Source organism: Apium graveolens, chromosome 1 (assembly GCF_009905375.1).
Source record: "Apium graveolens cultivar Ventura chromosome 1, ASM990537v1, whole genome shotgun sequence".
NCBI classification, from domain to species: domain Eukaryota; kingdom Viridiplantae; phylum Streptophyta; class Magnoliopsida; order Apiales; family Apiaceae; genus Apium; species Apium graveolens.
The window spans coordinates 137604802-137676890 of NC_133647.1; the positions used below are offsets into that span (position 1 = coordinate 137604802).

The 72089-nt window shown below is 33.1% G+C and overlaps 3 protein-coding genes across 7 annotated transcripts; all 3 read right to left on the minus strand.

Annotated features, from left to right (window-relative positions):
* Window positions 1-2001: 2001 nt before the first annotated feature.
* Window positions 2002-15467, minus strand: LOC141720905 (uncharacterized). 2 transcript variants are annotated; one of them, XM_074523599.1, is made up of 14 exons: window positions 15274-15467; window positions 10986-11063; window positions 10417-10604; window positions 9637-9848; window positions 9052-9157; window positions 8819-8878; window positions 8558-8608; window positions 8280-8351; window positions 8028-8187; window positions 7625-7690; window positions 6543-6671; window positions 4611-4733; window positions 3427-3684; window positions 2002-2492 (listed from the first exon to the last, which is right to left on the minus strand). In XM_074523599.1, exons 1-13 carry the CDS (start codon window positions 15386-15388, stop codon window positions 3533-3535), a joined length of 1512 nt encoding a protein of 503 aa, XP_074379700.1. In that variant the 5' UTR covers window positions 15389-15467; the 3' UTR covers window positions 2002-2492; window positions 3427-3532. The 2 variants fall into 2 exon arrangements, with proteins under 2 accessions (XP_074379700.1, XP_074379692.1); XM_074523591.1 differs by having other exon boundaries at window positions 9586-9848.
* Window positions 15468-26331: 10864 nt separating this feature from the next.
* On the minus strand, window positions 26332-28494 carry LOC141667263 (mitogen-activated protein kinase kinase kinase 17-like). The gene is made up of 2 exons (XM_074473683.1): window positions 28356-28494; window positions 26332-27698 (listed from the first exon to the last, which is right to left on the minus strand). Exon 2 carries the CDS (start codon window positions 27584-27586, stop codon window positions 26495-26497), a length of 1092 nt encoding a protein of 363 aa, XP_074329784.1. The 5' UTR covers window positions 27587-27698; window positions 28356-28494; the 3' UTR covers window positions 26332-26494.
* A 231-nt stretch (window positions 28495-28725) lies between these two features.
* On the minus strand, window positions 28726-45445 carry LOC141667237 (uncharacterized). Of its 4 annotated transcripts, none has more exons than XM_074473649.1 (20): window positions 45293-45445; window positions 44424-44485; window positions 42184-42294; window positions 41903-41959; window positions 41742-41812; window positions 35950-36049; window positions 34382-34452; window positions 34086-34186; window positions 33875-33978; window positions 33750-33803; window positions 33574-33629; window positions 33411-33449; window positions 33158-33302; window positions 32564-32745; window positions 32418-32485; window positions 31915-31987; window positions 31784-31845; window positions 30778-31705; window positions 29965-30255; window positions 28726-29123 (listed from the first exon to the last, which is right to left on the minus strand). In XM_074473649.1, exons 2-20 carry the CDS (start codon window positions 44481-44483, stop codon window positions 28847-28849), a joined length of 2850 nt encoding a protein of 949 aa, XP_074329750.1. In that variant the 5' UTR covers window positions 44484-44485; window positions 45293-45445; the 3' UTR covers window positions 28726-28846. The 4 variants fall into 4 exon arrangements, with proteins under 4 accessions (XP_074329750.1, XP_074329758.1, XP_074329766.1 ...); XM_074473657.1 differs by having other exon boundaries at window positions 44424-44500; window positions 45293-45434; XM_074473665.1 differs by lacking the exons at window positions 42184-42294; window positions 44424-44485; window positions 45293-45445 and having other exon boundaries at window positions 35950-36044; window positions 41903-41964.
* Window positions 45446-72089: the final 26644 nt, after the last annotated feature.

The following is a 72089-nucleotide window of genomic DNA, read 5'->3' on the forward strand; positions in this document are numbered from 1 at the left end:
AAAATAGTATATATAAAATTAAAGTAATATCTTATGTATTTCTATTCAAAAAACTTAATTTTATATTATATATGATATTTATAATCATGAATAATACATAATATAATTTTAAATCTAATTTTATGGTAATATTTTCATTTTAATATTTTTAAAAACACCAGGCAATGGTGTTACATGTTCGGCAACACCAGCATTTTTGTGTAACACTAGTTTTATAGCTGTTATAACACTAATTCAGAGGTGTTACAATAGAACAAAAATTTCTTAACTAATGTAACGCTTCTTGTAATACTTGCATTACAGTAGCCCACTTATGGTGTAGTGTCATTTTGACCGGAATCGTATTGTTTGATGCTTGAAAGCAGGATTTTAATGATTTTAATGATGAGACCTAATCAGATGTTAACTTAGGAAGAAAGCTAAGGAGAGAAATATAATAGAAGAGTATATCCTATTATCAATGGTCTCCCTACAAATATAGATAGAATTAATCGCAAGTATAAAAATAGGGCTATCAAACGGATAATTCGGATAAAAATCTGGCTATATCCGTATCTGAATCTAAAAATCTGTATCAGAATCCGGAAGTATTTAAAGAATAATATCTGAATCCGGATTCTACGGATAATATCCGGATACGGATAATATCCGGATTTGAATCCGATTTTCAATCAGATTTTTATTTTTATGTTAAAAATTGAAAAAAAATTGAAAAAATTTAGTAAAAATTAAAAATTTATTTTTAAAAATTAAAATAAGAGTTAAAATGATTTAATCATTTTTTATTTTTTCAAAAAATTAATTTAATTTCTCGTTTCAATATAATTGTTATCTTTAAATTGTTGAACTCATATGATTTTTTTACATATATTTGTAAAATTTGTATAAACATAATATTTAATATATATATATATGTATATATATACACGTTCACACAATATAAATTTAATATAATAAATTTTTAATTATATAAAAAAATTATATATATATATAATATTTATTCGGATTCGGATATTATCGGATACGAATATGCCTATATCCGTATCCGTATCCGCAATCGTAGGATTTGAATACGGATAATATCCGCTTTGTTTCGGATACGGATAATATTCGTTTTTTTCGGATACGATGCGGATTTTTCGGACGAATATCGGATTTTTCGAATTTTTTTGACAACCCTAATATAAAATATAAATAAGTGTAAAATTGGAATAAATAATAAACAATCAAATCAAAAGAGAGTTTAAAGTTCTGAAATAATATAAGTACCATTTGGTTCAACAGTATTTCTGTCATTTTCTCTCTCTATCGTGATAATAAAATGACTTTGTGAGTTTTAAGAGTAGGGATCATTTTGAGAGAAAATTGGGGTGTGATGAGTTTGTGAGGGTTAGAGATGAATTTGGTTGAACCGTTTAAATATTTAATGGATGGAGGAGTGTCATGACAATTGACAAGGTCACTCCATTTTCATGTATGTTTTTTATGGGTTGTTACCTGCGTATTTGCGCAGCACGTCAGATGCTCTCACGTATCTACACAACACTCATCTAAACTTTGTATCTAGGCAGCATTTTGGGCCAATTTTCTAACACACTCTCAACAACACAGATAATCAACTTTGACCCAAATTTCTAGTGAGATCAATATAGGACCGCAATAATTTATATTGAGTTAAATTAGGGCCTCTAACCTAATATTAAAATAAAAAATTAACAAGAAGTATTTCGAAAAATAAACAGAAATCATTTAATTGAAGCTCAGATAAAGAATCTCTCTCGTATAAAGTCTACTAATTTTTGGTGTTAACAATTGCAATGAAAAGAACATATAACAGAAATTTTAATATTGAATAAAATAACTGAATAAAAATATTTAAAAGTTCAAAATATAAAGTAACATAAACGTTTACAATTCACCAATAGAAATATGAATGTCAAATGAAGTTTTTATTTCTAAAACAAATATCTAAAATATCATAATAATTTTTCTATAGTTCCATCAAACCAACTTCTTCTATTGCTTACCTCATAACTTCAAAAATGACTAATTGAATACATAGACTCTCCATCTGTATCTCCTTTCACCAACTTTGTTTTACAGTCCAATTGGTCCATAATACAATAGTGCATATACCCCTCACTTCTGAGAAAGTAATTTCAATGCATCAGGTAATGTTATCACAGTTTCTTTGCTTTCACCTTCATTCCATACCTTTATGTACTGTGAAGAGGTAGAAGAAATGTCATGCACGCCCTTTAGGCTTCTGAGCGAGTAAGGACCTTTTTCTACCCCTCCTGAAAGTAAAATATTCCACTTGGGATCCTCTTCACATATTGTGGCAGGTTGGGGTGTTGCAGCTAAAATACATGTCTCGCGTAGATCTTTCATAAGTGCCTCCAATTGTTTGTCAGATATTTGACCATTATTTTCCTTGATCATAAGTGCCTCCAATTGTTTGTCAAATATTTGACCATTATTTTCCTCATTACCTGAGGATAATCAATAGAAATGTATCAAATTATGCGTGATGCAGTAATAGATCTCATCTGCCGTAGGTAGGAAATAAAGATGAACCATACACATCATATTAAAATGAACCAAAATCACAAACATAGGTATCAGGTAGAGGCTTGAACAAATTTAACCAAATGATACACATTATGTTTTGTCATCTGTTGCATAATTTGTCTTACTTTTATTTTCTGGAAAAACTAAAAATTATTGGACATGGATTTAAGGGGTTGCATTGCGCAGCAAATCACAAAATGTAGAAATTTAGTGCTTCGTGCGAAAATTGATGACATCATAAAAATAAATCAGCACATTTATCGGGAGCTATTTGCTACAAATGTACCAGACATGAACAACGGATAACAGTATCTAAAAAGGATTTGTAATAAACTGTAAGAGAAAATCACGGTCAACTAAATGCCGTATATATAGACATATATTTTAACAAAAGGAAACATGTTTACATACCTATAGATGAAATATATTTCATACAAGGAAATTCAGTAAAGTATATTACAATATTAAGAACATCTTTTATTTGTTACGTAAAATGATATAATAACTTTGGTTTGGTGCGGTTTTGCCACAATTCTGGTTTTTTCTCATCCCTATCATCAATATAGTAAGTCACAATTTTGATATTGTAGTTATGAGAATGTTTTCCTAGATAATGATCAAGACTACAGCGTACAATGAACAATTTCCAGGATGTGTTATAAAAAGGTAGCTTTTACTTCGTAATATGGCATAGGGTTACGCTCATTGTATATTTTCTTTTGAGTTCTAGTTTTTTTGTTGACATCCATTATGAATTTTAGTCTTCTAATACATGCAAAACTTCTGGGAGACAACATAATGGTATGGATATATAATTTCTTGAAACCACAATGTAAAATACTATCCTATACTAACCTTCAGTAACGTCTGTGGTAGCAATCTTTGTGTTTTCTTTATCAATGGCGTCATGAATCGTGATTGCAGAATTTCTGCTAGCTCCCTTCCGGACCATTAAGTACTGCTAATAAAATGGAAGAACTTTTGTCACGCACTTGAGGTCGTCAATCTGGTAAGGACCGCTCACTGCCCCTGCTGGAGTTATGATGTTCCATTTGAGGTCCTGATGATCCACTGGAACGCTTGGTCGACCGTTATCTTTGACGTCATTGCTAACTGAGAGTAAACAAGTCAAGAATGCGAAATTATGAGTAAAATTCAAAATGCTGATCACCTGTCTTAATATGGTCCAGACAACCTATCAGACCTGCATTCTTTTGTCCTCTGCCGCAGAATATATAATAAACAATTTTCTAGAATGAACAAATCTACTGGATATGGAGTTAGGGCCCACACTGAGTGAAAATAACATAACATAAATAAATTTACACACAACACTAAATTACATAGTATAAATAAATTAGCGCATTGCGCCAGAGCTAGAGTTATAGCTAAAAATGTATTAGACATTGCGAATAAGAACTCGAAAAGGACTTGTAGAGTAAATAAGAAAATCACGACATATACTTCTTTAGGAAAATATTTTTTATAGTAGAATGTCCAATAAAATATACTATAACACAATAACGTACAAGTTTCTTTGAAAGAAATGTTGTGAGTAAGAGTTTTAAGGTTGTACTTGACATATAGTTTTCCTAGATAATTGATATTTTCTAATTTGCTGAATTGGCTCATCGAGTAATGAGCTCTGTTATACAAGTATTATATATGATCACCTACATGTGTAATACATGTAAAAGAGATTATTTGGAGACAAACAATAAATATTGAGACAAACACTCTCATAGTTTTGAAAGGGAAAAAATTAAGTTACCAGAAAGTAATGGTGAGATCTGAAAAAGAGATTCGAAAATTGACAGGGAGATATGATCATTGTAATATTTTTATGTAAATTGCCAATTTTTTTAAATATACGTTACAATATATTAGTCTTTTATCAAATGTGCGCAAAACTATGGGAGACTAGCCAATGGTGTAGCTTCTTCAATTGTTGATACTAAGACTGCAAGAAATTTAAGAACTAAAAGAAACAAACGAATTTTAATGTCATAAATAATGAAATAGTGTCTTATACTGGCCACCTGTAATTTGTGCAGTAGAGCCCTCAATTTTTTCTTGTTCGACTACATGATCATCCACTAGACCGGTTGTAACAGTTTCAAGCATCTCAGAAGATTTGCTCAGATCCAGTACTACTTGATCTTCTGCACACATGACAGGTTTTTGTCAAATGATGCTTGTCATAATGGGCAGCACACATGCATAGACGGAACATAAGACTTTGAATTATGAGCGAAAATGACCACTCCACAGAAAAAGTCTCATATGCAGTCTGTAATAATTAGAGATTTAGAGAATACATGTAATATCATAGGGAACCAATGACACATATAGGTAAAATTCATTTAAATAACTGATAATACTGAGAACTTGTATTAGTATATATTGTCAAAATATAAGACTTATATTCTTTTTTTTCTCTGCACATATAAAATCATGGTTTCATTTTCTGGATTGGACATATATATATTGGGGACTTGGAGTGAATGTCACACACATTGCGTATGATAGCACGACATATTACGCATAGCGCAAAATCACTGAATATATCTTAATTAGCACATTCTACCATTACATGGAATATCATAGGGAGTCAACGACAAATGTAGGCAGCCTGCATTTACATAATTATTAATACTTGTCACTTGTATTGATGTGGTCAGGAAAAAATGTCTGACTTAAAAAAAATTCCTTTTCCACATGATATAACATAACATGGTTTCATTTAAACATATTTATATAGAGGTAAATGTGTGCATTGACTCAGAATAACAGAACATAAATAAATTTTCACACAGCGCGAAAATGAAGTAGTGCATTGTACCAGAGCTATTTGCTATCAAATTATTACACATTATAAAGTGAACACTAAAAATGGATACTAAATAACACTTTTAAGGAAATTAAATCGGGAGGGAGAAATAATCACACCATTCCTAATAAGCCTTATGATACATGATGTTATCAACAATTTTACTTTATTTTAATAGAAAACGTGCTTATATATCGTATAATATTACAATATCAAGTACAGGTTCCTATCTTGGTATATATACAGGACGATGCATATTACACCTGGACTATAATTATACTGACATGTTTAGAGAAGCAACATTGTGAGTGAGAGTTTTGAGGTTCTGTCTATCAATAAGTTTTCTCAGGTAAAATATGGGTTGTGATATTGACTCATTGAGCTGTGAACTGTATAAACTGTGCAAGTACTATATAATGTAGTGTCTCTTATGTGTGTAAAAGAGATATTATGGAGAAAACGTGATGTTAGAGCAATAGAATAATACTATGTCAGCTGCGCTTAACGTTCGTTTGGTCATGTTTGTAGGAGGCAGTACTAGAGGGCGTAGTGATCTGTAGAGGTCTAGATTTAAGAAGGTATGACCTCAAATAGGATTTTTTTAGAGACTTTGAACTAAACTAGGTGATCTTTGGTAAGTTTAACAAAACCCGTATCATGGGGTGCAAGACGTGGGTTGTACAGGGTTTGAAGTTCTCAATAGAGTGTGATGATCATCTTATTTGCTTACTATGTCCCTTTCCTTCTATATTGCATGCTTGAAACTTTAAAATTTTACACATGTGCTATTACCGCTTTATGTTTAATATATTCTTGTTCCTTGATTAGAATCATGAGACCAATTATTCTTTTCTTTATACATTTTTTCTCATAGTGGATTGTTTTATCTGGGAGTCCTTTTAGAAACTCTTCATTTTTTGGGATTGGAGTAAGGTCTGTGTACATCCCACCATCTTCAGACTCAGGATTTACTGGGTAAGTTTGGTTGGTTCTAGTCTTCTAATTTATGCATGACTGGCGGGAGACTACACAATAGTATACCTTCGTCATCCGTTGATACTAAGACTGAAAGAATTGTAAAAATTAGAAGAAACAACGAAATACTGATGACATAAATAATTAACTAATTTCATATACTAGCCTTCTGTAACTTCTTTTGCTGTGGAACCCTCAGTTTTTTCATGTCCGATTGCTTCATCATTCCCTGGACCGATTATAATACTTTGAGTCCTCTCTAGAGATGCGCTTGGATTGTGTATTACTTGATCTCCTACACATACGACATACATGACAAGTATTTGTCAAATGATGCTTGTCATAATAAGCAGAACACATGCATAGTTGGCACATAAACGTCGAACTATGAGTGGAAAAGGCCAATTGAAATAATACATCTCAACTACACTATGTAATAATCAATGATTTAAAGAACATACATATAATATAATAATATCAAGTACAGTTTTCCTTTTTGGTAATTGGTTTGTAACTGTTGTATTGGCACATTAAGTATCGAACTCTGTAATACTCTTTAAGTATATGTATGTTATGCTCTATCTATAATGTGTGTAAACAGACAAAATTGAAGAAGATATGATTTTAAGTCGATAGATATACAGTAATACTATGTCAACTAGGTTCAAATAGAGCTAGTTATATGGATTTGTTTAGACATGCACAATTTATAGCATTAAAGCAAGTCCAACAAGGGGTGCCAACTTCCACGTGGCATGACATGGCACAACACCCTTGTTGGCTCTCTATTAAAGTTGATGGGCTGCCAAAAGTCTACATCCCTTGAGCAAGGTGCCATCTTATTTATCATAATATGGATAAAAATTTAAAAATACAATATATTAGTATAACTAAATAATATAAATATTTTAAACGGGTGCCAACAATTGGGGCATTTTTTAGGAGAAGGGTCGAAAATTATGTGCATAGAAAAGGTAAAAATTATAATTTACGATGATTTGTCAAAGTCCAACCTTTAGAGATGATTTTAAGTAACTAAATATTAGTGGTTAGATCTTAAAAAGAATCGGGTAGGTTGACATGGAGATATGATGATTGTGTTATTAATATTTGTTGAGCAATTCAGCAAATATTAATAGAAGTTCAGTATAACTTTTCATGCATCTCAATTTAAAATGAGATGTTTGATATTAGGTTAAATGCACAACTCAGGGTCCTATGGACTATCAAAGGGTCTGAACCTCTGACCTCCTGTTTGAAGTATTGCCTCGGCTTCTTCCTCCATTGGTGGCCTATTATCTTCCGCTAATTTACCTGAGAATAACAAGATCGAATCAAATCCTTGGAAATTCGTAAAAATGACCCGTATATAAATAATTTACAAAAGTATCATCTACTAACCAACCACAAAGTCGGGCTAGCTTGACAGGGGTCAGTTTAAAATGTTTTAAAATTCACATTATTTCGGTATAAATAGAACTTGTCAAAGTGTAGGTTTTAAAATGGCTAAATGCAGCAGTAGCCTATTAAATTAAGGATGCTTAAATATATTCCAATAGGTGTGTCAAAATTAATAAACTTTCCATATTGGAACATGCAAAGTTAAGATTAGTATTTATACTGTTACTATTACTCAGTGTATATGTTGTACCTGATCTACTTCCGCTAGTTGCTGGAGCCTTCAAACAGTTCCTAAAAAGAAGTTCAAGTTCCCCTTCAGCAGCAGCGACCACATGGGGAACAGTATTCAGTAACTTTGCCTGCTCATCAGATTTCAGGAGAAGGTCTCTCTTTTTTCCAAATTCAATCATTGTACAGAGGTCAATGTGTGAAGGTGAACAATTGAGGTAATAATTGTAGTATAAATAGCATATGTAAGGAATTATTCTAATAATAAAGGATATTGTCCTCTCCACCCTTTTTCGCAAGCTAGATCAAAACGATTTTTAAGCCTCTGCAGCTCTGTAGCAATCCACTTGAAGTAAAAACAGAACATGTACCAAATGATTGAGTTAAGCTAATACAGGGAAACTGTTGAGCGCAACAATTTATTAAATAGAAGATTCAGAAAGAAGTAATAAGAATTCAGAAAGGTTAAACATACCGATCAACTTTATGTAAGATAATATGCATAAATAAAAATGGTTCACTAAGCATAATCAATATTAAACACATGCTTACATGTTTGGTTGTATCCTCGTGCAAAATTATCGCCTTCTGTTCAAGCTCATCCTGTCAAATATAAATACATGCTCAATGTTGGACAACTAAAAGATGCTTATAAAGGACAACCACAGTCATGGTTATAAGGGATGCTACAAAGTCGATAGGTAATGATGTTTTTTTTGCTAGATAAAATAGTCGATGATGTCAAACTCAATAAGATGATACAGAATAAATAACAAATCATAACATAACACTACTACTAAGGACAGTACTTACTACAGTAGGCTGTTTTAAAATGCCACGTTGTATGCGTATCTTCAAATCTTTGCACTCTTCCTGCAAATAAATAGAAGCAACAAAGTTCCAAATTCATCACAGTCAAATATAAGCTTGAAAATTTTAAAAAATAATATAATTTTAAACTTTGAAAAAAAAGGTAAGAATGAATCAAGCATTTTTTAGCAAGACATAATATCTTCGACAAAACTTACTAAAACCAATATAATTACCTGGGTTATGTTGCAGTTTTCGAGCAAATTGATACTAATTTTATTCTCCATGCCTGAAACATGCAGTAATACCTCGGGATCATTTTCACCATTGTAAGTCCATATTCTGCCAGAAAATCCATGATAGAATAAACTGAACTGCTTTTGTTTATAGTAACTAATATCATGTTAAGGTCCAGCAATCATAAGAGACAAACTATATGTATACAAGTCAATTATTTTAAAATCTGCAATTTCATTAAATAATTCAACAATATTAGAGTTAAATTTATACTATGAGGACGGTATGCATGTGACCCGGCCTATAGTCTTTAAGAAGCTAACTTTGTACCATTATAAAATAATATGGAACCCAGTTCGAACTTCTAACGACATATGCATCTACCAACACAGCAACACTAACCTGTGACTTGCAAGAGCTTAAAAATGTTCTGGTCAAAACGGTCATTCCTAGCTGCTCTGATTTTAACGAAACTTCCGATTAACTTGTCATCAAACAAGGTCCTGGGTCGTTTTAAAAGTTTCCTAACTAACCCCCTCTTTAGGTAGACCAGAGTCATGTTCTCAGGTTCTATTGACGCGTACTGGAGTGGAGGAATCTTGCGAGCTTCCAAGTTTTCCTTAGGAAATTTGTCATATATATCTGACTTCACACCATCATTCTCATCTGAGTCGCAGCAAGACATATAGAATTCGCCTTTCTTCATTCTATCTTCCGCAGAGTGGAGATATTTCAGAGTCAAGGATTCTCTCTCCCTGATAATTTTCCAAGCTAAACGAAAGTGCTCCATAAATTTCTGCATGCAAACAGTAAGACAAGTAATAAAGAAAATTCATAGGCATTATAGTACAAAACATAGAATAACCACCTGCATCAATCATCTCACCTCCAACTTGATCTTAATCCGCCCCAACCCCACCTCACCCCAACGATAAAGAACACGATGCTAAAAACAATTAGGTGATCATATTTATTATCTAAAATTATTCCATGGTAAAAAAAATTACTGTCCTTCCATAAACCAAGCAAGAACCATGGACAAGTAGAAATACCTAACAGACAGTCGTGATATTCAATTTTAAGTTGAAGAAAATTCTATAAATATGAGATAAAAGGTAACTTTGAAGCACATGCGAGAAATGAAACTTCCAAGATGGTCAATTTCTTCTTCATTTTTACATATATTTTATATATGTTTCCTGCTTCTGAAGATGACACAGCAAATTCTTTCTTCAAATAACTTTCTGATTAAAATACTTCAAATTTAATAGTATTCACAAACGATAAAATTTTAGAGGTAAAAGGAATTGGAAAATATTACTATAATTTCGTATATCTACTTATTATCTGTAAAGTAAGCGTACCCTGTCATAATCACCATCCTTTTTTTCTTCAACTAGTAGCCCATACTTCAAACAGACATGACATAGACCCTTGTTTCCTCCAATCTGAACAAATTCAACTTGCCCAATGCAGTGCCTGCAAAGAGCCTTTGGACAGCCCACGCAAATAAAATCCTGGCCTTTGTGGCATATGATGCAAGAATGAGCATCTGAAGCAGTAGCATAAGTTTTATATGTTAGTAAATTCTTTGCTGACAGGACAATGAACATTCGAGCTCCACACAAAAATGCATCGTTATGATATTCCACTGAATTAAATTACAAATTTTATATGTTAGTAAATTCTTTGCTGACAGGACAATGAACATTCGAGCTCCAGACAAAAATACATCGTTATGATATTCCACTGAATTAAATTACAAATTTGTTCTTTAAAATAAAAACATTAAAAAGGCTAAAACAACAATTTAATAAAATATATGTGAACACAAAGATCAACTCTCCTCGGTGACCCATATGGCATGAATTGAGCACATTCAAATGAGGCAAAGGAAGACTGCAAACAAAAAACTAAATATTTAACTACATACCACAAGTCCAGGAATTTCCGGTGTTGACGACTGAATCATCCTTGCCTATACATTTAGGGTGGCACACTTTTATGCAATCTGTGAAACATTTTGGAACAACATTACTTAGAGAATGCCTCTACTCAGGAATGAAAGAGATACAACGTGCACTAAAACTAAAATTATTACATAGTAAATATCTAGGGAAATTAATGACACAAAATATAGGAACTAATAACATAAAATGAACTTTCATATAGTCATCATGGTTCATGGAAATAGTCTATATATGTACTGATGATAACAAGTTGGTTTCTGATGATTTAACTCTGACTGGCATTTTAAACAAGTTGCATATCCTATTTCTGAAGAAAAATGTTTCTTTTATGTTAAGCTTTACCCAGAAAAAAATTATTAATTGTCAACATGTAAACCTATATAATTACCTATAGATTTTTAAAATAATTGTATGAATGTTGAGAATGTACTTGAAACAATTAGTTTTAAAAAAAATTGATAAAATCTGTGTAGAATAATAACAAAAAGAAAAAGAAAGGGAAAAAGATTATGTAAATTAAAAACAAAAAACCATAACCAATTTCTGAAAAATAGTAGATGACAGATTTGTTTATCATTTTAGGTATTCCACACACAGACATATATATATATAAACATCAATAAGCGACTTGGTTCGACTACCGAATAACGAATACTCAAATTTATTGGTGTAAACTCGAATTGAGTAGTCTGCCCAATGAAATTATACAATAATATAAGTTCTCCGCCTTACGAAATTATATTTAATGATTAAATAATTGTATATTGTACACGAATTTCATCATAGAAAATAACTCAATTCCCTTATTTTTAACCAAAAAATTCCTAAATTCACTGAGTCCTACTTCGTCATCAAATTTCGGTCTTCATCAGATTCCGGTCGAACTTAATTATCCTCTATTCAACCATACATTTTTAGATCGATCATCATAATCCACATATCCTTTTGTCAGTTGCATCGCCATTCTCTCTACTCAACTTCCTTTTTCTCACTCTTCATTCACTATAAAATTGTTATTGTCAAAATGCACCACTCCGTCTTCTTTACTATTGTCGCCATTCAAATTTCCGACCTATGTTTCAAGTTTTCTCATATATGAATGTTTGGTGATTTCGTTCGAAGTTCGATGATTTATCCTGATTGTATGAATACAGTTGGTGATTCAGTTCAGTGATTTTTTGGTCGATTGTAGTAATTTATATTTACATATAATAATTTAAGTATAATGTTGGATGATTTTAGGTGGTGATCGAAGATAATGGACAGATGTGTTTGTTGTGTGGTGGTTATGAAGGTTTTCTTCTAGTGATTATTTTTTGACGGTGGTAACTTTTTTGATTTTAGTGGTCGGAGGGTGGTTGGACGTACGTACTTGCAGTGCGGTGGTAGGAGTATTTCAACCTATTGGGCTTCAACCCAAATGTGATTGGTTGGGCTTAGTGATATAAGATATAATTGGATAGGCAATAATTGTATGGGTATACAATTATTATCATAGTTGGATTGTGAACAATTGTATGGGTAGGCAATTATTATCACAATTGGATGTTATAATAATTGTATGAGTAGACTATTATTATAATCATATTAGGTATATCTTGTTGGCAAAGTTTTATAATGGTTATATATATATAGTCATATTGTGTTTGATTGATGAGAGGAGTGTCTAAGATATAGACTTAAGTACTAGTGAGCGGATGTTAAGTATTAGGCTTATACATCCTAGATTGATTGTTATTGTTTGATTGTATGCCTGAGCATTGTTTGGCTTCGGACACCATTGAGGTATCATGTAACTATTGTCCTATTGATAATTGTTTGGATTAATAATACAAGTTGGGATGCATGTTTTACGCGTCATAACTCATAAATGTCTTATACTCTGCATTGATAGATCGAATCTCGAAAAATTGTGTGTTTTCCTCCTAATAAGTGGTATCAGAACCGAGTTTCCTGGTGAATTGAGTTGGAGGAAAGTTTGAGGTTCAATTGGCATGGCGGATTACAATGATGGATTTGATGACAAGAAGCATACTAACAAGGGAAGAGACAAAGTTATGTGTTGTATGACGGTTGACTTGCAACCTGGATCAAATCGTTTGGACTCGACACGAGATGAAAGAGATGATCGAAATTGTTTTAGTGGCTTGATCAACCAGGCGAATATTTTGGATAATGTTGTTCTTTTTAAGAGGCCAAAGGATTGTGAAAGCAAGGATTGGGTGACTCAATGATGAAAGGAGCATTCATGATTGATGCATGTGATTTTGTGGATGGATATGTCGTTATTATGAAGAACGATAGTTTGGTGGTCACTATACGGGTTGTAGTGATTCTCAAAAGTTGGAAGAATGAGATGAATGAATTCTTGTTCAAGGGGAGGCATCGGCGAAGAGGCGTTGATATTTTGATAGTTTCCGTTTAATCTAATATAGAGTATTAGGTTAAAGGGGAGGATTGTTGGGTTTCAACCCAATGTAATTGGTTGGGCTTGGTGATACAAGATATAATTGTATTGGGTAATAATACAATTATTATAATAATTGGATTGTGTAATAAATATATGGGTAGAAATTATTATCACAATTGGATTAGGCAATAATTATATGAGTAGACAATTAGTATTATAATCGTATTAGGTATGTCTTTTTGGCTAAGTTTTGTGATGGCTATATATAAATAGTCATTGTGTTTGATTGATGAGAGGATTGTCTAAGATGTAGACTTAAGTATCGCTCGTGAGCGGATGCTTAAGTATTGTGCTTAGACATCCTTGATTGATTGTTATTGTTTGGTTGAGCATTGTTTGGCTTGGGACACCATTGAGGTGTTATGTATCTATTGCATTAATGATAATTGTTTGGATTAATAATACAAGTTGGGACGCGGTTTCGTGTCACACATGTTTTGTGTGTACTCCGCATTGGTAGATTGAATCTCGTTTATGTGTATGTTTCCTCCTAACACAACCATGTTGATTTTTTTAACTTTGGTAATTTTTTATTAATATTGATGATTTTAGGTGATCTTAGGTGGGAAGACAGTAGGGATAGGTGGTTAACAAAGGTGTGGGGTGGTGTAGCCGGAAGTAGAGGCTGGAGGAGTGAGGAGGAAGGATGTGGTGATGGTTGGGATGAAGAAGATAGATTTCAAATAAATAGCCTACATTAAAAGTAGCTTTAAATTTGTGTAGTGGAGATTAGTTCTCATATCTCACATAAAAGTGGGTTCTCATATATTAGTAAGATTTGGAGTTAGAAAGAGAAATTAAAAACCTGATATTCAAAACGAGATTCTAAATATTTTTCTCCTCTTTTTACGAAATAAATGTATATTAACATTTTGGTTTTCATTATATTTATTTTTTAATATCAATATTTGAATCAGTAACTGAATTTTATAAAAAAGAATTATATAAAATTTCCAAATTTTTGACCGAGATTCAAAAAAACTTGTAAAATTTATGTGATTCGAAAATAGAATTTTAAAATCTACAAGATTCCCAGATTATAAGTTTTTCTCATGATCTTTTTTTATATTTAAAAAAAATTGTTTGTGATTGGTTTCTTTTGGAAGAATTGTAAATATTTGAAACTACTCAATTTTTCGATTTTATAAATAATTTTTAAAGATTATTATCTCGGTTCTCCGTTTACAAAAGTTCTCCATTAAACCTTATCTTATATAAATATTACATTTTATTACTACCTAAGAGCAGTGCGGGGAACAAGGGTCGGGCTTGGGATATTAATCAATCTCCTCGCCCAAATCTCAAATTTTTCAATTAAACCTTCTATGTTGCAACCCCATACAAAAAATAATTCCTCCCTTTTTGAAGTGGTCTATCTCAAAATCATACATCACAAACACAAAGAATGATATAAATATATACTATTATATTAAAGTGCGAACATTAAACACAAAGAATGATATAAATATATACTATTATATTAAAGTGCGAACATTAAAAGTTTCATCGACATAACATTAAAAGTTTCATCGATTATCTAGTTAATTCATAGTTTGGTCACTCAATACACAATCATTAGATAATTCAAATGAAATAACAATATAATATAATCCTAAAAATTATTGTTATGATTAGGCGCTATGATGTTCAAATCCCAGAAACAACATATTAAAATTATCATTTATAGTATATAAGGATTAAAACAATCATGCACCGCACGGGTTATAGATCAGTGTGTGTCTATATAAATATATATCATAAAAATAGTTCAAGGAACTTACTCCTGGTCATAAAATAGAAGAAGTCCCCCAACATAGCATAAAAACACCATTCTTCCTTTGCTACACATTTGTGTGTCCTTATTCTTCCTTTGTGACCATCCATATTATTCATCATGGTGGCAAAGGTGGTGATGGCTTTGTGGCACCTATAGCGTGAAAAATGATTTTGGATTTTGATGAATGTAAGGAATGGTGCAAAGATAGGCGGGCAAGGTTGTATATACATTTATAAAGCCAAGATTAGGGTTTTGAGATTTTATTTTGTGGGCCGCTTGATTGGGAGAGACATTTCTAGACCATATGAGCCCATGAGCCCAACAAGAGGCCCACTCAGAGGCAAAAGAATAATAATAAATAAACTAGAATAATAATAATAATAATAATAATAATAATAATAATAATAATAATAATAATAATAATAATAATAATAATAATAATAAATAGTATATAGTATATAGTATAGTAATTATTAATAATAACAAACTATATCATACCCTTTTGTAGACAAAGGATATTATAGTTAAAGGATCACAAAATAAAATTTAAACATTAGTATAATTTTTAAATTTGATAACTTGCAGAAAAACTGATGCCAAATTTAGAAGGGGAATTGATAAATAAGTTTTAAAAAATACTATTTAAGCTCCAGGTGTCTTGCAAATGACATAACTATTCATAGCAACAACAAATTCCAAGAATTTCACTATTAAAAATTATGGGCAAATGTGTAATAAACATGTCTAAAATTTAAAAGTGGAACTTATATAGTAAAAAGTGGAGCTTATTTAACAATTCTCTTTAGAAATTATTACATATATGGAAAATATTAGAGGGTATATTCAATTTAAATTATATAGAAAATTTTCAAATTTCAAAAGTTTTGGGATATTTAATTTGAATTTAAAATAATCAATTAATATATAAGGGTATCCAACACATGAAAGATCCTTCAAAATCTTATGCTATTTGATTCAGATTTTTAATAGTTTGGAAATAGTCAACCTATGTTCCAAATAATCTTTTAAAATCTAGACGTATTCAATATGGATTATAAACAATCTATTAAAATTTATTTCTATTCAAAAACTTGTCGACTTTAAGATTTCAAAAAAAATTGGATTTTGTTAATTTCGCAGTATATTTTAAACTCTTTCAAATCTCACATAAGTACAAGATATTCTATTAAATTTAGGCTCAATTCTATGTAGACATTACGACACATGCGTGGACTTGACCAATATTATATATCCTTTGTAGAATATTAAATCAGTTACAACATATTAAATCCATGGAATAATAATAATATGTTAAAATCTTAATTGAATATATTATTCTTTGAATGTGGATATAATCTATTTGATCATAATGTTGAATATTAAACTATATACACTATGCTTTTCATGATATTTATTTTCTTTTTTAGTTCTCTAATCCAAGCACTTTTGATTTCTACGAATCCAAAGAATTTCTTTTTTATTTTACTCTACCAGACTTTTAGTTTTTAGATTTTGCTTACAATTAAAAGAACACTTGGAAGTAAAAAAAATATACAAGACGAATGTATAGGGTTCTTTGTGCCTCGCAAATCCATATAAACCCCATGATTTATTTGCATTATTTATTAAATTTTCAATGGTCACATAATATATGCACCATATTATCCAACCATTTCCTAAATTTCTTAACGTTTCCCAAACTATCATATTTTTTTTTTACTAATATCATGGTACCAGGATTTTAGTACCACATTTTTTAAACTAATGTAGAAAAAGAGTTTGTTAAAAAATATTTTAATTATTAGATTTACAAATATTAATCAAGTTTCAAATTTAAAGAAGTTAAGAAAACTTTGTGAATGTATATTATAATAAATTTTTTAAAAGAAGACCATTGTTATGCACAAACAAACACATATATATGTGGGTATATAGATACATATATTTATATATACGTATATAAATAAAGAACAAAGTTCTATCGAGTCCTTTTTTTGAAGTCATGGAGTCCAACATCATGACCAACTATTACAATCCAATCTAATGGTCCAAGTTTTATGTATGTTAATAATTTAAAATAAATATAATAAGCTAAAGGGTATGATGTGTGTAGTGGTGTTTTATCATTAATGTTGAATAAGTAGAACACGCATGTTTTGCAACGTGACCATAAATATTTTACAAGCTAAGCATGTTTTACAAAATTATATATTTTGCCATGTTATACTTGAAAATGTATGGAATTTGCAAGATTTTCATTAAAATATTGAAGTTTATAGGGCATGAGTCACAAAATAATACGTTTTGAAATATTTACGCAATATTTTACTTGCAAAACATATATAGACTCCAGGGTTCCAAAAATAAGGGACTCCATAGAACTTACCTGTATACATAAATATATATACATGCATATATATATATATATGTATTCAAATAAAAATATATTAGAACCAAGGGTCCATGTACCTCGCAAGGTGTTTATAATTAGTGAATAGAAAAAGACAAAAAGTAGTGTACTTTGGACCAAAAAAGTAGTGTAACTTAATCTAACTACAAGGACTCCATTTCTAAATAACACCGTACATAAACTTTTTGACCTACTCGTCTTCATTCCTATATCAACGTTTAACACAAAAATATGTTTTAAGTTTTCACCTTCTATTTTTATAAAATAATCTCTTAGATACAAAATTTGAACAAAAACTACCTTATACTGAATTAGTAGTTATTTAGCACAAAAAAAATTGTTTGTTAATAGAAATTACCTTTGAATAGAAGGTTTCGGTGTATAATTTCTATGTAGGCTAAAAGTCAATGACCCATCTTCTAATCGGTGTCATTACCCCAAAAGGACTAGGTTTTGCTTAATATGTGCACTCTCTCAAATCCCGATAGGTTGTCAAAAACATCATTTTAGGCTATTTTATATAATCTATATAAATGGATTTTCTTTTCTACGATCAAGAAATTAGGTTTTCTTTTAGTATTGATAGGCCCTGCAACCACTTTATGCTAGCCAAATCATATGTTTAAACAAAAAGTTTTAATATAAGGCTTGTTTTCATTTGATTTATGTTGGATTTATCAAATCTCATGAACCAATTTATTGACTCAGTACACTAAGCATTGGTTGTTGAACAAGGTTGAAGTTGTATATTTTTACTTGGCAGGACTAATAACATAACTCAACAGTAGAACATGACTCGTAAATAATTCTACGTTCAAAGGAATCTATCCCAAACAAATATTTGTACACGTGAATTTAGATTAACTACATTGAAGAAGCCTTCTATACGCCACAGGATGAAATTCATTAATATGTTCAGGTTTCAATGAAACGAGGGTCAGATATTTGAAGCGACTGTTAGGATTTAGTGTGAAGACTAGTGTGAAGACTACTGGAAGATTTCAATGAAACTGACTATATATAACTAATACTTAACAATGGACTTAAAGACAAGATACAAAGATCTTGCACGAATGTGTTAGTCTTCTTACCAGACCGTTGCACTAGGCGTCAACAGTTTGCGAACGAAACTGAGTACTGAAGAAAGAAATTTTGTAAGTGGGTCCAGATGTACGAGAAGAAAGTTTTATCTGTCATATATGAGGACATGAGAGCAGGGAAAGAAGTTGAAAAAAATTCAAGTCAAATGTTTTCCACTAAAGTGCACACACTCTATATGTATGCTTTAAAGCTCGAAAATTGGGAAGGTATTGGAATTATGTGTTTCAAAAGAGTGCACACACTCTACGGGAACACATAGGTGTTAGGAAGCTCAAGAATGGCCAAGCATTAAGAGAATAGGTGACAGGACCGCTCTACGGACGCCCATATGGAGAAAATGAATAAACATGGTGAAGTAAAAGAGGTATGAGCACCCATACTATGGAAGACCACCTTGGCGGAGCATATACATGTGAAAGGAACAATATTTGGCTAAGTAATACACATATATCCGCTCATACATGTGCTTACTTTTGGTGAACACACTGGTTGCAAAGAAGAATGTATTAAAGTGTTGAACCTCTTACACCACTTAAGAGTGCAAATGCTTCATGAGAGCACTCTACAAGCGCCTGTACTAATACATATACATGCATTGGCCCACATATGTGATTCTGGAAGCATTTTGATGAATTAAAGGGGGGCCATGGGTGCTAATCTTCCTTTCTCTACTCTGTTTCTATGTGCTCCAATACTCTATACTCTTTATACTCTTGCAGGCGCAGAATAAAAAATTATACTTCTATTATTTTTAAGTTATTATCAAGGCATAAAAGAAGGGAGGCGCACATATGTTACTCCACACACAGCTTGCAAATTTAAAATGAGTAATAGGTATTGTGCCACATATCATTACACTCTCTCTCGGGAAATCAACCTATATCAACCACAAAAGTAGATCTCAAAAATGGAACGCTCATATCATTATTGAGAGCTATCAATTACACATCTACAAACAAGACTTACAAATATTTTGGGAGCAATATTGAGAAAGCTACTAGAAGAATATTTTATTGACTATTTAAAACCTAAGTTGCTTTCTTGATAGAGATAGAATTAAATACTAGAGAGCATTATTATCTTGTACCAAGTGTGCAGCATTTATTTCGTTTGAAGCAAAGATCATTTTAATTGTTGGTGTCCTTGGTGGTTTTTGTATCTTGTACTTGTTTCTTTGATCATTATTGTTACTCCGCTTTAATTTGATATTCTGCATTTCAGTTTCAAAAATTGTGTAGAGTTACATCCCCCAACTCGGTTTAGGACCCAACTTAGGCTATCAACAAGGGCTATGAAAAAGTTAAACCCTTTGACGAAATGACTAGTTAAAAAAGTGCTTCGGGGTTAAATTTATTAACTATTGAAGATGTATTTATACTATTTTATTGCTTCAACTTTTGTGGATTTGACCTTTTTTGTTGTTGTGTTGTCTTTTTATGTAGTAGCACTGCAGAACTTATTTTAGCAGTAATGTTTAACAATTACATTTCGCAAGTCACAAATATTACAAGATGAAAAAATGCTGAGAACACGATATATGCATTCACAAATAGAGTTATAAATGAAATATGCTTTTTTCAGAATCTATGTATGAGAGCATAATTGACCGGAATGCAAAAAAAACTATGCACGACAAAAAATATGAAGTGTAAATTTTAAAACTTACTTCGAGTTTGGCAACCAATTTCTAATGTTCATGACCGATGAATCCAATTAAAAACATAAGTTTTGTGGATCTCCATTTCTTTAGCATGCACTGGCATTGTGTTCTTTGCGACATCTCATATGATAGAAAAACATTATTACCTTCTCCATTTTATATTTGCAGATAACTCCAGATTTTATAACACCAGATTTTATAACAATGCTTGTGCATCTCCTGTATTGCATTAAATGTAATAATTCCGGTAACTATTTTTTCCTCCATAATACTATTCATTTGATACTCCTGCTCCTTTGTTTCTTAACCACTAGCTCTTTCTTCCCAGACTAGCAAAAATGTATTTGTTTGTGTTACTCATGTTTGAACTTTCACCAAATTTGATTCTCTTTGTATTCTGCAGGCTCATGCTTCCGTTTGTAGCACCATTTCCATCTGTTGCCATGTTATATATTATATGTGATGTGTCCTCTTGCAAAATTGACAATTCTATCAACTGGTTTGCACCCACATCCTCCAACTCTTCTTTATTATTTTCTTCATCAAAACTGTTTGTTGCTTTAGGTCTCACCATCACATCTACAATAACATTTTTTTCCTCTTGTTCTTTTGCGGTGGACGTCATTACTCTTGTTTCTTTCCCTGAATCACTTTGGAATTGTCTTTTAAACTGATTACATTTTGAGAGTATCATATATTTCCTTTTTCCCGTTGTAGGCTGCAGTAATCACCAAGCTCTTCTCGTGGCTCGTTCATATGCTAGCAACTTCATATGATTGAAAACCATTTTTTGTACAGCTTCTGATTTTCTTGTAGTGCCTTGGATAAAAAAAAAATTACTTTGGAGAGACACATCGAGCATGGTACTGTTGTTGCTTTCTCACCCATTATAAATACTTTTTGATACTTCGGTAACTGCTTTTGCTAATTACACGGCAAGGTTGTGAAAATTAAAGTGCAGGTTTACTTCTAAAAATTTTAGAGGACATATTGGATTGCCTTCCTCAGACTGCATTTCACTTATGACACAAGTACTTAACTAGGGTACAACAAGCTTTGACAAGACCTGGAGATAATGGGACGCTGAAACTGGTGAAGAGCTGATTCTTCAAGAGGGTCGACTTAGGAGCATGTATAGGCTATCTTTCCAAAATCATGGAAATCTGGCTACATCTACTGGACTAGATTCATTAGCTTGCATGTGGGATCACAAGTTAGTGAATTCATTCTAAGTTTTTACCTTGAGAACCTTCACCGGATTTTCTGGTGCTGACCCCAATATGACTTGGTGCGAGTTATCTAGCTTCAACCCTCTTGCCGTCTAGTTTATTTAATTTTGTAGTTTGATATCATTCAAGTATGACTTTTTCCCGTAAAAAAATTAATATTGTAGTGCTCCTTTCTTCTGACATGCCCCAGTGCAAACAAGCAACACTAATGTAAAAAATAAGATAGTAATAATGTTAAAACAAATCCATAAACATTGTCAACGAAAAAGATAGGATATTGCAGATGCATGTGCAAGGGAAAACTAAGCAAGTTAATAAAACTTATCTGGAATTGATGTTCAATAATCTTTAGCAGATTGTAGATAGCCATAGTCTCCCACAGGTTAATTATGAACTCGAACTAGACCGCATGGTTCTGATGATTAAAGTTTTTTAGCATAAACCTCTGCTGTAGTTGTAATTCTGAACCTTTTGTTTTGTCTTCTGATAATTATCCTGCTGTGTTCTTTTTTTTTGCGAGATGCCAATTGCAAGCCATGAACTTTCCTTTTATCTATATTTTGGTAGTGTCAAAGTCTTCACACCATTGTTGTATATCGCTTCTTTGTTTTTCCATTTCCAGACTCCTTAGTGAGTTTCATATCAATCCTCAGATGCATGTGTACATATCACAAATACGTTCCTTTAATCTTTCATGTGCCACACACAGATAATATCAGCTTTAATGATCTTTTTATCATCCATAATACATTTTCCTGAGCTAGGGATTTCCAAATTCGGTTCATCAACGTCACACTAATTTGAGCTAGCACTAAATTCTACCAACTTGCCCCTGCTTCCAGCCTTACAGTTTTTGGTTAAGGTGCCACATTTAGAGCCTAAACTGTGTTGACGCACTTTGTTTAGTACCAGATAATTGAAAGTCGTGCTAGACAGGGTTTCTGGTCATTCCATCAACAGATTGACTAAGTATGCACAAACATATATTAATAGAGTTCAATCAAATTATCGGTTAGTATTAGGGGAGTTTAGTTCTCCTTCTATAAAGAGGAGCATGTAATTCATTTAGAGGTTATGTAAAATTTAATAACAAAACTCTGTTTTTCTCATCCCAACTATCTCTTAAATCTCTCTCTAAATTTCTCTCCTCATCTCTCTCTAAATCTCTCTTTCTGCTTCTTAATCTCTGAAATTAAACACAGGATATATATATCCTGTAACAGTAGTTAGAGAAGTTACATCGGCCGACCAGTTACTGCAAATTATTGGATGGAGAAATACTACTCCGACGGAGTTCACTTAAACCAAATCATAAGCAAACTAATCATGTACTGTAATTTTCAGCAGCAGAGAATTAATAATTGTATAAAATGTACAACATGGAGTGTGCATGTTATTTGTACATACTAGGTCTAAAAGCAGAGAATATGACCCCTGAATATCAGTGAAAACTCAATTTCGAAAATTTTGATCAAGTAAAAAATCAAAAGACAACCAGTTTGGTTATGTTCAAGTATTGGGTTCCTGACTACTATCTTTAATATGTTCTTACTCGCAAGATCAGACTAATACAGTAATATGCAACATATAAGGGCAATTTATATACAAATAACAAGTACAAGTAAGAAAAATGAATAGAGGGTATTGCTTATCTGCTCAATATTTAGCCTGAGAACTAAGAAGCTAGGGTTTTGATCATCGACCTTTCCCATCTAACTTGTTGCTGATGAATCGTCAGCTGTCAAGGCCTATTTTTCCGGCTGATCAATAGTTTTTCAAAACATATTTTTATGATGAAAATGTTAATATTTATATTTTAATTTTTTTTATTGTTAGTGTTAATTTCAATTTATTAGTGACTAAGATATGGATAATAGTCCAGATAATTCGACTTATCACTTGTCGTCCCAAGTTCTAAGTTCGATTCTCGCTCACCCCGAGACGATTCTCGCTCATCCCCAATATATAAGTCAAATTATTATATGGATAAAATTAATACTAGGCATGCACAGCAACTTTTAATATTTTAATTTTCTTTATCAATAATAGGATTATAATAAATCATTTAATGAATTATACATGTCAAAGTTGGTATTGGATGTTTTTAAATAAATTATTTATATATGATTGAGTTTAATAATTTTGTAAAATAGGTAGGTTAATGACAATAGATTTCTGTTAAAAATTGATGTGATGTTATAAAAAGGACTAGTGAAAAAAGTGATGTTAAAAAATAAAATGACTTTTTGGTAATATTTTTAATTTTTATATGTTTTAATGTAAAAAAAATATAAAAAATAATGTTTTTATGAGATTTGATGGAGAAATCAACATTGCTTCTCGCAAAACTCAAACACAACTTTTTCGAAAAGTATGAAATCTTACTATTTTTAACGGCAGTTTTTATGTCAATAATACTTTTTATTAAAGTAGATTTTGAATTTTATCAAATAATTTTTTAGTTTCAATGTAAAGCTGCTCTCTAACAACAATGCCAAACACAAACTAAGTTACATGAGTTTAGTTAAAATAGGTTTTCTAGGTTCATAGTAACTAGCATAATAACCCGTGCAAGGCACGGGTCATTTTCTAGAAGTTTTTTATGCATCATGCAATTATAATGTTTTTAGTTGTTTTCATATTTTTAAATGTTGTACCAAATTACATAACGTTTCTAATATAACTCATTAAGTAAAATATATATATTGTTGTTTGTGTTATGTAATTTGTATTTAATACATGAATATAAACAGGATAATCAGTGTACGTTTAAAATGAAACGATTAAATTTAGTCTATAGAATGTCGTTACTATGTTTACAAAAAAAAACTAAAAATTAATATTTATGTTCAATATAGAGTTGACCAAAATTTTTTAATTTTATTTAAATAAATTATATATACTTCTCTATATTATTACTGAGTTCACGACTAACTTACAATTAACATACTCAATTTAAAAAGATAAAAAATGCATAACTGAAGTCAGAATGACTTGCAATCATAATATACAATAATGAAAATTTTACACTACTGATAATATAAAAGTTGATTTTAATGGAAAATGTTACTTTTTGAAATTAAACATATGCATGTATGGAAAAATGTTACTTTTTTATTTACATTACTGTTAATAAAGTAAGATTAAGTTATATGTGTGTCAACATGTAAATTATCGTATGTTACATTCTTGGTAAATTACGATGGTTTCAATTATTGATATGCTAAATATCCAATTTATGTAGATGTATATTCATTATTAACATCTACTATCATAATTGATTACTTAAATAACATGCATTTATAATCATTCAAAAACTAAAATTATGTAGTAAATAAATTGCAATAATTTATATATGGTATTCACATTATCACTGACAAAAAATTCATAACTATTTTTAACGCAATCCAGTACCAATCATGGTTGTAACATAAAATTAAGTTATAAATTGTAAAGACTTGTTATTGATATTTATGATTTTTTTTCAAGAATTCCAAGGAAAAATTGTGATTATATCGTTATTTAAACTGTTTTTAAGTTTCTTTTATTACGACTCTAGTATTTCTTCATATAATAATACGCTACCAGTTAAGTTAGTAATTTTAATACAAATAATCAATTGACTTGATCCTATAAAGACCCCAAATACATTAATATATATTAACATAAGATATTAAAATATTTCACCTTATTGGTAAGATATTCTCGTTGAGCTTGTAATTTAAATTTACTAAACGTAGAACGTGATGATGTTTTTCGACCGGGTCGTGTAATCAAATTTTGAGTATTTTTTTAACTATAGGCCAAGTTTTGATTTCAAATTCGAAATAAACTAAAATGCATTGACTCATTATAATTCGAATATATTTAAATATATAATACCAATATAGATTATTTATATATAAGCGATTCTATTTTCAATAATTTTAAAAAAGAATTATATATACATTTTAATTACTTTTTATAGTAAAAATATGTTAAAAATATATAAGATATATTTTTAAACTAAAAAATGATTAATAAATAAGATAATAATTCATTTATGTACTATACCTAACTTTATATCTGGAATTAAGTTGTTTAAATTAATTGTTCAATTATTCAAGTAACTATCTTTTTTTTGCGGAATTCAAGTAACTACCTTAAAGTTAAATAAAATATTAATTTAACACACTTACATATTATGTGTATGATAAAAAATGCATGTGACAATATGATTTAATGGTATGAGGTTGTATAGGTGAATGAAGTATCTTGAGTTTGATTCCCACAAACCATATTTTTTATACAAATATTACAAACATGGTATTTTAGTCTTTTCAATGAGAATTTTTAATCTCATCAATATTATCTCCTTGTTCTCCTATTATAGAAGAGAGAAGAGATATGTTTTGATCATAAAAAGACTCTATTAAATAATATTTCTAAAAAATTAGGTGATTAACACATGTTTACATTTTATTTTGCACCCCACCCAAGTAACAAAATCTAAGTATAAAGTCGTATATAAAAAAAATAAGTATTTATTATTGTTTATGCGTGAGTTTATTGTATTTCTTTTAACTTGGAAATTAATAATACAGGTCCTGACAAAAAAAGAAGGAAATTAATAATCCAGACAGGCGACAGCAGCACAAGTTTTTCTTTATTTTGGAATTGATAAAGTGCAACCATTGCAGTTTCTATGCTCTATATTTTTCCCAATTGATTGTGTATACACTGAGAGGTAAAATGAGTACAAGTTAGAGGAGAATTAATCCATTGCATTCTATTCTACCAAAAGAATAGTTACAATAACTAACAAAGCATATTACAAGCATCTCTTTTAGCTTATTCTAACAGTGATCCAATTTCCAGATGAAGCAATGAGACTGTTTGTACTATGTCTGTGTGACATATAATCTCTTTCTCCAAAACTCCTCATTGTAAATGGTATTCTCCTCTTGATCTCTCTTTCGCAAATTAGTTCTTTGGACACCAAAACATCCTCATCCTCCTCGTATACACCAGCGTCCAGAACGCTTGAAGGCGAATACAACTCCACATTTTCTGCATTTCTCTCGTCTAATTTACCACAAACAAAAGGATGTCCAAGTAAGTTCTCACTTGTCCACCTCTTTTTCGTGTTCCTCTCAAAGCATTTGTGCAAGAAATCTAAACCCTCTTTAGAGAATCCTGCTGGAAACTTTGGCATCTCATTGCTATGTGCAATCTTATATACAGCAGCCATCGGATTTAAAATCTCATCACCCCATTTCGGAGGTTTCCCTGTAGCCATTTCAATGACTGTACAGCCCAATGACCATATATCAGCAGCATAATTTATTACCCCTTCTTTTCTCAGAACTTCAGGAGCCATCCACAATGGAGTCCCACATATACTCTCCGAAGATTCCATTGAACTGCTTCTAGTCATAAACCCATTTAGCCTTTTTGCACATCCAAAATCTGCCAGTTTAATGTTTCCAGATGAACTTAAAAGCACATTCTTGCACTTTAGATCACAATGCACAACCCCATTTCTGTGGAGATATACAAGACCCTTGAGGATTTCTCTCGTGTATAAACGAATCATTCTTTCATCCAAAACCCCTTCAAATTTATCCGCAATATCTGCCAAACTACCACCAGCCATGTACTCGATAAAAAGATTGAGTTTTCTTACACCATTTACACCCTCCAACTTTTCTCTTCCTATGCACTTTACAATGTGCGGGGAACTCAAGTTTCCAAGAATATTAGCTTCATTCTCAAGAAAATCGAGTGCGGCTCGTGATTCAGCAGATTTCACAACAAAAAGTCCACCTGTGGATTTGTTCATAGCCAAATGAACCGATCCAAATGCTCCTGATCCAACCATCTTTCCTTTTGCCCATTCACCAGGTTTAGGACACAAACACATATCAGCTTCTTTCATATTTTCTTCTTAGAACGATTACTTATAAACTGGGTATAAAAAGTAGTTGGCCAACTTTAAATTGGGAATCAATTCCCAATTTAAAATTTAAAACTGTGATGATGCTTTCCTTCTGCATGCAGATATTATGCGGCATACGCAATATGAAATTAAAAATCAGGGGATTTGGAAATGTCACAGTATGACACAAAGCAATACTATTCAACAGAATTTGAGAAAGAAAGAACAAACAAAACAGAAAAGCTCAACCAATATACAAGATGGTGAACTTATAATACAGAAACTTTAATTCTTAATCCTCTGGGTAGAGGACATGAATTTCTTTTTGTCAGAAGAGCGGTTTCCCGGAGACTGGAAAACCGCTCTAAAGAAAAAAAAATCCTTCTTTCACCACCAGCAAATGGTTATGCTATACATGACGATGCTACTACATGAAATAGGAGAAAATTCCAAAAAAAACTATACATAGAAGATAGAGAAATGGTTGGATATCCCACGATCATGGAAGCTTTGGAGTGTTTCTGGATATCAGGGACACACTGATTTGTGCCATGTGGCCTGAAGGGCTATTTTGGTGAACTATATAAATTTTAATGTGGTGCACTAGAAGCTGCAGTAGCAAGGGAGCTTAGGACAACCCTCATCCTGGGAAATATTTTTGCTATTCATCTAATGATCTACTACTAATGAACAATTCTTTTTCAAAATATACAACATTCTATATACATGTGTATATAAAAAAATTATCAAGACCGAAATTTTGACTCACCTAGATCTAATGTCTTGCCTCCGCCAGGGCATTATATGCATGAATACATCAATGCATATACACAGCTTTGTTGAGCAAGTCGCACCAAATTCATTAAAGTTAAAGGAGATCTTTGACAAGGATTCGTTTCACCCCATCAAATCATGATTGCCTAAACATAAAACACTTCTTAGATGGCAAAAACACTAATCTAATACAAGAGTACCTGTGTTAGGTGGAGGATAATGAAGATTTGTGATAAACAATTATCAAGGTAGAAAAATCACTTGTTGAATCACCCAACCCAAAAAAATTGCTTCAGTTTATAGATGCAAGAATTTATTGTGAGAAGAAAAAAAAAACTAAATTACAACCAACACTAAAGAATTATTAAAGTTCTTATGGCACTTCGCCTCCGTTATATAAAGATAGCAGCAATATAAAATGAAAGAATAGAGATCTTGGAAATTTTGAAGCAAGATTGATCACAGTAGTACTTGTAAACCACGACTTTAGGACAACACTCTTTTGCAAGTGAAGTCAAAAACAACCTGGAAATAACTTCTGGAATCTTTCTCTGCGGGTAGTTTTAGAAGTCGTGAAACTCTTGTGTATCCAACATGTTCCTTCAACAAAGATGCTTCACCAACTTCCACTTTCATCTCATACTCTGGGAGTTTTTGTTGAGTCAATGCCCATTGCATTGCCCATATTCCAAGAGGACGCATGTAACATATGGATCGGTAATGGCCATTTAAGTTCCAACCCTCTGGAACTTGAAAAGCGTAGCTGCAGATAAATGAGTAAGAGAATTTACTTGCATGTAATAAACATTGTAGGTAAAACAAAATAGGTTGCGTTGTAATGTTCAGCACTAAGTTAGAACTTATGAAGTGTACAGTACGCAGTCATTGGTTGCAGCATATCATTAATAAAAAGTGCCACTACTATGAAGTATTGATATGAAAAACAATTAAAACAACTCAGTGTTACATTATTATCCCTGATCTCTCTGTATCTAAATATAGATCTCTTTCACCATGCTATAAGCTGCAGCATGTACATACTTTTTCTGAGCAACTCCATGTTTCACGTTCACTAGTTTCTCCAGTAAGTGTATCTCTTTCCTACCTTTTCTTCATCTATTGGTAAAGTTTATCAGTTTCTAATTACTATACAAAACTGGAATCTGAAATTTACCGAATCTAACAAACATCAAATATTCATTTTACGCTTTATTTCTATTCCAAATATTGCAAATTTGAAGGGGCTCGAGATCTTCAAACAAAAATCAAATTTTATAGTACTACGGGTCCATATCAACAACTTAGCATAGAATGAATTCAACGTATTATGAGTAACATTAATGAAAAAGATCATTTCAATCGTACATAGTAACACATTAGTGGTGAAATCCGTTATCTTGCCCATGCATATATACTGTAACTAATGTGGACAGCAGTTAGGCGTTGAACTTGTCAAGCAAGCAAAATATACAAACATGTTTTTTAATACATGGCATTTAATTGAAACAAGTTCCTCTTTCTGCAGTCTATCCATATTTCATTAAAATATATAACTAATGCTATCATTCAGTGGAGGAAATTATTCATCAAAGTTATTGACTCACCCATGTCCTTCTTTTGACCAAGCAGTTTCATAGATTCCACGTGCAGTTTGAAACCCCATTTCCACCATCCCTTCTTGAATCATAGTTGCACCAACAGAATATGTAACTCCTGTCCAAATTTCTCTTGACTGCATAGATGACATGTCAGGCTCTCCATTCGGTAACATTCCATTTAAAGCCCCGAGTTTTCCCCCATTCACCTTGAGGACATTAAAATTATACACCTTCTCAAGAGCAGATTTTGCCTTTTCTTCACTGACAATTGGTTGAAGACCGCAGGCTCGGGCATACCTGCAATAATGCTCATTCATGAGTGCACTTCAATAGGAAAAAGTTTCAAGTGGACCCATGTCATACACATACAAACATTACAAGGGTACATTTATGTGATTCGTTGAGCTTCATAAATAATCCATGCAGCATCACTTTCTTTGATTATAAAGGGGTACAAATATGTAGAGAAAAGCTTGTGATTATGTTGGTGGTATTTTCGAGTAATTTTCTTGATCTGGAAGAAAACCAACAACAAACAAATTTCCCAGTGGTTTTCTACTTTTCGAAAAATTCGGTCATACAATATAAAGGGGGTAAAAATATGTATAGAAAAGCTTGTGATAATTTTGGGGGCATTTTTGAGTCAGTTTCTTGATCTAGAAGAAAAACAACACAAAAACAAGTTTACCTGTGGTTTTTTGAAAAACCTGGTCATACAATATAGTGTAAAGTTGTTCTCAGTTTATTATGTAGTTCTGCTAAGGAATTAGGAGCCAATAATTTAGATTTTTGCAGAAATAACATTAGATGGGAGCATACCATTGTCCTGCCAATTGATCCGCTTGAATAGATGAACTCGTAGAGCTACCACTATTGTCATAACTGAAGTAAGAACCATTCCATAACTTATCGTAAACTTTCTTTGCTTTTTGAAATTTCAACCAAAAATAATCCTCGCAACCCTTATCACCGACTTCACGTGCCAGAGCCGAAGTAGCTTGCAATGCTGCAACCCATAGCCCCCCACAATATGCACTCACACCAGATACAGACCATGTATCGTATGTCTGATCGGGAAATCCGTCATTTTCTATCATCCCATCCCCGTCCTTATCAAACTGTTCCATATAAGCCATGGCAATATAAACAGCTGGCCAAACAGCTCGAGCAAACTTTTTGTCACCTGTTGCAACCACATCCCTGTAGACTTGCAAAACAAATTTTGGATTCAAATCTTTCCACCTGTCAGTATTATGAAGGTTATAGAAATTTACTTCAAACCATGGATCTATCATGCCAATATCATGAGGAACAGCACCAAGAACTTTTCTCGAGACAAAAGTTCCATCATTCAAAAGACTCATTTTCCTGGGGTCATGCATCATAACTGCTGCCGCAAAGTCTCTTTGGATGCTGAGCTCAAGTTTGGGGAATAGCATTGTCAAGGCAAAAGATGAGTAAAAATGAACATCATATGTGTTACACATGTGATACTCAGTCCCTTCATAGTAAAGAAATTGACCAATATTTTCTTCTCCCTTCTCCAGCAGAAATGTTCCTACTGCTGAAGTCTTTGATACTGGGTTGTGGACATTCTCGATTACTGAAGTCATTCTTTCAAGAATATCACCAGCTGTATCATTTTGGAAGGACTTATCATTGCATTCGCTATGGTTTGTGGCGGACCTATCAAGACTAAATTTTCTATCAAGTATGACTGACAAGCTATGGACCGGGGGTAATCCATCTGCAAACAAGGATATGAAATTGCTTCACTATAAGTTCATCTCACATAAAATTATAAATCAAGCATGTCTTTATCTACCAGTCCAGATTGTTCCTCCGGCATTAAGATAATATAATTCATTGAAAAGAGTAACAGGATACCTGCAAGAAACCATGAGAACATCAATATTTAACTGATATACATAAGTGAAAAGTAAATCAAAAGCTCACCATTCAGGGAATCTCTTGTCTTCAAGTATGGGTTTTTGCCATGCTTCAATCTGGGCCTCCCACCAGCTATGCTCTAAGTTAGACGTGGTACAACAGATATTAAAATGACAATGTTGTACAAGTCAACAGAGAATACCTTCTGGTGTACTGCCAATATTATTATACTTCCTCCAAACAATATACGTATAGGTTTATTTTGCGAGAAAGTAAAATATTACGGAATAGTAGTCAAACCAATACAGTTGACCAAAATTAGTTTAAACGTGTAGGGTGTTTATATGCATTAGGACTTCTCTGCTTTAAATTTTTAATATTGACAGGTTACTTATACATAAACTCATTATGATCATCAATGTTTCCAAAGATCTATATGATCAAGAATATACATATTCTAAAGGAAGGAGCATCACATTTCCACAAAATATCATGCAGATAGAGGCAGAACACTTTTTATATCCAACAACTATACCATATACGAAACAAAGCAAAAATTGAAACATTACCAAGAATAGCATCACATGCCATACTTGTTGCAGCATCCCCGTGGGTACCGTAGAACTTGGTGTATCGCCTGTTTGGGATTTATTCCGTTTTCAGAAAAAATACATAGTATATTATCTTAAACATCGATATCAGTTATATTATTCACCTGTTATAACTCTTTCCACTTTGGAAGGTCACTTCAGGACAGTCCCATGCCAATGAAAATGTAACAGTGCGTACTGCGTTAGAAGGAAGTGTCACAGTAGCTGCAATTGCTGCACCCGTAGATGACCCCAACTCTGTAGGCAGTGCCACGTCAGCAGAACTGAAGCGGTCAAAGGACCCATGCTATTAGGAAGTAAACAGATCAAATTTTGTTGAGGATAGGATGCCATTAGCAGTAGAAATTATCTCTAAATCATAGGAGAAGAACGGAAATGAGAACACTTAGAAAATATATATGCACATGAATTTGCACCATATGAAAATATAAAGCTTCAAGTAGACTTCATATATCTCATAATCATACGAAAAACATACATTTCCCTTTCATCACCGGAACAGTGTGACTTAGATATTATACAATTGGCAGTGGCACAACTTCAAAGTTAAGCATAGTAAAAAATGATTACTTGTCAGGCAATTAGAAGGAAACATAAAACCTAGATGAAATATTAAGACTGGACTTGTGGCAACTGAATTCTAATCTTTTTTAATGAGAAGGCTAAGGTAATTAACAGCGCTGATTAAGTTAACTAACCTCTTTGATCTCGTTCCACATGTCCTTTGCTGTGATGCCGGAAGATCTTCCAGATATTACGAAAGAAGGGCACTCAGAGACATGTACATCATCTGTCTCTTCTGCTGCAACAGCAAAAGTTACTGGTGGTAGTCCATTTGCACTCCTAAATCAGTTAGCATGAGATGTTATGTGACAGAATATAAATTCTTTAACGGTTTAAGTATCTTCATAAACTTCAAAATATATTGACATATGAAAACTTGGAACTTACATGTGATGCAGAAGTACACCATGAATTTTGTCCTTTGGCCTGGAATATTCATTGAAATTTTATGTGAAAAATTGATCATCAAACCATGCAAGTACTGATCCACAGACTACAGTGATATCTTGAACCCAACAGATCCTTAAGATGAAGGGCTCTAAGTTCTTACACAATTCTCATATTAGAATGCTGACCAGATAATCCAGATAATCCACCAACAGAGTTCTGAATCCATTGAAAGAAAAAAGATCAATTCTCTGAGTTTGAGAAGGGTTTTGTACAGCAAAAGCATGAACCTTTAGAGGATATTTATTGGAGAAGAGATTAACAGAGGCAAAAAATTACCTCCCAGGTAAATAGCAAGGTTACATCTGCTGAAGTTCTTCCTAAATTAGACAGCTGCAAATTTTTTGAGGGACTATTAGATCAATATTCCAAATATTTTCTCCAAATATTAAGCTGCTTATTACCGTAAAAGTAAATACTGCTACAGGAAGACTGCTCTCCTTGTAATTATGGGGGATGATTGGAGAAAGCTGGCGAGACACTATTCTTAACTCAGGATCAGGTTCACCTGCAGTTGTAGATTCACATGTTCAGTTGTAGATTCACATGTTTAGAAGGTATTTAACCATATATGACAATCATCAGATTTAGTAGACTAGTTGTCTGTAAGTATACCCTCATATACAGTCCAAGCCCTTGGGAACAATGCATGATAAGTGGAATTCTTGCCACTTAGATTCCAATCCCAAGATCGTAGGCCCGAAGCTGAGGCATCTCTGTTTATAACACCAATATTACTCGAAATATTCATATATATTTTTTTGAAAATAAATGAGCATCGCAAAGCCCAAAAATAAAAGAAATCAAAATTACTGATTCTTATGTTGAACCCCCCCCCCCCCCCCAAAAGAAAATAATAACCACCTAAAGCGCAAGATCTAGAATACATAAGAAATACAACAGCTTCTTACTTTAGCATTTCAGGGCTTGGTGTGCTCAAGACACTGGAGTACCTTTCACCATTCGAACGTGACACAAACACCTGCAGAGAAACTTATATGCTGAATACACTATTTCATATAACTCATAAATCCATAATGATTCAGTGTACACATGACAACATAAGCAGCTAATATGTACTTGGTAGATCATTTTAAGTAACATGAAAATCTCTGGACAGTTGCAAATGACTGTACTTAGCATCCAGAGTCCCAAGATTTGTAAAATCTTACATTTCTTTGAAATATGATATCCCTACTCTTTATTTTGTCTCGAGTACCCATGTTGGATGACAGACACTTGGTTGTAGGTATGGACCCTCGGAAACTTATTTTAAGCCACAAACATGCAAGATTAATTAAAAATTTCTGAACCCGAAATTTAGACACATCATGTTGGATTCTTCCAGCCAAGTACAAGTGATAAAAACTTGAAATATTCCTATTCATATACATAAAGCGGCAACAAAAGGGCCTAACCCACACTTTCACGCAAAGATATCCGGAATAGATACATTATTTTTCAGTAATTGTAGATTCCTGTTCAAGAAAATTTTCCCATGTTAAGCGCAGTAACATGTATGCTCTCTCGTGGCAGGTACATTTCCACAGTAGTGTTAAATAATAAGAATCAGTTACATTAGATATAGTGAATCAGTTCAACCCCTTTCCCTCACCATACAATAACATAAACTGCATACAATAACATAAATGATGTAGAATAGCCAACTACTCTTACTAAAACATAAATTACAAATATCATGCTCAATAGTACTTATAAGACCGCATCCTAAAAAAGTGCTAATACGTGTGATAAAAATTACGAGTACATCATATGGTCAAGATGAGGTCTGACTCTTGTAATTTCAGAAGTAACAAACACTAGATGTATTTCAAACATATACTTTTGCGGCAAGCTAATAGTAAAACTCCTGACTCCTGAGAAACTTGTTACTTTGGTAGGGTAGCAGCTTACAAAGAGTAATGATAAAACAAGTCATTAGCTGTGACAGCCTAATATATAGCAATGTTCATGACAAATTTATGATATCCTTCCGATGGAGTACCATATGCCAGGTATATTAGTACTTGACGTAGCCAGAACTTATAGCTCTTTCACTTCACTAGATCAGCACGAGATAATATTAAACTCTGTCTAGGACATGACACCCTATACTTCTAAGCCAAAACTTTAAAAAAAGAACATCAGTAACCCAATTTGTTTCTCTCTAAGACATGACACCCTATACTTCCTCTAAGCCAAAAGTTTAATAAAAGAACTTCAGTAACCCAAATTGTTTCCACTATTTTCAGTATAGAATTAACTTTTTCTCGGTAAATTAAATTGATATGTGAGATGATAGCACCACTACTTAGTCTCCATGTCAAACCCAAGCAACCCATAATAACAAATATTCTTAGGAATAAATTAAATGACCTATAAAAAGGAAATAACTCGCTACAAAAAGAGTTCCTACGTAGGGAACTACTAGTAAATTTCTAGGGTATTTGCAGATACGTGGTAAATACAGAAAACATACCGAAAATTGATTTGCTAAAACTGGTTTATCTTCACACTTCCTAGGAAATATTTGCCAGCGTACGAATTCACCTTTGCAAGTTCTTCCAATGCTTCCTGCACTGAGATTTTATCTTATTAAAACAAGAAACTGCCGCAATTATGCTAGATCGATCTTTAAAAGTCATACCAAATTTTAATATTTCTTCAAATGGTAACATGAAACAGTTTTTGTAATTAAATAACCCAGACACAGCTGATAACTCACTCAACAGCACTATGACAGTTATATCTACTCATATACTACTAATGCAGGACAAAAAATTTAGAAGTAAAGAATACAAAGATAAGTTATTAAGCGAAGATATTCCACCCGTCCCTGAGGGTAATACTGTCAACATTATTGTCACTATTTCTCTAACAGATTGAGTGTATATTAACAGCTGTATATTTGCATAGATAGTAGCTGTAAATCTGATAGATAACAGCTGTATTAAGCTGACTTTATAGGCTGATTCAGAGCCTGATTGTGAGGGATTTGTTAGGCTGATATAGAGGCTGATATCAAGGGATTTGGTCACTGATTTGTAGCTGTAATTAGCTCTGCTGTACCTATAAATACAGGAGCTTGTTTGTATGTAAAATCATCGAAATTCATATCATTTTCTTGCATCTTTGTCATGGTATCAGAGCTGGTTATTTAAAGAAAAATCTGCTCTTGTTTTCTTGTCCAGCTTCAAAATTTTAGTCTGTTTTTTTACTTGGTCTTTCTTGGAATTCATCTTTTGGTTCTTATTTCTTCTTAAATCATGTCACTAGAGCGATCAGATAACTTTCTTGTTCGATTTAATGGAAAGAACTATTCTGCTTGGTCTTTTCAATTCGAAATTCTTGTTAAGGGAAAGGAATTATGGGGTTATGTTGATGGTACAATTTCTGCACCCGACACCAAAGAAAAGGAACAACTTGCGAAATGGAAGGTGAAAGATGCTCAATTATATCTTGGATTCTCGGGAGTATGGAACCTTCCATGATTGTCAATCTCAGGCCTTACAAGACTTCTAAAGTTATGTGGGGCTACTTGAAGAAAATTTACAACCAAAGCAACGCATCTCGACGTTTTCAATTAGAGTTTGAGTTGGGGCAACTCAGTCAAGGGAGTTTGACGATTTAAGAGTTTTATTCTTCTTTTGAGAATTTATGGGGAGAATACACCGATATTGTGTATGAGAGTGTGCCTTCTGAAGGACTAAGTGTTGTCCAAAGTGTACATGAAACTAGCAAACGCGATCAATTTTTAATGAAATTAAGAGGAGATTTTGAGCCTAAGTCCAATCTCATGAATAGGCACCCGGTTCCTTCAATGGACATTTGCCTAGGTGAGCTTCTTCGTGAAGAATAAAGGCTTGTGACACAAACTTTCATCGAGCAAAAAGCTCAAAATATTGCTTCAATTCCAGTTGCCTACGCTACCCAAGGAAAGTATAAAGGTGGAAGAGATATGACTAATATCCAATGTTATAGTTGTAGAGAATTTGGACATGTTGCTACAAATTGCACTAAAAAAATTTGCAATTACTGTAAGAAGACAGGGCATATCATCAAAGATTGTCTCATCCGGCCTCCAAGGAAATCTGGAATTGCCTACAACGCCTCAGTTGGATCATCAAATGCTCCTAATTTTGGTCAGTCTACTGTTACTCTTGAAATGATCCAGCACAGCAAATGATAGTTAATGCTTTTTCAACCTTAGGCATCTCAGGTAACAAAAATTCTGCTCATAAGCCTTGGTATTTTGATTCTGCTGCTTCAAATCACATGACTAGCTTAACATTACCTCTGAATAATGTTCCAAAAAAATAAAGGTGATCTTCAAACCCACACTGCCGATGGTAACACTTTACCCATAACTGGTATAGGAGATATTTCAAGCACTCTCGATAATGTTTTTGTGTCTCCAAAGTTGCCCACTAATCTTATATCTGTTGACCAATTAGTTGACAACAATTGTACTGTTCAATTTTCAAATTATGGTTGTCTTGTGCAGGATCAAGTGTCCGAGAAGATGATCGCGAAGGGGCCTAAAGTTGGACGTTTATTTCCTCTGCTTCCATCACCCTCTCTAGTGTCAAAGAAAGTTTCTTGTAATGCTGTTGAATGTAATAATCAAGTGTGGCATAAACGCTTGGGTCACCCGAATCCTCATGTTCTTGGTATTTTACTTAAATCCGGTATACTTGGGAATAAAATTTCAACTTCTTCAAATAAAGATATTGTTGAGTGTGCATCTTGTAAACTTGGAAAAAGCAAAACACTTCCATTTCCATTGAGTAAGTCCCGCACCACCACAGCTTTTGAACTTGTACATAATGATGTCTGGGGCATTGCACCAGTGATTTCTCATCAACATTACAAATATTTTGTTACTTTCATAGACAACTTCACTCGTTTTACATGGGTATATTTTCTTCGATCCAAAAGTGAGGTTTTTCATGTATTTAAAATCTTCCATGCATTAATTGAAACACAATTTTCTGCGAAGGTCAAAATCTTACAGTCTGATTCGGGCGGTGAATATATGTCAAATGAATTTCAATCTTTCCTCCAAAATCATGGGATTATATCCCGACGTTCTTGTCCATTAACTCCACAACAAAATGGTGTCGCTGAAAGAAAGAATTGTCATCTTCTTGATGTTGTTCGCACTATTCTTATCGAGTCTTGTGTACTGGCTCAATTCTGGTGTGAAGCCTTGTCTACCGTTGTCTATTTGATTAATAGATTACCATCTCCCAACTTAAACAACGAATCACCTTACTTCCGCCTATTTAAACATGCACCGGATTATTCCCATCTTCACATTTTCGGATGTGTTTGCTTCGTTCATCTTCAACCACATGAAAGGAATAAACTTAGTTCTCAATCAGCCAAGTGTGCTTTCTTAGGATATGGTGGCCCTCAAAAAGGTTTTCTTTGCTAGGACCCTAATGTTCGTCGAATTCGTGTATCTAGAAGTGTGATTTTCTTTGAAAATCAACCGTTCTTTAGCACACAAATAATTTCAGAACCCTTATCTATAGCTACACTGCCACATTTTCCCGAGTCATCACAACCAAAAGAAAGATTCAAACCCGGTCATGTTTATAATAGACGCACTTTGGCTCCTCGAAATCTTCCTGAAGCATTTGATCCTGTTATATCTAGTTCTAATGATCATCCTCCTCTTCGGAGAAGCTCTAGAAACTCGAAACCTCCTGACAGGTATGGTTTTCCAAACCAAGTAGCCATGTCCACTACTTTGTCTTCTATTGCTATCCCTACTTGTTATAAACAGGCCATGGAACATGAGTGTTGGCAACAAGCAATGGAAACGGAACTTCAAGCTCTTGCTGAAAATCATACTTGGGACATTGTTCCTTTACCTCCAAATGTCAAGCCAATTGGTAGTAAGTGGGTCTACAGTGTGAAATTCAAGTCTGATGGCTCCTTAGATAGATACAAAGTTCGCCTGGTGGCACTTGGCAATAAGCAAGAATATGGCCTTAACTACCAAGAGACATTTGCGCCAGTTGCTAAGATGACCACGGTAAGAACCATTCTTGCTGTTGCTGCTTCTAAATCTTGGCCTTTACATCAGATGGATGTAAAAAATGCTTTCTTAAATGGAGATCTCAAAGAGGAAATTTACATGAAGCTTCCACATGGTATGGCATGGATAGATACTAACAAAGTTTGCAGGTTAAGACGCACACTGTATGGGTTGAGGCAGTCTCCTAGAGAGTGGTTTGATAAGTTTCGCAGTACTCTTATTAACTTCTCTTTTACGCAAAGTCAATATGATTCATCTCTATTCTTTCTTAAGACAGCAGCTGGTATGGTGTTTGTCTTAGTTTACGTCGATGATATTATAATCACCGGTGATGACTCTATGCTAATATCAAAACTCAAAAATATGTTGCATAGTACATTTCAAATGAAAGATATTGGGAATCTTAATTATTTTTTGGGTCTAGAATTTCATTCTCGAGATCAAGGTGTATTTCTCAATCAGCATAAATATATCAAAGATGTTATTGACTTGGCTGGTTTAAAGGAGGCTACTACTGTTGATACTCCAATGGAGGTAAATGTCAAATATCGAAAAGATGAAGGGGAGCTTCTGCCTAATCCTTATTTATATAGACAGCTGGTTGGAAGCCTTATTTACCTCACTATTACAAGACCTGACATCTCATATGTTGTTCATATTGTTAGCAGATTCATGCAATCACCTCGAAATCTTCATCTTGTTGCAGTTAAGCGTATTATTCGATATTTAATTGGGTCACCTACTCGTGGACTGTTTTTCCCCACACAACCCGATCTTCGTTTGACAGCATATAGTGATGCTGATTGGGCTGGTTTCCCGGATACTAAAAAATCCATAACTGGATGGTGTGTATTTCTTGGAGATGCCTTGATTTCGTGGAAGTGCAAGAAGCAAGACCATGTCTCTAAATCTTCCACAGAGTCAGAATATAGAGCGATGTCTGCAGCTTGTTCAGAAATTGTATGGTTACGTGGTCTTCTTTCTGAGCTAGGAGTGTCTCAAATTAATCCTACTCCGCTCCATGCTGATAACAAAAGCGTCATTCAAATTGTTGCAAATCCGGTCTATCATGAGCGTACAAAACACATCGAAGTGGATTGTCATTATATTAGAGATGCATTTACTCGTGGTGTTATCAAACTTCCTCATGTTAATACTAATTTTCAAACAGCTGATGTCTTCACAAAAGCCTTGACGCGCCAAAGACACCAGTTTCTTAGTGGCAAATTGATGTTGCTAGATTTACGTCAACATTATTGTCACTATTTCTCTAACAGATTGAGTGTATATTAACAGCTGTATATTTGCATAGATAGTAGATGTAAATCTGATAGATAACAGCTGTATTAAGCTGACTTTATAGGCTGATTCAGAGCCTGATTGTGAGGGATTTGTTAGGCTGATATCAAGGGATTTCGTCACTGATTTGTAGTTGTAATTAGCTCGCTGTACCTATAAATACAGGAGCTTGTTTGTATGTAAAATCATCGGAATTCATATCATTTTCTTGCATCTTTGTCAAATACAACCGCGGAAGAGAAGGATTTCTTTGAATCGTGGCCAATAACACGATAGCAATCTCAATTTTAATGATCGAGATCTTCCAGTGATGAATATTTTATCTCCTTGTCCTACCTCAGTTAATAATTACTAAAAACAAAAAGGGATGACTTGATGAAACGAAGTGATATTCCCTGACAATAAAGCCAGGTACCAATGGGACTCAAGCACCTATAAAAGATGGTCATATTAGAATGTTTTCAAGCATAATTTCCTGGTTATCAACACAATCAATATTCTAATTCAATCTTCTCTTGAAACTTTAATTAAGAAAATATTTAGGGTCTTAAAACATTATAAGCTTCAAGAACTCTGTATTACAATATGAGATCGTAGTTCTCCTTCTCTCAGTAAAGAATTAGCTCCTAGTGGTCTAAACTTTTTTAAACTTCTAGTGGTGAGTGCAGAAAAATAAATAATAGTCCTGTATGGTTGCACTAAATATAACAAGCATCGAATCCTAAATGCCTAAAGAGTTTTCAGAGTAATCAAAAGTGTCTACACATATCTCGGCAATGATAACATAAAAGTATACATTCTATGGTAGTAAATTAAATCAGCATATTCAATTTCAGAATTATAAAAAGAGTTGACGTACAATCAGAAATCGAGAAGGGTGCAAATGGATGTATCAATAAGAATCTATCAGGTGTTTTGAGACTCACCCAAGACCACCTAATGGAACACCCTGACATGATGTAAAAGCTCTCTTTGTAAAGGGGTCAACAAATGTTCCCTAAAAGCATGATAATGTGGTTCAGAACTTTCTCATGGCAAAAGAAAAGCATATAGATGAGAAAACCTGATACTTGTAAAGAATTAATACATTTCCATTGGTAGATTTATCTCGGAGAGCACGCCATAACCTATACCCAATTGGAGCCTACAAAGATAAGCCTTATTAGATAGGAAAGGAAAAATGAAAGGACTACCAGGAAAAGTAATGTTAGTTTCAAAATTCAGCATATTGAGGATTCCACACTAATATGGAATCAGTAGTCTTTAGCACAGATGCCAACAATAAATAAACTGGGAACTTGAGCACCTAATCTATTAATGTATAGTCGTGCTGCACAAAGCTCATCAAATAATATTTTAATCAAATACCAAAGAAATCATCTCTTTCACACTTAGATTGAACTCTGAAAGTGCAATTCTCTCATCATTCAGTTTCCTCTGCCAAGTCAGGGGTGCAGGTTTCCCAGGGTCAACCTTTTCCTGGAGAAAAACAAAATTCATTAAAAAAGGAAAAAATGCTTATCAGGATCATACACTATAAAGCAGTTATATATAAATTATGGAAATAAATTACAAATTATTTGTCATCTAAAATGTCACTATACTAATATACAAATTTCAGATTACAAGAAAAGTCTTATGGGCAAGTTTTAATAATTGTGCTGAGACTATCCTCTGAACCATTGCACAATCAAACAGAAATCCGCATAAAGGGGGGAACCAAGAAGGGGCGGCTTTTGGACCCTCCCCGGGATTTCACTTAAGAGTAAACATGTCTGTATATTATATGTAATGCTTGATAAATTAGTTGGTCTTGCATATTTAATTAACTCACTTATTAAGGGTATAATGTACTTTTCCCATTTGATAAATGATAAATTACTTTCAAATTAACGATTTACTTAATTAGAACTAACGGTTTATCATAAATATAAACTTTCATTATACAATTGAAATATATTACCTGACATAGTTAGTTTTCCGCTATAAATCTGCAGAACTACACTCTACATACTTATCAATCATATCCTGTAATTGGTTAGAAAGAAACATACTACAATTACATGAAAACATTACATTTCCAACTCTGTACTTTTTTATGCTTAAATTTCTTTTTTCTCTATTTTGCCTTATAAATTTTCCTCATTTAACTTGATTTTTTTATAAAATTCATATTTTCTTATTACCAATTATTTTCTTAAAACAAGTTAATTGATCAAAAATTATATAATTACTTTTAGACAAAATTTTATATTAGTGATAACTGATAACTGATAAGCTATTATGGCCCTCCTTGGCCGCAAGTGCACAATCACATTTCTATTTATAATACACAAAACTAGTCAGATCCATAGCATCTTAGCCTGATGCATAACCCTCTTCTCTTCTCTTGGTAACCAGAGTTCTAGCCTTAGTCAAGGCATGTGTGCATGAGTATTTAATATTTATGTGCTTACACAAAAATAAGAGATATAATTCATTTGCAATTGATATTTGATTAACAACGTCGATACATATATCCCTGTAATATTTCATAAAATCCTCCATTAACATTTCAAAATCCCCGTTAGCACTAACACATTACTTCCATCAATTTTTGTGAGAACATTCAAGTTATGGTATAAACACAAAATGAGATGACATAGTTCAGGAGCACAACATTTAAAAACAAGTTCAGTTGGAGAACATTAAAGTTCATGTCCATAACTTAAAAGTTCGGGTACATAACTTTTAAAGTACAGATGGGTACAGGTACAAATGCAACTTGAGATAAAAGTGTTCAACAGCAGAACATTGTAAAAACAAGTAAGCTTAGTTGTAGAACTTTAAAATTCATGTGCATAAATCTAAAGCAGGTGCATAACTTTTAAATCCAAGTTATGGTACAAATACAATGCAAGTTAACAGTCTTTTGCAGCAAAACAATGTATTTCTACTGCAAAACAAAATAGGTTCTGCTGGGATCCTGTTATCTCCGGGATTATTCTCTTGTAGAAACATTTAATAAAATTGAAAAAAAAAAATTATGATAGAAAATTTATAAAAAAAGAACCGAGGTCTACTATTAAATGAGGTTAATAAATAAATTCTATAACAAAGAAAAAAATTTTAAATTAAAAGAAATGAAAGTTGAAAAATAATGAAGGCAAAAAGAAAATTCTAATAAATGAGTAATTGATTCAATTTTCTTATTTAAGTAAATTTAGTTTGTAATGTAATTTTTAAATTTTCATCAATACCTTTACAAGTGTTTTGTATATAAAAATAAAATAAGCTAGAGTGTTGATTTAGATGTATTGTAAGGATTAACAATGGTTCTTCGGTTCTATTTTTGATTCAAACCCTGAAGTTATATTAGTATTAAATAACGACAGCAGTCTAGGCAGGGCTTCCAAAGGCAAAGTTAGGATTTATGCAGACAGGAAGGTAGTCATACAATTTGTGATTAAGATTAGGCATGAAATTGGGATATAAACAAGGCTGGGGCATCTAACAATATAGCACGAAGAAAAAGTGAGAAGGCAATATTAGAGCTATTCACTTCATTATTCAGTTATCTCTGTGCGAATTAAATTTTGTATATTTTAAATATATAGGCAAGTGGATACCTTATTGCTAAAGGAATCAAGAGAACCTGTGTCTGTCTCAAAACCATCAGTCAAAGTCATCCCTGTAACAAAGTCAACTGTTTGAGACTAAACCAACTGTTTATAAAATAGTATATTTCAGAGTGACTACAACATCATCTAATCAATTCCGTAAACTAGACATGCACAGAACTGTAAGAATATATACAATTTTTAATCGGTATCTCGATAACTGAAACAAATTCAAATTTGATTATCTGAACACTAAATTCAGTTCAACTATCAATGATTTCATTACCAGAAGTAAAAATTTCAGTTCGACTTCCAGTAAACCAGACTAATGGTACACTATTACAATTTACATGTAAGTGAGATCTCATTCACTTGGTTCGACTTTCAGTAAACCAGACCAATTGCACACTATAACATAAAAGTGAGATCTCATTCACTTCGATTACTACAACAGATCCAGAAACTCACAATCATTCACCTTTACCAATAAAAAGCAAGACAACAGCAACCTGAATCGGATAATTAACTCAAACAATCAAAAATCGCTTCAGCATCATTCTTACTTGACTAAAATCAGCTCAAAACCGAACCACAAATCAAAATCGAATAAATGGAAACTAAAACAATCAAGAAACTCCAATAAACTACAATAAAAATCACATCTTTATCATTTCTTGGAACAAATTACATACTGATTATGCATAATTAACCTGCCTGATCAGTAAAAATGTATCACAGATCACATTAACACTATCAACACGAAAAACAATTAATCAGTTAAATCAAGTATAAAACTGAAATAAAAAAAAACAAAGAATGTAAAATAAAACTTAAATAACTTAATTTAATTAAGCAAATAATAAGCTAAAATTAGTTACCTGAGAAGATTGTAGTGCTGAAAATGAGAGTGTTGATGATATAAAGAGAGACAGAGCGAGTGAATTATATAAGGTGTTTGTGTAATGTTTGTATACAGTCAAATGATTCTGTATAGTTGATTTTGTATGTATTAGTTTAGTTCTTTCGTATAGCTTTGGTTATGATTTAAAAAAGCACTCTTTTATTCGTATCCGGCTGGGCTGGATATTTTGTTTGTTTGTGAGGGCCTCCTTATTTCATTATCTTTAACGCTGAGGTCAATGTCATTCGGAGAACCTTCGCACATTAATTTGGTGTAATTTTTATAGGATAAAAGTATAACAGTATAAAAATTATATTATTTTTAAGGTTAACTTCAAACTTAGCAAGATTAAATTTTACATCATTCTTTATAAATTATCTTATTATTTAAAAAAATAAAATAAAAAATAAAAAAGTGTAAGATACAAATAAAATAAATTTATTGTAATAAATGCAATGGCCAACATTAGAATATACAAAAAAACTAATATTTAGACTTGGGTTGGAGTCTTAGTAAAATTTTAACCTATTTAAATATCCTATTTATATGAGGTACTGAATATTACATATATAGGATAGATAAGAAAATGTTCCATTTTTTAGACCATCGATCAACTAGCAACCGAGTATTGGATATAATGGATAGTTAAATAGAGTATTTTACATAAATTGAGATATCCAATCCAATTCCAGCTTGTGAAATATTCAAATAGCTAGAATTGAACACTTTTTCCAGAATAATTATATTTGTTAATCTTATTGAAAAAATAAACTAGTTAATTTTATCATTTTTTCTATTGTTTAAGAGTTGGAAAAATAAAACAAATAGAAAATAAATACATACAAAATATAAAAGTAACATTTATTTTCTCCTTTTTCGTGCGGTCTTCATTTTCGAGCTCAAAAACAAGGTGTAAAGGAATATAGTTCAAATGACATCGAATCTGTATATATTGGTTTATGATTATCGGCGAAAATATTAAATTTAAGCTTTAATAAACATTTGAGATTTATTAAAAAGAATAATTGATTTGAGTTTTTAACGAGATTGAACTTGTATCGAATTTAAATAATATATTTTTAATAAATATAATGACTTAGACTTTATCATGATAGGCTATTTATTATATAAGCCTAAAATCCGTGCGATACACGGTTGTTTTAAGTATTTTTTATTTTTATTATTTTTTATTTTAATATTGTATTAATTGTTATTCAAGACATGTCTGTATTATAAGAAGACTAAATTACATGGACAAACCTAAGATTTAGTTGTATAATAGTCTAAATCTGTATTTTGTATTGTATTACTTGAGTCTGTAAAAATGTTAAAGATCAAACTGGAGTATTTTTCTGTAAGCAGTCTCAAGCCTAAGAATAAATTCTGGAAGAAGATCAACAAGATCATGCCTCAGAGAAAAGGTGAAAAAGTTTGGAATTGAATAAATCTGTTTTAGGAAAAATGTTCTAAGTCAAGATATCTACAAGTCATAAATCAAATCATATAGAGAAGTCATTCGAGAACTCTAGAATGACTTATCGAAAAGTCCAAAATGGCGGATAGAGAAGTCTCAGAGATATCGACAAGTCAAATGAAGATATGAAGATTGGAGATTGACAAGTCATTTCTGCATATAGAGAACTAAGAGATATCGACAAGGCAAATGAAGATATGGAGATTGGAGATATCGACAAGTCAATTTCTCATTATAGATCTCAGAGATATCGACAAGTCAAAATGCATATAGAGATCTCAGAGATATCGACAAGTCAATTCTACATGCAGTGATTTGGAGACCTCGACAAACCAAGTTCACTTATAGAGAACTCAGAGATCTCGACTAGTCAAAGACACTTATAGAGAACTCAGAGATCTCGACAAGCCAAATTCACTTATAGAGAACTCAGAGAACTCGACAAGTCAAAATACTTATTGAGAACTCAGAGATCTCGATAAGTCATTATACTTATCGAGATGTTAGTTCTCTATACAACAAACTGGAGATCTTGATATGAACCTCAAGTACAGAATACAAACAAGTTAAATATTTAAGATTATCAATCAACAAACAATCTAATCACTTAGGTTAAAAAGTCTACAAAAGCAGTTTGAAGAGTGCAAGATCAAAGATCAAGATTAACTGACAAAGGAAAGTCACAGACCTACACGATTTGCAAAGATTCACTAAGCCAGAAATGGAAAACTTTAAAGATAACTTAAAGCAGGGTTTAGTACATCTTATTGCATGCTATGTAAACATGTGTTTACTAATCTATAAAGTAAACGTTGGTCCTTTGTTTTAGTTGGAACAAATAGATCTAGAATTTCTTGTAACTCTCTCAAGATAGAAGCTGAGTTCTTTACTTACAAAAGAACCCAGAAATTTGTAGCAAGACATACTTAATTTTAATACAAAGTTAAGTGAGTTTTGAAAATATTGTGTTTGTTGTGTATGCTTCATTAATTATGTTAAACACAATATCTCTACAAATTAATCTATTTTGTTCACCATCCAAAATAGTTTGAAAAAGACTAAAATATCCAAAACAGATTCACCCCCCTCTGTGTTGTATTCAAAATCTAACAAGTGGTATCAGAGCAAAATCTGAAAGTAAACAGATCAACATCTTGGAAGAATGAATACACAAAAGATAAGCAGTATAAAGATACCAGCCTTTGATAAGACTAACTACACATTATGGAAGAAGAAGATGATGTTGTTTTTAAGGATGGTCAATCCCTTATACATCCAGATTCTGAAGAATGGACATTTCACTCCTATGGAAAGGTTTGAAGAATCTACAGATGGATACATGGTCATCCCAACTTATTATGGTCCAAAAAATTCTTCAAAATACACAGAAATTGAGAAAGAAAAAGTTTCTGTTGACAGTGGTCTGCAATTAATTCTGATAGAGTCACTTGACAATGTCATGTACAACAATATTGTCAATTGTGACACAGCTAAACAGATCTGGGGAAAAATAGAAATTTTGTGTGAAGGTACGGAGGAAGTTAGATCCAACCAAAGGAGAATACTGGTGTCTCAGTATGAGGGTTTCATAGTTAAAGCAAAGGAGAGCATAATTGATGTTTTTGAAAGATTCAATAAGTTGATAAATGACTTGCAGTTTCATGACAAGTACTATGAAGCTGAGGAGGTTAACTTGAAATTTTTGCTCACCCTTCCAGACCATCTAGAATAGAAAATTTCGGCTATAAGAGAAGGGAGAGACTTGAGCAGAATGAAACTGAAAATTTTATATGGTATTTTAAAAACCTATGAACTGATTCAAAGAAAATCTTTAAGAGCTGGTCTAGAGCACATTGTTGATGGTTTAAGTGCACTAGTTGTTAATGATTGTAATTCATCTAATAATGAACAAGAAATCCAGACTCCAAATGTCTCAAGTGTTGAGCAAAAGAACAAGGAGCCACAGAAGTAAGTCATTCTGGAACTTGAAGAAGATGAGTTCTATACCTTGGATGAACTGGATGAGTTGGATCAATCCATGGCTTACCTAGCAAAGAAATTCTCTAATATTAGAGTGAAGAAGCCAAAGTTCTTCAAGAACAAATGACATACATTCAACAAGGATATCTGCTAGAAAGGAAAAGCTCAATACAACTCTGGTGGCAAAAGTGGCTACAAAACTGGATCTGTTGACAAATCAAAAATAAGATGCTTCAATTGTGATGAATTGGACCTCTTTGCCACAAAATTTAGAAAGCCAAAGAAAGTAAAAAATGATAAGGCATATTTGGAGTTGGAGGCTAAGTATGAAGCTCTCTTGAAGAAACAGTCTGGAAAAGCTTATATTGTAGAAGGAAAAAGTTGAGATGATTCTGATAATGATGAAGATGAAGAGTTTAGAAACTATGCACTCATGGCCTTGGAGCAAGGAGAGTCATCCTCATCAAAAATATAGGTACCAACTCTTACTACTATTAATTTAAATATTAGTCAATATAAGGAGACTGTTGAAAAGATGAGTGTATAGATGTTTCACATACACAAAAGCATGGTGGCAGCTAATGAGGTGAAACTGAAATCATTCAGAAATACATCTCAGCTAGTTGGGCAGTACCATGAGAATAACAAGCCATTTGCTAACATAGCTATTGGCTTGGATTATGATGCATTGACCAACAACAGAAAAGTTGAAGGTGACAAGGGAAAAACAACTGTAAGTGAAGATGTCCCAGCTATACTGAGAAAGGTTAGTTCACCTATGTTCAAAGCATGTGAAGTAAATTTCAGTAAGAGAAGTTGATCATAAATCAAGAACTTGCTGGTGAGAACAATGAAAAGAAATGCACAGAAACAACTCCACCTTCTAAAACTGAGAAGAAGCCCATGGTGGATCAAACCCCAAGAAGCCAATCAAGGAGGTTAAGACTGAGAATATAGGAAAGAAGAAGAAAAATAGAAATGGGAAGATTGGGATAAACAAGAGCAATAACTTTGCATTTATTGTAGATGCTCCTAGGAAACAGTGTCAGAAATGTGGCTCTACAAATCATCTAACTCACCTTTATAAAAAGGCTGTTAGTGAGTCAAGACTGGGAGCATGCAAATATAATGAAGCAAAGACTGAAGATCCCTACTCTTTCTATGATAAATTTGATTGCATTCCTTGCAACATAAAAATGATGATAAGTTACCACAAGCTGAGAGTAGACCTCAAAGAAGTCAACATTGGGTCTGCAGCTAAAAGGGAATATGCAAATCAATAAATGAACACCATTTATTCTGAATCAACTCATTCTAATTCTGCAAATTCCGTTAACAAGAAGAAAGTACCCAACACTGCTTGGGTAGCTAAACACACTTAATCCTCATTGTCTGCACGAAAAAGAAAGTCATATGGATCATAGACAGTGGATGCTCAAGATATATGACAGGTGATAAGGCCCTGCTATCACAGTTTGAGGAGATGGCTAGCCTATTAATGACTTTTGGAGACAGCAGCAAAGGTTTCACAATGGGATATGGCAAGTTAATTTCTGGAAATTTTATTATTGAAGATGTAGCACTGGTTGCTGGTTTGGAAGTGAATCTCCTAAGTGTCAGTCAATTCACAGATAGAGGATTCAATATTGCATTTGACAAAGGAGAATGTTTAATCATCAGCAAAAAGACTAGTGAAGTTGCTCTGAAAGGAGTAAGAAAGAGAAGCCTGTTTGTTGCAGATTTACAATCAACAAATAAGGAAGGAAATTGTTGCTTCTACACCAAGGCATCTGTAGAGCAAAGCAATCCGTGGCACAAAAAACTCTCTCGCCTGAATTATAAGGTAATCAACATCCTGGTGAAAAAGGAGTTAGTGAGAGACATGCCAAATCTAGAGTTTGCTCAAAATGAAGTTTGTGAAGCTTGCCAAAAATGCAAAATGACGAAGTCAAGTCACAAGAGTAAAATTGTGAATTCCATAAGTGCACCTTTGTAACTTATTCACATGGACTTATTTGGACCAGTTAATGTCCTGTCAATTTCAAGGAAGAAATATGCACTTGTGATGGTGGATGACTACTTAAGGTACACATGGGTAGAATTTATGCATTCTAAGGATGAGACTCCACACATAATAATTGAACACATCAAGAAGATTGAGAAGCAGGCTGAAGATCATAATAGTGTGAAGAGATTGAGGAGTGACAATGGCACAAAATTCAAAAATGCAACCTTAACTGAATTCTATAAAGACAGGGGCTTTGTTCAAGAATTCTCTGCTGCTAGAACACCTCATCAAAATAGGGTAGTTAAGAGAAAGAATAGAACACTAGTAGAGGCTGCTAGAACAATATTGCAGGATGCCAAACTACCAACAAGTTTTTGGGAAGAAGCTGTCAACACTGCATGCTATACTCAAAACAGATATCTCATTAACAAGAATATTGGCAAATCACCCTAATCAATCTTATCTAAAAGAAATCCTATTACGAAGCATCTTCATGTGTTTGGAAGAAAGTGTTATATTTTGAAAGACAGCTCTGAATATGTGGGAAAATTTAACTCTAAAGTTTTTGAAGCAATTTTTCTGGGATGTTCACTGGAGAGAACTGCCTATAAAGTCTATGTGCTTGAATAAAAGAAAATTATGGAAAGCAAAGATGTGACTTTTGATGATGACAAGTGACCAGGCTTGGAATGCCTTGATGAAAATGAGGTTGAGGCCCTTAAATTTAAAATTTTCAATATTGATTATGATACTGAAGAGAAAGCTGAAGTCAACACAAGCAACAGAATGGATGAAGAGTCAACTGAACAAGTGAATCATAAGAATGGAAGCTCATCTCAAACACTTGAATTTGATAGCACAAACTCAGGGGGAGAAAGAGGAGAAAGTTATGCAAGTCATGCCAATGATGAAGAAGATGCAGAGAACTCAAGTCAACAAACTTACACCAGGAAATGGAACAAGAGTCATACAAGAGAAGCAGTTATTGGTGATCCAAATGCTTGAGTGAGGACTAGAAGTGCAACTGCAAATGAATGTCTACATGCATACTTTCTGTCATAAGTTGATCCTAAGAAAACTGAGGAAGCCCTACTTGATTTTGATTGGATATCTGCTATGCAAGATGAGCTATATCAGCTTGAAAAAACAACATTTGGAAGTTGGTTCCTGCACCAAAGAACATAAGTATAATTGGAACAAAGTGGGTGTTCAGGAATAAAATGGATGAAAATGGGATTGTGACAAGAAAAAAAAGCAATGTTTGTTGCAAAAGGCTACTCACAAGAAGAAGAAATTGATTATGATGAAAGTATTGCTCCAGTTGCAAGACTTGAAGCAATAAGAATCTTTCTTTCATTTGCTGCACATATAAACTTTAAGGTATATCAAATGGATATAAAGAGTGCATTCCTAAATGGTGAGTTGGAAGAAGAAGTTTATGTGCAACAACCACCTGGTTTTGAAGATCCTGAATTTCCAGATTTTGTCTACCAACTTCTAAAGGCTCTTTATGGATTAAAGCAAACACCTGAGCATGGTATGACATACTGTCAGAATTTTTGATTAAACATGGATTCACTAGAGGAACTATTAATAAAACTCTCTTCTACAAGCGACATGGTGGTGATATGATCCTAATTCAGATCTATGTGGATGATATCATTTTTGGCTCTACTAATGAAAAGCTATATAAAAGATTCTCAAAACTCATGTAGAGTGAATATGAAATGAGTATGATGGGAGAGTTAAGTTTCTTTCTTGGACTTCAAGTCAATTAAAGAAGTGATGGAATCTTTATCAGCCAAACCAAGTATGTTAAAAATTTATTAAAGAAATTTGGTATGGTTGATTGTTCACCTGCATCTACACCTATGTCTACAGCTACAAAGTTGGATGAAGATAAGAAAGAAAAAATTATAGACATTTTAGGTTACAGAGGAATGATTGGATATTTGTTGTATTTGACTGCTAGTAGACCAGATATTATGTTTGCAACATGTCTGTGTGCAAATTTCAAGCCAATCCAAAAGAATCACATTTGATGTCTGTGAAGAGAATTTTTAGATACCTAAAGGGCACTCCAAACTTGGGATTATGGTATCCTAAAGGAACATGATTTGAAGCTGTTGGATACACAGATGCAGATTTTGCTGGATGTAGGGTTGACAGAAAGAGCACTAGTGGAAGCTGTCAATTTCTTGGATAGAGACTTGTATCCTGGTATAGAAAGAAACAACAATCTATGTCAACTTCCACAGTTGAGGCTAAATACATAGCTGCTGGAAGTTGTTGTGCTCAAGTGCTTTGGATTAAAAATCGGCTAATGGATTATGGCCAAGTGTTACACAAAATTCCTATTATGTGTGACCATATTAGTGTTATATCTATTGTGGCTAATCCAGTTAATCATTCTAGAACAAAGCACATTGATGTAAGGTACCATTTTATTAGAGAACATACTGCAAATGGTACCATTGAGCTCATTTTTGTTCCAATAGATAAACAGTTAGCTGCCATTTTTACTAAACCTTTGGATGAAGCAACTTTCACTAGACTTGTAGGTGAAATTGAAATGCTAAATTCATCATCCTAAAGGCAAGAACTCAACAAATATTTTGCAACAGATTGATTTCTAATAAATCAAAATTAATTTGATTTAATTGGAAATTAAATGGAATATGAGTTATAAATATTTCAGAAATCTCTGTATGTTTATTTTTCAAAATTCAAGATTGTTAGGAATATGTTTTGAACTTGATGATAAGTTGAACAAAACACCTTAGTAGATTTAACTTAGTGTTTTTGTAGCTCTCGACGGATGTTCTACAATAGTCCTGATGGATGATCTTTATAGTCCCGATGGATGACCTCTGAACATCCATCGAGACTGTAGCTTATGTAACAATAAGTATTGTAGCACATTTCTGCAAACAACAATGTTTTAGTTGAGTAGATTCTGTAGGATTCTTTGAGTCATGTTGACTACTAGATTGATATGCATAATAGGTTGGCTAATTGTAAATATAAGATGTCTTGTAATTCTGTATAAGTGAAATAGAGTCAAGTGACAGAAAGACTCCCGGCGGATGATCTACAAAGGCTCCCGACAGATAATCAACAAGGCTCCCGACGGATGACCAACATAGTCCCGATGAATGATCATAAATTCAAAAGAGCAGTTGACAGTGAAAACACAATCACATGCGTCGGGTGTTTGCAAATGGAATGTGGCAGCCTAATTGCAGGACTTAGAAAACAAAGAAGCATTACCATTTCCATGCAATTATGAAGATATTCAAAGATGCTGGATAGAGTAATGTATCAGCATCAAGTTAGACTAGATTCAGTTTGTCTTATTGTCTTGTCTTTCTATCATGTAACTTGGTAATATATAAACCAAGAGTAGCAAGTTGAAAAGTATTAAAGTTAGAAAGAAAAACTAGAGAAATAGAAAAAGCAAAATCTGTAAAGAATTTCTCAGTTGTTCTTATTGTTCAACTTGTAAGCAGCTGTGTGCTATTCAAGCATCACAGAGTTCTCATCTTTATATATATATCTCTGGTGGATAATTTCAAATCCACTAGAAAGTTTTAAAGCCTTGTGTTTTATTGCTTTGTGTTTTGATTTCTATTTTACTTTCATTCCGCACTTCTTGCAAAATCAAACACAGTTATATATTAAGTAGGAACATTCTTAAAATTAGAAAAAGAAGCCAGAATTACATTCAACCCCCTTCTGTAATTCTTGTTGCATTGTTTGGGAATAACAAAGATTTATCTTGGAATTTTTTTTAATTCTAAGAAAACTGTCTAAATGTTAATTCACATTTTTAATATGTGAAATTAGCACAAGACAGAATCAAAAAGAATAAAAGTATATAGATAACTGAGTTCTTGATAAGTCTAATTAATTTCTCGACAAGTCATTTTGAGACTTCTTGAGTGAGTTCTCGATAAGTCATTATTCTGACTTCTTGAAGTACTTCTCAACAAGCTTTATTATGACTTCTCTATAAGTCATTTTAGAGATCTCGATAAGTGATAATTCACAAGAGTTCTCTACAAGTATAAATTTTAGATTTATAAACAACTTAGAAATGAGATAATTTAATTCAATAAATTATTTTGGTAAAATACTTTTGATAAAATTCTTCTGATTTTATTCTGATTTATTCAAATAAAATTGGAAAAATTCAGTCCATTCAGGACAAACTGGGTATTTATGTGACATCTCGATAAGTCATTTTCTAATTCTCGATAAGAGACAGGAAAATGACAAATCGATATGTACACTACAAGAAACAGGTCAAAAGATATCGGTTATAAACCGATGTTAAAAGTTTTTAAAAGCGATGTCTTTGCATGTGTAGAGAAAGGTCTAGAGTTTTAGACTTCGGTTTTGGACCGATGTCTAAGATACCAGTAGACAATAGTTCTAACTTAGAAACTGATGTCTTTTTTCTAATATATTACATTTTAACACATGAACACGAGTTCAATAATAGTTTATCTTTTAATTTCTATCAATTTAAGCATGTGACACACAAAGAAAAAAAAAGACAAAGATAATGTTTATGAAAATTAGGACGTTGTAAATAAGTACTTTTAATATCAGTTATTTTATGAACTGATATAAATTATAATATTAGAAATCAGTTATGTAAGCTTGTATTTAAGATAACTTTTGAATTGTTGTTAAAGATGTAATTTAACATCGGTCCCCTTAAACTAAACTGATGTTTTGTTCATAAGAGACATCGGTTGATATGTAATAAGCTGATGTCAAACCTCTATAGGACATCAGTTATTTATTAGGTTTGATTGGTATATGAATCCTGTTCTTGCATATATATAAACCAAAACTATATCACAATAGTTAATTTTATTAGCACCAGTTTACATCCAAACATCCACCAAAATACAAACATCAACATTATGTCCATAATTACACATAATTGGCTTTTACTAAGATACAAACATCTAAATTAAAAACTTTAAGTCCGTAATTAGTGCAAAGGCTCCAAATTCATAATTGGATTTTACTGTACTCTTCACCGCAGAAAACTCCTGGATAAAGATTCTTATACTTAAAAGATAGAATTAGAAAGCCAGCAGAAAGAAAAGGGGAATAATATATTACGACACTTAAAATTCATCAAGTACATTCCACCTGTTATTCAACACAAGAACAGAGAGAATAATAGCGAAGATGCTTTCAATCACTTTGTCCAATGAATACAAATCATTTGCTGTGAAGATATTGTAGTGAAAAAATCCACTAGAATCATATACTTTCACCATTTTTTGTATCAACATATTGTCAACACGTAATAGTCGGTTTTATGGAAAAATGACTAACCCTATTAATGTTATAAAGCTTATATTGCTTTTAAGCGAGAAACAAGAGCTAAGAGATCAATATCAGTTAAATGGTTTTTAAAGAGAAATTCAACCATCTCATAAGTTAGCAGGGATAACGAGGCCAAAGGAAAAACTCAGTTGGTTTTACTCTTACTTGCTATGAGGTCACTGCTGTAGACATGGAATCTGAGGCATCAGATGTGCCTGCATTTATGGAATGGAAATGGAGGAGATTGTGATGATAATACGGAGTTATGAAATCAAATGAGACTTCGTAGGAATTAGCAGAAACAGGTCTAGTAGCATCAAAAATTATGTTGCTTCCGCTGTTGCTGATGCTCTCCAGGTTGCCTCCAAATGATGGTTATAGTTTTATACTAGTACCAAGGTCATTCATGAGATCTACAACCAAATGCCACATCTTGGCATTGCTATTCGAGTTAGAACCCTAAAGAAATTAGTAAAACCAAAAACCAACTTGTAAGAAGCAATTATTGGACTATTCCACTCAATCACAATCTAAGGATGAAAGCTCTATAGCCCATAAAATAGGCCAAGATATAAATTTTAAGTATACTACATAAATTTTCCGTGAACAACTAAACATTGCCAGAAAAATAAATTAATACATAACAGCAGACCTGGTAGAATGTGAATAAGATACCTCCAAGAATTCCACTTAAATCCCTTAAAAACCACTGAAAAGATTTTAGAAACTCATAAGATTTTTGCCCATGTAAATTACAAGATGACATCAATACTAGTTGTCTAGTATCCCACGTATGAGTAGATAGTCTAATACTCTAATTCACCTGAAACGTGTCCCCTAATACGGTAGCCGTTTTTACACCAACTCCAATAGCACTCAAAAGAGCCTATAGCATTGAAACATCATAACATTTACCAAACCATATCCATCAACTCTGTTGTGCAAGACATGCATGTACCTTAACAAGACTAAGACAATTTGTCTACCCTAAGTAAGTTGGATTGTTATCTAAATTTGTATTTTGTACTTGTAACACTTAAAGTTTGTAAAAATGTCAAAGGAGTAGACTGGAGTCTTTTTCCATAAACAGTGTCAAGCCTAAGAATTCTATCTGGAAGAAGATCAAGAAGATCATGCCTCAGAAGAATTATAAAAAAGCATGGAGTTGAATAAATTTGTTTTAGGAAAAATATTCTAAGTCAAGATCTCTACAAGTCACAGATTTAGTGTTATAGAGAAGTCATTCGAGAACTCAAGATGACTTATCGAGAAGTCAGGAAAGGCACTAGAGAACTCATAGAGATATCGACAAGCCAAATTGAAGACATGGAGTTTGGAGAACTCAGAGTTATCGACACGTCAACATTCATTAGAGAACTCTGAGTTATCGATAAGTCAAATTTCACTAGAGAACTAAGAGATATCGAAAAGCCAAAATTCACTAGAGAACTCTGAGTTGTCGATAAGTCAAATTTCACTAGAGAACTCAGAGATATCGATAAGCCAAAATTCACTAGAGAACTCTGAGTTGTTGACAAGTTAAATTAGACTAGAGAACTCTAAGTTGTCAACAAGTCAATAAGTCATTAGAGAACTCAGAGATATCGATAAGTAAAAGGGAAGATATGAAGACTAGAGATCTCTACAATCCAAGTTTTCTTATAGAGAACTCAGATACCTCTACAAGTCAAATTTGCTATGGAGTATTAGAGATCTCGATAAGTCAATATACTTATCGAGATGCAAAGTTCTCTATAGACCAAATGAAGATCTCGATGTAAAATCTCAAAGTACAAAGTTGCAGATCAGTTCAATATCCAAGATTAACAATCAACAAACAATCCAAACAGCTGGATTGACAAGTCTACAAAACGCAACTTAAAGGATGTGCAAGATCAATGGTGAAGATTAACTGACAAAGGAAGATCAAGATAATCACAGGATGCTAAAGATATGCTAAGCCAGATATAGAAGATATACTTTTCTATAAATGGAAATGACAAGTGACTATTTACAAAAGCTAATAACATGTTTTATTATACACTGTGTAAACCAGCAGTTAACTGAGTTATAAAGTTAACACTGGTCCTTTAGTCAGTTGTAACAATTTAGAAAAAGAAATCTTGTAACTCTCTCAAGAATAAGCTAAGCTCTTTATCAACAAAGAGCCTAGAAAATTTGTAGCAAAACATTCTTAATTTTAATATAAAATTAAGTGAATTTTGAAGATTGTGTTCTTTATTTTCTGCAAGCTTAATTTCTGCATGAACACATTTTTACTACAAGATTTAATTTACTTTGTTCAACCATAAAAGATTCAAGAAAAGCTCAAAAACAGTAAAACACATTCACCCCTTCCCTTCTGTGTTGTTATTCATTTCCTAACAAGTGGTATCTGAGAAAAATCTGAAAGTAAACAGATTCAAGATCTTGGAAGAATGAATACATAGAAAATCAGTAGCATCAAAATTCCTACCTTTGACAAAGTTAACTACACTCTTTGGAAAAAGAAAATGTTGCTGTTAATCGGGATGGCCAATCCACTCTATATTCAGATACTCAAAAATGGGCCTTTCACTTCTATGGTTAGAGTTGAAGAATCAACAGATGGTGATATGGTCATTCCAGCTCATTATGCTCCAAAAGACCCTTTTGAGTATACTGAGCCTGAAAAGGAGAAAGTTTCCCTAGATAGTGACTTGCAACTGATATTGATTGAGTCACTTGACAATGTGATGTATAACAACATTGTCAACTGTGACACTGCCAAGCAAATATTGGAAAAGATTGAGATACTCTGTGAGGGAATTGAGGAAGTTAGATCCAATCAAAGAAGGATACTGATTTCACAGTATGAGGGTTTCATGGCCAAGCCAAAGGAAAGTATAACTGATGTGTTTGAAAGGTTTAACAAGCTGATAAATGATTTGCAGCTCAATGACAAATACTATGAAGTTGAAGAAGTGAACCTGAAGTTCTTGCTTACTCTCCCTAATCATTTGGAGCAGAAAATCTCAGCAATCAGGGAAGGAAGAAATCTGAGCAGAATTACACTGGAAGTTCTATATGGAATTCTCAAAACATATGAACTAGAAATGATTCAAAGGAAATCATTGAGATCTGGTCAAGGACATGTTGTAGATGGCTCAAGTGCCTTGATTGTCAATGAAAGCCAAACACCCACCGATGAGCCAAGATCTCAAACTCCAGTGGCCTCAACTAGTGAGCAAAGAACAAATAATTCACAAGAACAAGTCATTCTGGAATTGGAAGAAGATGATTTCTACACTCTTGATGAACTGGATAAGCTAGATCAGTCTATGGCTTATTTGGCTAGAAAATTCTCTAACATTAGAGTAAAGAAGCCAAGATTTTTCAAGGGTAAAGGACAGTCGTTCAACAAAGACAGCAGCTGGAAAGGAAAAGGGAAGTACACTTCTGATAACAAGAATGGTTACAAAACTGGATCTGTTGACAGATTTAAGATAAGGTGCTACAACTGTGATGAGTTGGGCCATTTTGCTACAACATGCAGGAAACCCAAGAAACCAAAGAAGGACAAAGCTTATCTTGAATTGGAAGCAAAGTATGAAGCTCTTCTAAAGAAACATCAAAGCAAAGTTTATATTACAGAGGGTAAAAGTTGGGATAACTCTGAAAATGATGAAGATGAAGAATTTGGATGCACTCATGGCCTTGGAGCAAGGAGAATCATCCTCATCTAAATCACAGGTACCAACTCTTACCACCATTGATTTAAATGTGAATCAATATAAGGAAACCGTAGAGAAGATGAGCACAGAAATGTTTTACATTCACACAAGCATGGTTGCTGCTAATGAAGAAGTTAGCAGATTAACAAAGATAAATGAGAAACTTGAAAGTGAGAAGCAAGATACTAAATTGTTGTTGGTGGAGCTTGAAGCTGTAAAGTAAGAGAATGTTTATCTCAAGAACAAGCTCAAGTGTGCAAATAAAATTGAAGCAGTGCTAAGGGAGAAGCTGGAAAAGAATGAGGTGAAGTTGAAATCTTTCAAGAATGCATCTAAGCTAATTTGACAGTATCATGAGAAAAACAAACCATGTGCAAATATTGCTATTGGTCTTGACTATGATGCCTTGAACAGCAAGAAGAAAGAGACAGGTGACAAAGGAAAAGCAACAGTTAATAAAAATGTTCTAGCTATGCTGAAAAAGGTTGCATCACCTATGTTCAAGGCATGTGAAGTCAACTTTAGTGAAGAAGAATTGATTATCAAGCAAGAAATTGCCGATGAGGACAAAGAAAAGAAAACTGCAGGATCAACTCAGTCTTCCAATACTGAAGAAAAGCTCATGGACAAACAAAGTCCCAAGACACCTATTAAAGAGACCAAAAATGAAGATGCAAGAAAGAAAAAGAAAAAGAAAAATGAAAAAATAGGGATAAACAAAAGCAACAATTTTTCCTATATTGCAGATGCTCTAAGAAAGAAATGTGAAAAATGTGGCTCTGTGAATCACCTGACTCACCTTTGTAAAAAGGCAGTTAGCAAGCCAACTGAAAGAGCCTACAAATATAATAAAGCAAATGCAAATGATTCCTACTCCTTCGGTGACAAGTTTGACTGCATTCCTTGCAACTTAAAAGTGATGAAAAGTTGCCACAAACTGAGAGTAGACCTCAAAGAAATAAGAATTGGGTCTACAACAGAAAGAAAAAATGCTCAATAGTCAATGAACTCTACTTTATCTGAAACTACTCATTCTACTTCTGCTAAATCAGTTAACAAGAAGAAAGTACCTAACACTACTTGGGTTGCTAAACACACTTAAAACTCATTGTGTGCAGGGCAAAGTGAAGAAAGTCATCTGGATCATAGAAAGTGGATGTTCCAGGCATATGACAGGTGATAAAGCCATGTTGTCACAATTTGAGGAGAAAGCTGGCCCTTTGGTGACCTTTGGAGACAACAACAAAGGATTCACAATGGGATATGGCAAGATTGTTTCTGAAAATATTGTCATTGATGATGTAGCACTTGTAGCTGGTCTTGAAGTGAATCTTCTCAGTGTTAGCCAATTTGCAGACAAAGGCTTTAAATTTTTATTCAACAAAGAAGAATGCACTTTTATCAGCAAGAAAACTGGTGAAGTTGCTCTGAAAGGAGCAAGGAAAAGAAGCTTGTTTGTTGCAGATTTGGACTCAACAAATAAGGATGATATTTGTGGCTTCTACACCAAGACATCAGAAAAAACAAAGAAAGCTTTGGCACAAAAAGTTGTCTTACTTGAATTTCAAGATAATTAACACCTTGGTCAAAAAGGAGTTAGTAAGAGATATGCCTAAACTGGAGTTAACTCAAGTTAAAGTTTGTGAAGCTTGTCAGAAAGGAAAAATGAAGAGATCAGGTCACAAGTCAAAAACTGTGAATTCTATAAGTACACCATTGCAACTTATTCACATGGACTCGTTTGGGCCAATAAATGTATTATCAATTTCAAGGAACAAATATGCACTTGTGATGGTGGATGATTTCTCAAAATATACTTGGGTAGAGTTCATGCACTCTAAAGATGAAACACCATACATCATAATTGAGCACATTAAGAAGATAGAGAAATAGGCTGAAGATTACAATTGTGTAAAAAGATTGAGAAGTGATAATGGAACAGAATTCAGAAATGCAACATTGAATGAATTCTGCAATAGTAAGGCATTGTTCAAGAATTCTCAACTGCTAGAACACCTCAACAAAATGAAGTAGTTGAAAGAAAGAATAGAATATTAGTTGAAGCTGCTAAAACAATGCTGCAAGATGCCAAGTTGCCAACAAGTTTCTGGGAAGAGGTTGTTAACACTGTATATTACACTCAGAACAGATATCTCATTAACAAGGCACATGGAAAATCACCTAACTCAATCATGTCTAAATGAAAGCCTACTATAAAGCATCTTCATGTGTTTGAAAGCAAGTGTTATTGGATTTTTAACGCAGCGGGGTCATGGCAAAACACTTTTACACATACAAAATCCAAATAAAAGCATATAAATCGTGAATAAAAATTCGAGGGATCGAATCTAACCTTTAAAAATAATTCGGAGAAAACAATCAGAGATCCTTAGCAGTTGCTCCTCAAGTGTGAAGCACTCCACCGGTATCCACCAAGAAAACGATGTTAAAGAGGAGGAAGGAGGTGGAGAGAATTGGGTTTTCCAAACTTTTTGGGTTTTCGGGTTCTAGGGTTAGAATAAAATTAGGGTCTATAATAGTGTATTTATAGGAAAAAATTTCAGCTGAAATTTTCCCATAAATATTATTATTATTATTATCCCATTTATTATTCTTATTAATAATTAAAACACCTTTTAATTATTAATCCTTTTTCTAAACACTTTAGAAATAATTCTTTCTCTTGATTTAATTTCCAAAAATTAAATCCTTTAATTAATAATATTAAGAACTTTTCTTAATTAATTTATAATCAATTAAATCTCATTTAATCAATTATTAAATTTGCCAATTAATTATTTATTTCATAAATAAATAATTATCAGCCATTATTAATTAATTCCTCCACCATTAAATCATTCTCCTTTTATGGTGTGACCCTGTAGGTTCAATATTAAGCCGGTAGTAGAAATAAATAATAATAAAACTATTTTATCATTATTTATATAAATTCTCCAATTTATTAAATATGATTAATTAATTAATCACATTTATTCTACATCGTGAGTGATGCTTCTCAACATATCGCGACTATCCGAATAATATGAATTCACTGCTTAGAATACCAAGAACCTGTCAGTGAATAGTTACCGTACAATAAACTCCTTCTACCCTACAATGTCCCGATTAAATACAAGGCATGGATCTCGTGTCAAGCCTATCTAATTCAATCACTTGCTTACCATTTACTATGCGTAGTTCTATGCAAATTAGAAACTCCTTTCTAATTTCATTCACTCTGGCCAGAGATTCCTGAACTAGCATAAGTGGATCAGCCTTGAACATTCGCTTCCTTCACTGGAAGGGGTAGATCCTTTATTGATCATACACTATCTTCGTGTACAAATTCCTATACCCAGAAGAGCCCTAATAATTGTCCCTGGAGACTAAGAACTAAACCAAAGCATAGTTCAGTGTACACAAGATTACTATGATGACCTCAAGTCTAAGGATACTTGTACAACTATCACTCTGCGAACAACCGCTGACACGTGAGTGAACTCCATCAGTTGTTCAGCTGTGCGAGTCATGTTCAGTGAACTTATTCTATAATAAGCACGTACATACTAGCTATAGTGTCACCACACAAATGTCTATGAGAACAGACATCCTTCATAATGAAGCAAGCATAGTATGTACCGATCTTTGCGGATTATTAATTACCAGTTAGTAATCCTATGACCAGGAACTATTTAAGTTTAGAGTTATCATCTTTTTAGGTCTCACTATTATGATCTCATCATAATCCATAAAAAGCTTTACTCTAAACTATGGTATATCGTATTTAAACACTTAAATAGATAGAGCCCGTAATAAAAACAAAACAAGTCTTTTATTAATATCAATGAAATTAAAACAGATTACATAAAAGTTATTCCTAAATCCTAATACACGATTGGACTTAGGACATATTCCTTTCAAGTGTTACATTTTGAAAGATAGCACTGAATATATGGGAAAATTTGACTCAAAAATCTTTGAAACAATTTTTCTGGGATATTCATTGGAAAGAAAAGCCTACAAAGTTTATGTGATTGATCAAAAGAAGATTATGGAAAACACAGATGTGACTTTTGATGATGACAAGTGTCCAGGCTTGGAATGCCTTGATGATAATGAAGCTGAAGCCCTTGAATTTGAAAACCTCAACATTGATAGTGATTCTAACGGGGAAGATGAAGTTGATGCACAACAGATGATAAATGAAGAGACTACTCAACAGGAAAATCATGGAAGTGGAAGCTCATGTCAAACACCTGAATTTGACAGCACAAACTCAGGGGGAGAAAGAGAAGAAGGATCTAACAGTCATACCAACAATGAGGAAAATGATGAAGGCATAAGTCAACAAACTCATACAAGGAAGTGGGATAGAAGTCACACTAGAGAAGAAATTATTGGTGATCATACTGCTGGTGTGAGGACTAGAAGTGCAACTACTAATGAGTGCCTACATGCTTGTTTACTGTCTCAAGCAGAGCCTAAGAAAATTGATGAATCTTTACTGGATCCTGATTGGATATCTGCCATGCAAGAAAAGCTGAATCAGTTTGAAAGAAACAAAGTTTGGGAATTGGTTCCTACACCAAAGAGTAGAAGCATTATTGTAACAAAATGGGTGTTCAGGAACAAGATGGATGAAAATGGTATAGTCACCAGAAACAAAGCAAGGTTGGTTGCAAAAGGCTACTCAAAAGAAGAAGGAATTGACTATGATGAAACTTTTGCTCCAGTTGCAAGACTTGAAGCAATAAGGATTTTTCTAGCATTTTCTACACACTTAAATTTCAAAGTGTATCAAATGGATGTCAAGAGTGTATTTCTGAATGGTGAGCTAGAAGAAGAAGTTTATGTGCAACAACCACCTGGCTTTGAAGATCCAGAATTTCCAAATTTTGTGTACAAGTTACTCAAGGCTCTATATGGACTAAAACATGCACCTAGAGCTTGGTATGACACACTACCAGAATTCCTACTAAAGCATGGTTTTACTATATTAACTGTAATGACTGGGAATTTCGCGACGTAATTAAGTGAATAAAGTATAATTTTATGGTATAATTATTAATTATGTGATTAAGTGATGGTTAATTGTCTTTATTGTATATTAGTATTTGGGAGCGTAGATAAATGCGTTCCAATTTAAAGAGTCAGCTTAAGGGTTAAGCTGTGTTGTCGGGCCGTTAGATAGAACGGAACCCGTCTTAAAAAGGGATTAAAGTGTTTAAATGTGAAATATTTGTGTTTATGTGAAAAGGAATGTTTGAGTAAGTATTACGTTCTAGTGACGTGTCGGTTGGTAAAGATAATTATGAAACGTAATTGAAACGCTGAGCGTTGGGCCATCAGGCAGAACGTGACCCGGTACGCGAAAAGAGGAATATTATTAAAAAGGGAAATTGTTTGGTAAAAAATGAGTTGTGATGTGTGAATATATGTGCTTACTTGTCTGTATGCATGATTACGTGATCTGATAATTTTTAAACGGATTTAAGGGAATTATTTGATTTAAAATAAGGATTATTGGACCTTTATGCATTTTTATAAAATTATTTGAGTAAGGTCGAGGCATGAGACTAGTCGTGTTATCCTCAAAATAGTGCTAGAGACTTTCTAAAAGTGACAGACGGATTTATTTCGTGATCGTTGCATTTTAAATGATTTTATGGAATTAAAATGCTATTTTCAGCATAAACCTGTAAAATCCGTATTAAATCAATCGTTCGCTCAAAAATTATTCTGAAAATATGGCTGGAAAGCTAATTTTGAATCCTATATTTTGAAATTGATATTTATTCCATTTTCATCTTTTCTGAGAGAGCTATATAATATTCAAATTCGTTTTTGGGAATGAGAATAAAAGAAATGAGAAGTAAAAATCTATTTGTGGCATAATTACCATTCTACCCTTGCCATGCCATTATAAAAGCCACCCACCCTTCTCTTTTTCTCCCCTTCTTCCCCCACTTCTCTTCTTTCTCTCTTTTTCCTCCCTCTCTCTCTCTCTCGGCTCTCTCTCCATCTCTCTTTTATCTCTTACATGCAACAACAAAAACTAATCCAAATTCAAAGATCTTGTCATCTATAGCCTTCATTTTCGATATTCTGCTCATACACCACTTGAATGTAAGTGTTTATGTAAGTTTCATAGTACCATCTCCTTGGTTGTGTTCAAGAAAATGTAATTTCTTGATATATGATCATAAGAGAGTCTAAAGTGATTTTTGTGGTTTAAAACTCAAAGAGGAGACCCGTTATGGGCACTCTTAAGTTCGACCACCACCGGTCGTGATCCAAGGAGAGCCGGTGGAATTTTAGGAGTGTGAAGTGCTTAGCGAAATGATGTGTTCTTGTGAAAGTAAAACTTGCATGTTTGATATTTGATTGATTCTTGAGTTTGATGGTAAATGAAGTTTTATGTTTATAAAATGGGAAATAAGGTTTATTGCTAAATGATTTTGGTGTTTAGATGATTGAAAAGGGATGCATGTCATAAGAATCTATATGCATGTCAGTAAAAGTCATTGCATGTCAATATTCTAAGTTTCTTTTGATCTTGAACCTTTGCTAGGTTTGAATTTTCTAAAAGATTATGTGGGAATGATTTTTGATATGTGATAGTATGAATGGCAGCATTAGAATGATTGCAAGTGATTTGCTTTGGTTTTGTACTAATGTTTAGTTCGAATTTATGAAAATAAAAAGGAGAAGGATAGTTGTTTGCTTAAGGTGTTTAAGGTATAAGAATCAAGGAACCTTTTTGTCTTGGTTAAATGATTTTAGTTCGAATTTTTACTTCTTAAAAAGGGATTTTTGATTTTTATTCAAGTTTACAAAAGGGTTTTAAGTTGAAGGTTTAAACTTGCTTTGGTTTTCTATAAAAAAAGGTTTAGAAGGGTGAATTTTGGCTTGAACTAGAGATTATAAATGATCCCTATCCTTGCATGTCAATTTGTAGTGTTGCATGTGTTGTTTCTTCAGGAATCCGAATGGAATAAGTTGAATTTATAGAAATTAAGATGGATTATGTGCTTAAAGTGTTGCTTATGTGTTTCCATGATGAATTGGAGTTAGATTTGGATGAAACAAGGATTGCATGTTGAGATATGAAGTTGTATTTGACAAGATTAAAGTCTAAAACAATCATTGGACCTCTTGTTTGTGTTATATGATAAAGCCGAATTATTTATGGTTATAAAAGTAATTGATTTGAATCCAATATCTTACCAAGTGAATGCATGTGAGATTTCTAAGAATTATGTGGATTATTTGTTTGTTTTGGTTCGAATTAAGTGATGTAAAAAGGAGGTTTTTGAGTCGTCTTGATATGAGATTATGTATTGATATGGTAACTCGAGTATAGAGTTTGAAATACAAGGATTAAATGCTATATGTCGTATTCGCATCGTAATGTGTGATTCAAAGTCTATATGGTTAAAAGTATACGAGTTATGGTATAGACATGTTGTATGAATATATTTGAATATATATATATATATATATACTCTTAGGGTATTGCGATTAAGGAAAATGTTAAGCGTTCTGGGAACATCAAGTGGGAATCTAATTAAGGTTTTGGTTTTGATTGTAGATTCGGTGCGTGAGGGCATTCAGGCTAGGAAAGGGAAAGGTATACTATGTGGCAGTAGTTCAACCTTTGTGAAAGAGGAAAGCGAATTCAGGCAAGTAACTCTATTTACTTGTGTAAATGGTTATAAAGAGGATATTGTTCATGCCATGTAGACTATTGAACTGTTAACGTAATGTACCCCTGTTATTGATTCTTGAGTTACCCTGTCATTGATCTTGTGAACTTGTTATTGATAAGCTTATTGATCCAACCCTTTGGTAACCCCTTTTTCCTATTCTGATTACTTGTTATACCATGAACTGTTATAAACCCTATAAGTACCTTTACGAACCCCTTGTAATGATTCTTCATTCCTTGTTTACCTTATACTCTATTGATCCTTAAAACGGTTTTGATCTCCCTAACTTGAGTAGCTTGTTATCATTTGATCAAGTTCATTTCCATAACTTTGAATTCTTGAAATTGAACTTAAGAATGAGTTTCAACTTGAAAGAGTCTGAATGATTTCATATTCTTGGTAATGATAAAATTGAGTTTAGTGAAACCTTTATTTTCCAACACAAGGTTTTCTAAACGAATTCCTGATGGATTGGATTGAGACGTAAGAGACTAGTGGGACTAGTCCAGTCATGTTAAGAGGCTAGCGGGGCTAGTCCAGTTTAAGGCTGAAATTATGCCATTGGTACCTTAAAGACCGGATGGAGGTCGGTACGGGCTGATCACCCGTATTATTATGAAATGAAAGATAAAGTAGTCCAATCAAAGGTTCCATAACTATTTAAAAAGGAATTGAAATTTCCTATTCAGTAATTAATTCTTTAAAAATGAAAAAGGTTTATATTGTTTTGAAAAGAGTTGATTGTGATATTGTGAAGCTTATAGCTTGTGAACCCTGATTTTGATTCTGTTGATCATATAATTGATTTCCAATGATGAAAATACTATCACTTTCCATTTGAAAGATCCTTTGTGATCCTGTTAATGATTTATGATGAATATCGGCTTTCACCCTATCTTGAGCCTTGTTCCTTGAAAGCCCAAAGTTTTCTTCATAACCCCTTTCATTGCCTAAAAGATAGAAATATGCCACCTAGAAATGATAAAGTAGAATGCCCTGAGATCAGTAATGTATATTTTGAATTATGTATCGTAGAACTGTTTTATAGTTACTTGCTGAGTTTTATACTCATATGTTTTGTTTTAATCTAACCATGGCAGTTAAGCAAGAAAATGGCCAGGCTTAGGAGCACTGCTCGTAAGAGCGTACCTGGTGGTCCCTACCGTGTTGAGGGCTTCCGGTTGCCAGAGCAGGTAGTACAGGTTTTGAGTGAGCAAGCACTTAGCTGAAAAGTTGTAAAGATACGATGGGTTATCTGTCGATTCCAAGTCGGGATCGACTATGTAAAATTTGGTTTTAATTTGGGTTGTAAATTATATTCTATGGTTGGTAGTTGTAATCTTATCTCATACTTTATCATGTTTGATCCTGTTAGTAGCTAATCGGGGTTTATGCTTATTTAATTCATAGATTAGAGGTGTGTGGGTCCTCATTTCCTAACCCCGAGATTGATGGTGTCACATGTACCATAGAAAAGACTCTCTTTTACAAGAAATATGGCGAGGATATGATCGTAGTTCAGATCTGTGTGGATGATATCATCTTTGGTTCCACAAATGAGAAGCTTTGCCAAAGATTCTCCAAGCTTATGCAAAGTGAATATGAAATGAGTATGATAGGGGAACTGGGTTACTTTCTTGGACTTCAAGTCAGTCAAAGAAGTGATGGTATCTTCATCAGCCAAACTAAGTATGTCAAAGATTTATTGAAAAAGTTTGGTATGGTTGATTGTTCACCTGCATCTACACCTATGTCTACTGCAACAAAGTTGGATGAAGATATGTTAGATATATTTGATAATGTCATGTGTAATATGATTTGTGTTTAGTTTTCAGATCTTACTTAACAGGACAAATCAGTACTTAACTGGAAATCAGCATTTATACAGAAGACAAAACTTAAGATATCAGAACTTAAGTTATCAGAACTTAAGTTATCAGAAGATATTTATCAGGAGATAATATCAGGACTTAAGATGACTTTCAGATAAGGCAGGCGGCTGATTGAAAGGAAAGAAGATCGAGACTAAGACAGAAAGAATTATGCATGAAGAAAGAATTCTATGAAGAATAGAATACTTGGAAGAAAAGATAACTAGTTGATATATTTTAGGAAGCAGAATTATATTCCATATCAATTAGAAGATTATCTTGTAACTGTGTAGTATATAAACACAGGCATAGGGTTTACACTATAAGTGTTATCATTATCGAAGTTATTATTCTTTGTAACCCTAGCAGCTCTCGTGATAATTTGTTCATCACTGAGAGAGGACAGTTCCATATTGTAACCGAGTTTATTGTGTTGAATAAAATCTGTTTTCTGTTACTCGAATTCTTATATCTGATTTGATTGTGCTAAACACTGTATTCAACCTCCTTCTACAGTGTGTGTGACCTAACAAGTGGTATCAGAGCCATCTGTTAACACACAAACAATTTAAGATCCAAAAACAATTATGTCTGAAGAAGAAACTCCAACCAAGCCCACCAAAACTGAAGAACCTCCAAAAACCATAACCCATAGTCGATATGAGACTATAAGAGTTACCATGTCGAAACCTTCTGAGTATTCTATATGGAAAGTGAAGATGACTATGTTTCTGGAAGCTACAGATTCAGAATATCTCGACAGGATTAATGAAGGACCACATATGCCAACCAAACTCTCTGTGGAAGTTGCAGGTCAGCCAGCAAAGTCTGTACCAAAGGAGAAAAGTGATTACACTGCTGAAGATATCTCATCGATTGTAAAGGATGCAAAGGTAAGACACTTGCTGCATAGTGCCATTGATAATGTCATGTCAAACAGGGTAATTTAATGCAAGACTGCAAAAGAGATATGGGATGCTTTGGAAACAAGGTGTTAGGGAACTGATTCAATCAAGAAGAACATGAAGACTATATTCACTAAAGAATATGAGCACTTTGACTCAAAGTTTGATGAGTCATTAACTGATTTATATGACAGATTTGTCAAACTCTTGAATGATTTGTCACTAGTTGACAAAGAGTATGATATTGAAGATTCAAATCTTAAATTCCTGTTAGCTCTTCCTGAAAGATGGGATTTGAAGGCCACAATAATAAGAGACAACTATAATCTTGATGAAACAACTCTTGATGAAATTTATGGGATGTTCAAGACTCATGAACTTGAGATGGAACAAAGAAGCAAGAGGAATGGAAGAAAGTCGAGGAAAGTTGCTTTTGTGGCTGAGGAGGAAAGTCCCAAAGTTGCTGCCTCAAAGAAAGGCAAGGGAAAAGCTCTCATCACAAAGTCTGATACTGAGTCATCAAGTTCTAATAGTGATGATAACTCAGAAACAGAAAGTATACCTGAGATGGACCCTGATGAAGAGATGATGAAGCTGTGTGCTCTTATGGTGAAAGGAATCACAAAGATTGCATACAGGAAATTCAGGAGAGGAAAGAAGTTTTCCAGGAAAGGTGTAAGTTCTGAAAAGAAAGGTTTCAAAAAATCTGAAGGCAAAGGAGGAAAGTCTGACAGAGGAGATTACTCAAATGTTAAATGCTACAACTGTGGTGAGAAAGACCACATATCTCCTGATTGCAGAAAAGGGAAGAATGACAAAAGCAAGGCTCTTGTCACAAAGAAGAAATGCTGGTCAGATGCCTCAGATTCTGAGGATGAGGAAAACTATGCCTTGATGGCAAATGCTGATAGCAGTTATGATACTGCTGACTTAAAGGTACCTCAAACTACTTATGCCTTTCATACTGATGATATTACTGAGTTGAGAAGATATCGTAAAACCATATTCATTACTTATAAAGATCAAACTTTAACATGTGAAAGATTAACTTCTGAAAATCTTGCTTATAAAAAGAGGAATGATTTTTTAGAAAAAGAGTTAGTCATGTTCCATCAAACTCAGAAAGATAGAGATGATGCCTTTTATGTTAGGGATGAAGTGCTAAAAATGAATGAATCTCTAAAAACTGAGTTAGAGAAGGAAAGAGAGATTATCAGGACTTGGACTAACTCTGGTAAAGCAACTCAGGATATTCTTAGTAGTGGAAACTGGAAAGAGGGCTTAGGTTATGGAGATGATAAGAACAGTAAGGAAACTATAGAAACTGAGCCTATAGTTGTTAAACAAAAACCAAAGGTAAATCCTGTTAAGTTTGTAACTACAAAGTCTAAGATTGAGAAATCAGAAGTTAAGGAGAAAGTAACTTCTGACAAACCTAAACAGGATAAGCCAACTGAAGTTAACATAGGCTTAATGACTAAGAAGCAGCTTAATCATAAGCTGAAAAATGTCAAGAATGTAAACAAGGTAAAGCCACCTAGGAAAAATAGGAATGGAAAGGAATGTGTGAACAAAAGTAACAATTATAAGCCTGTTTCTAATGCTTCTAGAAAAACATGTCATAACTGTAGAAACTCTAACCATCTGGCTTCTTTTTGCAGGAAGAATAAGAACATAAACTCATTACCTTCAAAGTCAGGAGTTAAGAGTCAGTCTTTTAGATATAAGCCACAAAATCCTTGTTTTTATTGTGGTCTTTTATGGC

Coding starts and splice junctions, on each gene's coding strand:
- LOC141667237 (XM_074473649.1), bottom strand. CDS start 44,483: ATGACTTTGACTGATGGTTTTGAGACAGACACAGGTTCTCTTGATTCC. Junction 31,988..32,417: donor GGCATGTGATGCTATTCTTG/GTAATGTTTCAA, acceptor CGTCTAACTTAG/AGCATAGCTGGTGGGAGGCC. Junction 29,124..29,964: donor TGGTCAAAAGAAGGACATGG/GTGAGTCAATAA, acceptor ATTTATCTGCAG/CTACGCTTTTCAAGTTCCAG.
- LOC141720905 (XM_074523591.1), bottom strand. CDS start 15,388: ATGATGAATAATATGGATGGTCACAAAGGAAGAATAAGGACACACAAA. Junction 9,158..9,585: donor CTGGTCTACCTAAAGAGGGG/GTTAGTTAGGAA, acceptor ATTTTCTGGCAG/AATATGGACTTACAATGGTG. Junction 3,685..4,610: donor CTCTACTGCACAAATTACAG/GTGGCCAGTATA, acceptor GTTTACTCTCAG/TTAGCAATGACGTCAAAGAT.
- LOC141667263 (XM_074473683.1), bottom strand. CDS start 27,586: ATGAAAGAAGCTGATATGTGTTTGTGTCCTAAACCTGGTGAATGGGCA.